The sequence below is a fragment of the Doryrhamphus excisus genome, unplaced genomic scaffold (genome assembly GCF_030265055.1).
Source record: "Doryrhamphus excisus isolate RoL2022-K1 unplaced genomic scaffold, RoL_Dexc_1.0 HiC_scaffold_26, whole genome shotgun sequence".
In the NCBI taxonomy this organism is placed as follows: domain Eukaryota; kingdom Metazoa; phylum Chordata; class Actinopteri; order Syngnathiformes; family Syngnathidae; genus Doryrhamphus; species Doryrhamphus excisus.
In genome coordinates, this window is record NW_026652244.1 from 647,134 (window position 1) to 719,222 (window position 72,089).

Here is a 72,089-nt window from a genome sequence, read left to right on the forward strand (position 1 = left end):
CCAAGGAGTCATTGACCATGCGGAGGCATTGATCACGGCCAGAGCGCAGGAGAGCAGGGATGCACAGAGACCTCAGGAACTAACAGATATACAGGAGGAACAAACAATACAAACACGGGTCCCACGAGGAATGGAACGGGAAACTCAAACAAGCCCAAGAGAACAGACAGTATCCAGAGACAGGCCTCTGGAACCACCAGATAGCCCACAAGAAAGGCCCACAACCCCCTCTGTGACTACAATGGCGGTCCAGACAGACCACATTGCAGAATCTACTCCGCAAACCCCACAACAACGCAGGCAGCAGAGACAAAGAGCAGAAACACACGGGGGCTGCGTGATTGCAGAAGACAGCCTTCTGCTGGATCTGGAGGACCCGAATGACAGCTTACAAGCCCAGAGAACTATCAGCAGGGAAATAGACGGGAGCATAGGGAATTTCATCCTGGAAATGGAGACGGATGAAGAATCGGAGGGACCACCTCCCTTGGTACCCACTCCGATCACAGCAACCCCGTACCAGGAGACCAGGCGTGACCAACACATTGTCCAAGTCCATCAGGTGGCCAGTCCCAGTGATGAATCCCAAGAGGACATACCGGAGAAGAGGACTGCCACTCCACAACCACAGCGTTGCAGGGTGACAAGACACGCCAACACAGATCGCAAAAACGTCGACTGGACCTTGACGGTGACCAAAAAGTGGCTCATCATCGGCGACTCTAACCTATCCAGGATTCCAGCATATTCTATTCCCGATCTGCAGATAGAGAGTTACCCTGGGGCCACTTTCCGCAATGCAGAAGCACTGATGGAGAAGGCGTTGAGTTATGTGGATCTGGAGAAGCTGATTTTGTCTTTTGGCATCAACTGCAGGGCTCAGAAGGCCAAAGAAACCGCCATCAAACAGCTATTGGGAGCAGTTAGGGCCGCAAGGAGGAGGTTTCCACAGACGGAGATTTGGATTCCGGTACTGAACTTCTCACCCTCATTGCCCCAGGAGGAACAGGAAATGCTACAGACGCTTAACAACTATCTCGAGAGGAACAGGTCCACTCTCCTCGAGAGGAACAGGTCCACTCTCCCGGCTCTTAGGAGCACCGATTTCCAGACGGAGGGAGACCACGTCCATTGGACCAGGAGAACGGCAGAAGCAATGCTTGCCCACTGGGTCTCTCATTTAAACTTGGACCCCCAGTAAGCCTGATACAGGAGGGGGACAAGATAACACGATCTTTTGTGGCACAAAATGTCATAGTCTTAGCCAAGAATTTTCGTCTCACACAACCACAACACAATCTGTTAAACAGGGGACTAACATTCATTCCAACAGTAGATATAGCAAAAGACCAAAAAAGACAACTGCAATTGGATATCCAAAATTACCATAGGAAGATTAAATTGGCCGCATATTTCAAGGACTCCGAGGACACGGGCCCACGTCCTTTCATCGGGACCTCAACATGGTCCCCACCAATGGGGGAACTGCCAAAGGAAATAATAACTCTGATTGAGAAGGATTGGGAACTTTTCCAAAGAGGTTACAGACCTCGGAAAGAGAAACCCAATCTGTCGCAGAATGAGGTCAAAGCACTTAGGGAACTCAAACAGAACAAACATATAATAATCAAACCCGCGGACAAGGGCAGTGCGGTGGTTATCTTAAGCAGAAATCAATACATGTTCGAAGTGGAACGACAATTGAGTGACACAACGTATTACAAAAAACTAGAGGAACCAATCTATACTAGAACCGTCCCAATAGTGAGAAGCATTCTCGACAGATTACAAAACCAAAAATTCATTAATGCAAAACAAAAACGATACCTGAGGGGGAACCTGGAACCAAGGGAACGGCGGTTCTACATTTTAGCCAAAGTTCACAAAGACCCAGAGAAATGGACAGTGCCTTTCGAAATACCACCCGGAAGGCCAATTGTTTCAGACTGTCAGAGTGAAACCTACTGTACGGCAGAATACATAGACGTGTACCTGAATCCATTGTCCGCTAGACACCCGGCCTACGTTAGGGACACCTACCATTTTATAGAGATTGTCAAGGGCTTGCAAATTCCGGCGAACTCGTACTTCTTTTCCATGGACGTTGATAGTCTGTACACGAATATTGATATTCCAGCAGGCCTTAGATCGGTGCAGAAAATTTTCCAGAAATATCCGGATCCAAAGAGACCAGACGAGGAACTATTACAGCTATTGGAGATCAATCTGACCAAAAACCATTTTGTGTTCAATGGGCAATTTTACCTCCAAATTAAAGGGACAGCCATGGGCAAAAAATTCGCCCCAGCGTACGCCAATATCTTTATGGCCAATTGGGAGGAGGAAGTGCTGGCAAAATGTCAGAAAAAACCCATGCATTATTGGAGATATCTTGATGACATCTGGGGAATTTGGACCGGATCAAGAGAGGAATTTGAAGAATTTGTGGATATTTTGAACTCTCACGATCCTTCGATCAAACTTAAATACGAATTGGACCAAAACTCAATTGATTTCCTGGACACAACCGTCTATAAAGGACCTACATTCGAAAGGAACCAGAGCCTAGACATTAAAGTACATTTCAAAATTACAGACACACATGCCCTATTGTTCAAATCAAGTCTGCACCCCAAACATACATTCAGGGGAATCGTGAAGTCACAGCTCATCCGGTTCAAACGGATTTGTACCCAACAAACTGATTTTAAGGAAGCCGTGAAGACCCTCTTTGGGGCGCTACGAAAAAGGGGATATACGAGATCTTTTCTGAGACAGATTTTCAAAACATTCCAAATACAAAAGGAAAGGGACCAAAAGAAAATAATTCCCCTAATAACTTCATTTTCAACAACTAGCCAAATCATTAATAGAAAATTAAAAAACAACTTTGCAGAATTGATAGGAAATCAGGACATAATCCCAAATTCTAAAATAATTTCATCGTACAGGAGGAATAAAAATCTAAAAGACATTTTGGTCAGGGCAAAAATCCAATCATTAACAAGGGAGAAACCCCACAGCCTAGGAGACAAATTTTGTAGATTAAAATATGTCCGAAATAGGACGGATAAAACTGTAATTCATATCCCACAAAAATTTAGTCCACGGTCTTCCAATTGTGTCTACCTGATATTCTGTACGAGATGCGGAAAACAATATGTGGGTGAGACCAGAAACTCTATCAGTACCCGCATGACACAACATAAATATAACATTAGGAACAAGAAAGATGTCCATAAACCGGTTACGGAACATTTCCAGTCTCATGGTTGGGACTCCGTGAGGGTTGCAGGACTTGAGAGGAACTTGATCTGGACCGAGGGGGAGAGGAAGAAAGCTGAAAGAAGATGGATTTACCTGCTACGGACAAGGAGCCCACTAGGATTGAATCGAACGTATATGGAATAAAAACAACTGAATTCTTGAATGCAAAAATAATTTAATTCATAAACAATTAGGAGAGCAAAAACAACAATTACTTCAGATAAGATACAATTAGATTGAGCAAAACCAACTAAATTCATATACAATTAGAAGGATTTATGATACCTCTCAAATCAGAGGAGCCTTGATCCTAACCCTAACCCTAACCCTAACCCTAGCCCTAACCCTAACCCTAACCCTAACCCTAACCCTAACCCTAACCCTAGCCCTAACCCTAACCCTAACCCTTACCCTAACCCTAACCCTAACCCTAACCCTAGCCCTAACCCTAACCCCAGGCCCTAACCCTAACCCGACTAACATTAACTAACCCTAGCCCCGCCCCTATCCAAAACACAAAACAATAAAAGCTTTCTATAAAAACTTAAAAGTCCTTAAAAGACAATAAATAGTTAAAACGTCCTAAGATAATAAATAGTTATTTTGTATACATATTAAGGGTAGGAAAAGGTTTGGAGCCATATATTACATAAACAGATATACTCTATATATAAATATGCACAGATTAACATCATATCAATTACAACAATATTAAAAAGATTTATAAACCATATATCATATATTATATACCCTATGGGTTAAAATACATTGATTACATCTAAATATGCATAGATTAAAATCATATCAATTAAAGCAATATTAAAAAGATTTATAAACCATATATCATATAGTATATATATCATATGGGTTAAAATACATTGGTTACATTTAAATATTGATTTTACTAATAAGAAATAGGGTTAAAAACATTCATTTCATTCATTGAGCAAAAGACATAGTCACCAAGTTAAAACAACACTCAACAAATTGGATCACAAACCACACACTATAAAAAGGGAGACACAGAAGATCAAACACACTCTTGCTCTGACCATCAAAGAGGCAACATCAAGCGGTTAGTGGAGAGTTGGTTTGTGTGTTGTTTCCTTGTGCCCAAGCCTGAGGAAGACCCGTAAGGGTCGAAACGTTGCAACGGGCACAAAACTACACAGTTAATAAAATAATTGGATCATTAAATAATTAAAAAAATACATTAATCAGATAAGTTAATTAAAATTTTTTTTCTTTTTTCTCAAAAAAAACACACTCATTTCAATTCATTTCAGTTTATTTCATCTTTTTTAATTAAAAACACACAACTCATTATTTGAATACCATAAAAACAAACCTAAAATTCATTTATTACAATAGAATAACAAAGGCGACATTAAAAACACACCAAAAAATTACAAGTCCAGATGAGGGATTTTGAGGGGGGTTGGACGGAGGTCCGCTATGGGAGGAGGCGCCAACGCCTCCGTCAACCACAGGGGGACCGGGGTGGCAGGAACGACTGGGGGATGGAGCGTGCTCCTCCTGCCCCATTCAGGGGACGGGCTCAGACCCTCCCGCCTAATCGGCCAGTGCCTCCCCCGGGTTTGGACCGTGACCGTGGTCCCCAAGCCCCTTCCTACGCATCAGTGGTAAGAAGGAACAATCCGAGAAGGAACAATCCGAGAGCCACTTCAAGGGTGGCGTTTCAGAGAGCACCGAGATATGAACAGGCCAGACAACAACCAACGGACCCCGCATTTAGTCAGCTGGTGCGGAAGCTGCACTCTGTAATCAAAATAGTCCACCATTTGCAGAACGTGGCCCCTAGGCCTGACAAACCGGAACCAAGGATGATCTCCCAGATGGTGGAGGTTTTGTCTTCAATGATCAAACCGGCATTCCCAACATCAAAAACAGTGGATCTCATAGAAGGGAATGCCAAAAGCTGGGGATACAACACCCTGCTCATTCTGGAAGACCACTACGAGGAGGGCCTGGAGATCGCTCTGGAAGAGCTCTCCCAGGCAATGGTTCCGGACTGGAAGCCAGCCTTCCAGGTTGCCATAAAATGGGCCCGTAGAAACCTGCCTCGCATCACCCAAGGAGTCATTGACCATGCGGAGGCATTGATCACGGCCAGAGCGCAGGAGAGCAGGGATGCACAGAGACCTCAGGAACTAACAGATATACAGGAGGAACAAACAATACAAACACGGGTCCCACGAGGAATGGAACGGGAAACTCAAACAAGCCCAAGAGAACAGACAGTATCCAGAGACAGGCCTCTGGAACCACCAGATAGCCCACAAGAAAGGCCCACAACCCCCTCTGTGACTACAATGGCGGTCCAGACAGACCACATTGCAGAATCTACTCCGCAAACCCCACAACAACGCAGGCAGCAGAGACAAAGAGCAGAAACACACGGGGGCTGCGTGATTGCAGAAGACAGCCTTCTGCTGGATCTGGAGGACCCGAATGACAGCTTACAAGCCCAGAGAACTATCAGCAGGGAAATAGACGGGAGCATAGGGAATTTCATCCTGGAAATGGAGACGGATGAAGAATCGGAGGGACCACCTCCCTTGGTACCCACTCCGATCACAGCAACCCCGTACCAGGAGACCAGGCGTGACCAACACATTGTCCAAGTCCATCAGGTGGCCAGTCCCAGTGATGAATCCCAAGAGGACATACCGGAGAAGAGGACTGCCACTCCACAACCACAGCGTTGCAGGGTGACAAGACACGCCAACACAGATCGCAAAAACGTCGACTGGACCTTGACGGTGACCAAAAAGTGGCTCATCATCGGCGACTCTAACCTATCCAGGATTCCAGCATATTCTATTCCCGATCTGCAGATAGAGAGTTACCCTGGGGCCACTTTCCGCAATGCAGAAGCACTGATGGAGAAGGCGTTGAGTTATGTGGATCTGGAGAAGCTGATTTTGTCTTTTGGCATCAACTGCAGGGCTCAGAAGGCCAAAGAAACCGCCATCAAACAGCTATTGGGAGCAGTTAGGGCCGCAAGGAGGAGGTTTCCACAGACGGAGATTTGGATTCCGGTACTGAACTTCTCACCCTCATTGCCCCAGGAGGAACAGGAAATGCTACAGACGCTTAACAACTATCTCGAGAGGAACAGGTCCACTCTCCCGGCTCTTAGGAGCACCGATTTCCAGACGGAGGGAGACCACGTCCATTGGACCAGGAGAACGGCAGAAGCAATGCTTGCCCACTGGGTCTCTCATTTAAACTTGGACCCCCAGTAAGCCTGATACAGGAGGGGGACAAGATAACACGATCTTTTGTGGCACAAAATGTCATAGTCTTAGCCAAGAATTTTCGTCTCACACAACCACAACACAATCTGTTAAACAGGGGACTAACATTCATTCCAACAGTAGATATAGCAAAAGACCAAAAAAGACAACTGCAATTGGATATCCAAAATTACCATAGGAAGATTAAATTGGCCGCATATTTCAAGGACTCCGAGGACACGGGCCCACGTCCTTTCATCGGGACCTCAACATGGTCCCCACCAATGGGGGAACTGCCAAAGGAAATAATAACTCTGATTGAGAAGGATTGGGAACTTTTCCAAAGAGGTTACAGACCTCGGAAAGAGAAACCCAATCTGTCGCAGAATGAGGTCAAAGCACTTAGGGAACTCAAACAGAACAAACATATAATAATCAAACCCGCGGACAAGGGCAGTGCGGTGGTTATCTTAAGCAGAAATCAATACATGTTCGAAGTGGAACGACAATTGAGTGACACAACGTATTACAAAAAACTAGAGGAACCAATCTATACTAGAACCGTCCCAATAGTGAGAAGCATTCTCGACAGATTACAAAACCAAAAATTCATTAATGCAAAACAAAAACGATACCTGAGGGGGAACCTGGAACCAAGGGAACGGCGGTTCTACATTTTAGCCAAAGTTCACAAAGACCCAGAGAAATGGACAGTGCCTTTCGAAATACCACCCGGAAGGCCAATTGTTTCAGACTGTCAGAGTGAAACCTACTGTACGGCAGAATACATAGACGTGTACCTGAATCCATTGTCCGCTAGACACCCGGCCTACGTTAGGGACACCTACCATTTTATAGAGATTGTCAAGGGCTTGCAAATTCCGGCGAACTCGTACTTCTTTTCCATGGACGTTGATAGTCTGTACACGAATATTGATATTCCAGCAGGCCTTAGATCGGTGCAGAAAATTTTCCAGAAATATCCGGATCCAAAGAGACCAGACGAGGAACTATTACAGCTATTGGAGATCAATCTGACCAAAAACCATTTTGTGTTCAATGGGCAATTTTACCTCCAAATTAAAGGGACAGCCATGGGCAAAAAATTCGCCCCAGCGTACGCCAATATCTTTATGGCCAATTGGGAGGAGGAAGTGCTGGCAAAATGTCAGAAAAAACCCATGCATTATTGGAGATATCTTGATGACATCTGGGGAATTTGGACCGGATCAAGAGAGGAATTTGAAGAATTTGTGGATATTTTGAACTCTCACGATCCTTCGATCAAACTTAAATACGAATTGGACCAAAACTCAATTGATTTCCTGGACACAACCGTCTATAAAGGACCTACATTCGAAAGGAACCAGAGCCTAGACATTAAAGTACATTTCAAAATTACAGACACACATGCCCTATTGTTCAAATCAAGTCTGCACCCCAAACATACATTCAGGGGAATCGTGAAGTCACAGCTCATCCGGTTCAAACGGATTTGTACCCAACAAACTGATTTTAAGGAAGCCGTGAAGACCCTCTTTGGGGCGCTACGAAAAAGGGGATATACGAGATCTTTTCTGAGACAGATTTTCAAAACATTCCAAATACAAAAGGAAAGGGACCAAAAGAAAATAATTCCCCTAATAACTTCATTTTCAACAACTAGCCAAATCATTAATAGAAAATTAAAAAACAACTTTGCAGAATTGATAGGAAATCAGGACATAATCCCAAATTCTAAAATAATTTCATCGTACAGGAGGAATAAAAATCTAAAAGACATTTTGGTCAGGGCAAAAATCCAATCATTAACAAGGGAGAAACCCCACAGCCTAGGAGACAAATTTTGTAGATTAAAATATGTCCGAAATAGGACGGATAAAACTGTAATTCATATCCCACAAAAATTTAGTCCACGGTCTTCCAATTGTGTCTACCTGATATTCTGTACGAGATGCGGAAAACAATATGTGGGTGAGACCAGAAACTCTATCAGTACCCGCATGACACAACATAAATATAACATTAGGAACAAGAAAGATGTCCATAAACCGGTTACGGAACATTTCCAGTCTCATGGTTGGGACTCCGTGAGGGTTGCAGGACTTGAGAGGAACTTGATCTGGACCGAGGGGGAGAGGAAGAAAGCTGAAAGAAGATGGATTTACCTGCTACGGACAAGGAGCCCACTAGGATTGAATCGAACGTATATGGAATAAAAACAACTGAATTCTTGAATGCAAAAATAATTTAATTCATAAACAATTAGGAGAGCAAAAACAACAATTACTTCAGATAAGATACAATTAGATTGAGCAAAACCAACTAAATTCATATACAATTAGAAGGATTTATGATACCTCTCAAATCAGAGGAGCCTTGATCCTAACCCTAACCCTAACCCTAACCCTAACCCTAACCCTAGCCCTAGCCCTAACCCTAACCCTAACCCTAACCCTAACCCTAACCCTAACCCTAACCCTAGCCCTAACCCTAACCCTAACCCTTACCCTAACCCTAACCCTAACCCTAACCCTAGCCCTAACCCTAACCCTAACCCTAACCCCAGGCCCTAACCCTAACCCGACTAACATTAACTAACCCTAGCCCCGCCCCTATCCAAAACACAAAACAATAAAAGCTTTCTATAAAAACTTAAAAGTCCTTAAAAGACAATAAATAGTTAAAACGTCCTAAGATAATAAATAGTTATTTTGTATACATATTAAGGGTAGGAAAAGGTTTGGAGCCATATATTACATAAACAGATATACTCTATATATAAATATGCACAGATTAACATCATATCAATTACAACAATATTAAAAAGATTTATAAACCATATATCATATATTATATACCCTATGGGTTAAAATACATTGATTACATCTAAATATGCATAGATTAAAATCATATCAATTAAAGCAATATTAAAAAGATTTATAAACCATATATCATATAGTATATATATCATATGGGTTAAAATACATTGGTTACATTTAAATATTGATTTTACTAATAAGAAATAGGGTTAAAAACATTCATTTCATTCATTGAGCAAAAGACATAGTCACCAAGTTAAAACAACACTCAACAAATTGGATCACAAACCACACACTATAAAAAGGGAGACACAGAAGATCAAACACACTCTTGCTCTGACCATCAAAGAGGCAACATCAAGCGGTTAGTGGAGAGTTGGTTTGTGTGTTGTTTCCTTGTGCCCAAGCCTGAGGAAGACCCGTAAGGGTCGAAACGTTGCAACGGGCACAAAACTACACAGTTAATAAAATAATTGGATCATTAAATAATTAAAAAAATACATTAATCAGATAAGTTAATTAAAATTTTTTTTCTTTTTTCTCAAAAAAAACACACTCATTTCAATTCATTTCAGTTTATTTCATCTTTTTTAATTAAAAACACACAACTCATTATTTGAATACCATAAAAACAAACCTAAAATTCATTTATTACAATAGAATAACAAAGGCGACATTAAAAACACACCAAAAAATTACAAGTCCAGATGAGGGATTTTGAGGGGGGTTGGACGGAGGTCCGCTATGGGAGGAGGCGCCAACGCCTCCGTCAACCACAGGGGGACCGGGGTGGCAGGAACGACTGGGGGATGGAGCGTGCTCCTCCTGCCCCATTCAGGGGACGGGCTCAGACCCTCCCGCCTAATCGGCCAGTGCCTCCCCCGGGTTTGGACCGTGACCGTGGTCCCCAAGCCCCTTCCTACGCATCAGTGGTAAGAAGGAACAATCCGAGAAGGAACAATCCGAGAGCCACTTCAAGGGTGGCGTTTCAGAGAGCACCGAGATATGAACAGGCCAGACAACAACCAACGGACCCCGCATTTAGTCAGCTGGTGCGGAAGCTGCACTCTGTAATCAAAATAGTCCACCATTTGCAGAACGTGGCCCCTAGGCCTGACAAACCGGAACCAAGGATGATCTCCCAGATGGTGGAGGTTTTGTCTTCAATGATCAAACCGGCATTCCCAACATCAAAAACAGTGGATCTCATAGAAGGGAATGCCAAAAGCTGGGGATACAACACCCTGCTCATTCTGGAAGACCAGTACGAGGAGGGCCTGGAGATCGCTCTGGAAGAGCTCTCCCAGGCAATGGTTCCGGACTGGAAGCCAGCCTTCCAGGTTGCCATAAAATGGGCCCGTAGAAACCTGCCTCGCATCACCCAAGGAGTCATTGACCATGCGGAGGCATTGATCACGGCCAGAGCGCAGGAGAGCAGGGATGCACAGAGACCTCAGGAACTAACAGATATACAGGAGGAACAAACAATACAAACACGGGTCCCACGAGGAATGGAACGGGAAACTCAAACAAGCCCAAGAGAACAGACAGTATCCAGAGACAGGCCTCTGGAACCACCAGATAGCCCACAAGAAAGGCCCACAACCCCCTCTGTGACTACAATGGCGGTCCAGACAGACCACATTGCAGAATCTACTCCGCAAACCCCACAACAACGCAGGCAGCAGAGACAAAGAGCAGAAACACACGGGGGCTGCGTGATTGCAGAAGACAGCCTTCTGCTGGATCTGGAGGACCCGAATGACAGCTTACAAGCCCAGAGAACTATCAGCAGGGAAATAGACGGGAGCATAGGGAATTTCATCCTGGAAATGGAGACGGATGAAGAATCGGAGGGACCACCTCCCTTGGTACCCACTCCGATCACAGCAACCCCGTACCAGGAGACCAGGCGTGACCAACACATTGTCCAAGTCCATCAGGTGGCCAGTCCCAGTGATGAATCCCAAGAGGACATACCGGAGAAGAGGACTGCCACTCCACAACCACAGCGTTGCAGGGTGACAAGACACGCCAACACAGATCGCAAAAACGTCGACTGGACCTTGACGGTGACCAAAAAGTGGCTCATCATCGGCGACTCTAACCTATCCAGGATTCCAGCATATTCTATTCCCGATCTGCAGATAGAGAGTTACCCTGGGGCCACTTTCCGCAATGCAGAAGCACTGATGGAGAAGGCGTTGAGTTATGTGGATCTGGAGAAGCTGATTTTGTCTTTTGGCATCAACTGCAGGGCTCAGAAGGCCAAAGAAACCGCCATCAAACAGCTATTGGGAGCAGTTAGGGCCGCAAGGAGGAGGTTTCCACAGACGGAGATTTGGATTCCGGTACTGAACTTCTCACCCTCATTGCCCCAGGAGGAACAGGAAATGCTACAGACGCTTAACAACTATCTCGAGAGGAACAGGTCCACTCTCCCGGCTCTTAGGAGCACCGATTTCCAGACGGAGGGAGACCACGTCCATTGGACCAGGAGAACGGCAGAAGCAATGCTTGCCCACTGGGTCTCTCATTTAAACTTGGACCCCCAGTAAGCCTGATACAGGAGGGGGACAAGATAACACGATCTTTTGTGGCACAAAATGTCATAGTCTTAGCCAAGAATTTTCGTCTCACACAACCACAACACAATCTGTTAAACAGGGGACTAACATTCATTCCAACAGTAGATATAGCAAAAGACCAAAAAAGACAACTGCAATTGGATATCCAAAATTACCATAGGAAGATTAAATTGGCCGCATATTTCAAGGACTCCGAGGACACGGGCCCACGTCCTTTCATCGGGACCTCAACATGGTCCCCACCAATGGGGGAACTGCCAAAGGAAATAATAACTCTGATTGAGAAGGATTGGGAACTTTTCCAAAGAGGTTACAGACCTCGGAAAGAGAAACCCAATCTGTCGCAGAATGAGGTCAAAGCACTTAGGGAACTCAAACAGAACAAACATATAATAATCAAACCCGCGGACAAGGGCAGTGCGGTGGTTATCTTAAGCAGAAATCAATACATGTTCGAAGTGGAACGACAATTGAGTGACACAACGTATTACAAAAAACTAGAGGAACCAATCTATACTAGAACCGTCCCAATAGTGAGAAGCATTCTCGACAGATTACAAAACCAAAAATTCATTAATGCAAAACAAAAACGATACCTGAGGGGGAACCTGGAACCAAGGGAACGGCGGTTCTACATTTTAGCCAAAGTTCACAAAGACCCAGAGAAATGGACAGTGCCTTTCGAAATACCACCCGGAAGGCCAATTGTTTCAGACTGTCAGAGTGAAACCTACTGTACGGCAGAATACATAGACGTGTACCTGAATCCATTGTCCGCTAGACACCCGGCCTACGTTAGGGACACCTACCATTTTATAGAGATTGTCAAGGGCTTGCAAATTCCGGCGAACTCGTACTTCTTTTCCATGGACGTTGATAGTCTGTACACGAATATTGATATTCCAGCAGGCCTTAGATCGGTGCAGAAAATTTTCCAGAAATATCCGGATCCAAAGAGACCAGACGAGGAACTATTACAGCTATTGGAGATCAATCTGACCAAAAACCATTTTGTGTTCAATGGGCAATTTTACCTCCAAATTAAAGGGACAGCCATGGGCAAAAAATTCGCCCCAGCGTACGCCAATATCTTTATGGCCAATTGGGAGGAGGAAGTGCTGGCAAAATGTCAGAAAAAACCCATGCATTATTGGAGATATCTTGATGACATCTGGGGAATTTGGACCGGATCAAGAGAGGAATTTGAAGAATTTGTGGATATTTTGAACTCTCACGATCCTTCGATCAAACTTAAATACGAATTGGACCAAAACTCAATTGATTTCCTGGACACAACCGTCTATAAAGGACCTACATTCGAAAGGAACCAGAGCCTAGACATTAAAGTACATTTCAAAATTACAGACACACATGCCCTATTGTTCAAATCAAGTCTGCACCCCAAACATACATTCAGGGGAATCGTGAAGTCACAGCTCATCCGGTTCAAACGGATTTGTACCCAACAAACTGATTTTAAGGAAGCCGTGAAGACCCTCTTTGGGGCGCTACGAAAAAGGGGATATACGAGATCTTTTCTGAGACAGATTTTCAAAACATTCCAAATACAAAAGGAAAGGGACCAAAAGAAAATAATTCCCCTAATAACTTCATTTTCAACAACTAGCCAAATCATTAATAGAAAATTAAAAAACAACTTTGCAGAATTGATAGGAAATCAGGACATAATCCCAAATTCTAAAATAATTTCATCGTACAGGAGGAATAAAAATCTAAAAGACATTTTGGTCAGGGCAAAAATCCAATCATTAACAAGGGAGAAACCCCACAGCCTAGGAGACAAATTTTGTAGATTAAAATATGTCCGAAATAGGACGGATAAAACTGTAATTCATATCCCACAAAAATTTAGTCCACGGTCTTCCAATTGTGTCTACCTGATATTCTGTACGAGATGCGGAAAACAATATGTGGGTGAGACCAGAAACTCTATCAGTACCCGCATGACACAACATAAATATAACATTAGGAACAAGAAAGATGTCCATAAACCGGTTACGGAACATTTCCAGTCTCATGGTTGGGACTCCGTGAGGGTTGCAGGACTTGAGAGGAACTTGATCTGGACCGAGGGGGAGAGGAAGAAAGCTGAAAGAAGATGGATTTACCTGCTACGGACAAGGAGCCCACTAGGATTGAATCGAACGTATATGGAATAAAAACAACTGAATTCTTGAATGCAAAAATAATTTAATTCATAAACAATTAGGAGAGCAAAAACAACAATTACTTCAGATAAGATACAATTAGATTGAGCAAAACCAACTAAATTCATATACAATTAGAAGGATTTATGATACCTCTCAAATCAGAGGAGCCTTGATCCTAACCCTAACCCTAACCCTAACCCTAGCCCTAACCCTAACCCTAACCCTAACCCTAACCCTAACCCTAACCCTAGCCCTAACCCTAACCCTAACCCTTACCCTAACCCTAACCCTAACCCTAACCCTAGCCCTAACCCTAACCCCAGGCCCTAACCCTAACCCGACTAACATTAACTAACCCTAGCCCCGCCCCTATCCAAAACACAAAACAATAAAAGCTTTCTATAAAAACTTAAAAGTCCTTAAAAGACAATAAATAGTTAAAACGTCCTAAGATAATAAATAGTTATTTTGTATACATATTAAGGGTAGGAAAAGGTTTGGAGCCATATATTACATAAACAGATATACTCTATATATAAATATGCACAGATTAACATCATATCAATTACAACAATATTAAAAAGATTTATAAACCATATATCATATATTATATACCCTATGGGTTAAAATACATTGATTACATCTAAATATGCATAGATTAAAATCATATCAATTAAAGCAATATTAAAAAGATTTATAAACCATATATCATATAGTATATATATCATATGGGTTAAAATACATTGGTTACATTTAAATATTGATTTTACTAATAAGAAATAGGGTTAAAAACATTCATTTCATTCATTGAGCAAAAGACATAGTCACCAAGTTAAAACAACACTCAACAAATTGGATCACAAACCACACACTATAAAAAGGGAGACACAGAAGATCAAACACACTCTTGCTCTGACCATCAAAGAGGCAACATCAAGCGGTTAGTGGAGAGTTGGTTTGTGTGTTGTTTCCTTGTGCCCAAGCCTGAGGAAGACCCGTAAGGGTCGAAACGTTGCAACGGGCACAAAACTACACAGTTAATAAAATAATTGGATCATTAAATAATTAAAAAAATACATTAATCAGATAAGTTAATTAAAATTTTTTTTCTTTTTTCTCAAAAAAAACACACTCATTTCAATTCATTTCAGTTTATTTCATCTTTTTTAATTAAAAACACACAACTCATTATTTGAATACCATAAAAACAAACCTAAAATTCATTTATTACAATAGAATAACAAAGGCGACATTAAAAACACACCAAAAAATTACAAGTCCAGATGAGGGATTTTGAGGGGGGTTGGACGGAGGTCCGCTATGGGAGGAGGCGCCAACGCCTCCGTCAACCACAGGGGGACCGGGGTGGCAGGAACGACTGGGGGATGGAGCGTGCTCCTCCTGCCCCATTCAGGGGACGGGCTCAGACCCTCCCGCCTAATCGGCCAGTGCCTCCCCCGGGTTTGGACCGTGACCGTGGTCCCCAAGCCCCTTCCTACGCATCAGTGGTAAGAAGGAACAATCCGAGAAGGAACAATCCGAGAGCCACTTCAAGGGTGGCGTTTCAGAGAGCACCGAGATATGAACAGGCCAGACAACAACCAACGGACCCCGCATTTAGTCAGCTGGTGCGGAAGCTGCACTCTGTAATCAAAATAGTCCACCATTTGCAGAACGTGGCCCCTAGGCCTGACAAACCGGAACCAAGGATGATCTCCCAGATGGTGGAGGTTTTGTCTTCAATGATCAAACCGGCATTCCCAACATCAAAAACAGTGGATCTCATAGAAGGGAATGCCAAAAGCTGGGGATACAACACCCTGCTCATTCTGGAAGACCACTACGAGGAGGGCCTGGAGATCGCTCTGGAAGAGCTCTCCCAGGCAATGGTTCCGGACTGGAAGCCAGCCTTCCAGGTTGCCATAAAATGGGCCCGTAGAAACCTGCCTCGCATCACCCAAGGAGTCATTGACCATGCGGAGGCATTGATCACGGCCAGAGCGCAGGAGAGCAGGGATGCACAGAGACCTCAGGAACTAACAGATATACAGGAGGAACAAACAATACAAACACGGGTCCCACGAGGAATGGAACGGGAAACTCAAACAAGCCCAAGAGAACAGACAGTATCCAGAGACAGGCCTCTGGAACCACCAGATAGCCCACAAGAAAGGCCCACAACCCCCTCTGTGACTACAATGGCGGTCCAGACAGACCACATTGCAGAATCTACTCCGCAAACCCCACAACAACGCAGGCAGCAGAGACAAAGAGCAGAAACACACGGGGGCTGCGTGATTGCAGAAGACAGCCTTCTGCTGGATCTGGAGGACCCGAATGACAGCTTACAAGCCCAGAGAACTATCAGCAGGGAAATAGACGGGAGCATAGGGAATTTCATCCTGGAAATGGAGACGGATGAAGAATCGGAGGGACCACCTCCCTTGGTACCCACTCCGATCACAGCAACCCCGTACCAGGAGACCAGGCGTGACCAACACATTGTCCAAGTCCATCAGGTGGCCAGTCCCAGTGATGAATCCCAAGAGGACATACCGGAGAAGAGGACTGCCACTCCACAACCACAGCGTTGCAGGGTGACAAGACACGCCAACACAGATCGCAAAAACGTCGACTGGACCTTGACGGTGACCAAAAAGTGGCTCATCATCGGCGACTCTAACCTATCCAGGATTCCAGCATATTCTATTCCCGATCTGCAGATAGAGAGTTACCCTGGGGCCACTTTCCGCAATGCAGAAGCACTGATGGAGAAGGCGTTGAGTTATGTGGATCTGGAGAAGCTGATTTTGTCTTTTGGCATCAACTGCAGGGCTCAGAAGGCCAAAGAAACCGCCATCAAACAGCTATTGGGAGCAGTTAGGGCCGCAAGGAGGAGGTTTCCACAGACGGAGATTTGGATTCCGGTACTGAACTTCTCACCCTCATTGCCCCAGGAGGAACAGGAAATGCTACAGACGCTTAACAACTATCTCGAGAGGAACAGGTCCACTCTCCCGGCTCTTAGGAGCACCGATTTCCAGACGGAGGGAGACCACGTCCATTGGACCAGGAGAACGGCAGAAGCAATGCTTGCCCACTGGGTCTCTCATTTAAACTTGGACCCCCAGTAAGCCTGATACAGGAGGGGGACAAGATAACACGATCTTTTGTGGCACAAAATGTCATAGTCTTAGCCAAGAATTTTCGTCTCACACAACCACAACACAATCTGTTAAACAGGGGACTAACATTCATTCCAACAGTAGATATAGCAAAAGACCAAAAAAGACAACTGCAATTGGATATCCAAAATTACCATAGGAAGATTAAATTGGCCGCATATTTCAAGGACTCCGAGGACACGGGCCCACGTCCTTTCATCGGGACCTCAACATGGTCCCCACCAATGGGGGAACTGCCAAAGGAAATAATAACTCTGATTGAGAAGGATTGGGAACTTTTCCAAAGAGGTTACAGACCTCGGAAAGAGAAACCCAATCTGTCGCAGAATGAGGTCAAAGCACTTAGGGAACTCAAACAGAACAAACATATAATAATCAAACCCGCGGACAAGGGCAGTGCGGTGGTTATCTTAAGCAGAAATCAATACATGTTCGAAGTGGAACGACAATTGAGTGACACAACGTATTACAAAAAACTAGAGGAACCAATCTATACTAGAACCGTCCCAATAGTGAGAAGCATTCTCGACAGATTACAAAACCAAAAATTCATTAATGCAAAACAAAAACGATACCTGAGGGGGAACCTGGAACCAAGGGAACGGCGGTTCTACATTTTAGCCAAAGTTCACAAAGACCCAGAGAAATGGACAGTGCCTTTCGAAATACCACCCGGAAGGCCAATTGTTTCAGACTGTCAGAGTGAAACCTACTGTACGGCAGAATACATAGACGTGTACCTGAATCCATTGTCCGCTAGACACCCGGCCTACGTTAGGGACACCTACCATTTTATAGAGATTGTCAAGGGCTTGCAAATTCCGGCGAACTCGTACTTCTTTTCCATGGACGTTGATAGTCTGTACACGAATATTGATATTCCAGCAGGCCTTAGATCGGTGCAGAAAATTTTCCAGAAATATCCGGATCCAAAGAGACCAGACGAGGAACTATTACAGCTATTGGAGATCAATCTGACCAAAAACCATTTTGTGTTCAATGGGCAATTTTACCTCCAAATTAAAGGGACAGCCATGGGCAAAAAATTCGCCCCAGCGTACGCCAATATCTTTATGGCCAATTGGGAGGAGGAAGTGCTGGCAAAATGTCAGAAAAAACCCATGCATTATTGGAGATATCTTGATGACATCTGGGGAATTTGGACCGGATCAAGAGAGGAATTTGAAGAATTTGTGGATATTTTGAACTCTCACGATCCTTCGATCAAACTTAAATACGAATTGGACCAAAACTCAATTGATTTCCTGGACACAACCGTCTATAAAGGACCTACATTCGAAAGGAACCAGAGCCTAGACATTAAAGTACATTTCAAAATTACAGACACACATGCCCTATTGTTCAAATCAAGTCTGCACCCCAAACATACATTCAGGGGAATCGTGAAGTCACAGCTCATCCGGTTCAAACGGATTTGTACCCAACAAACTGATTTTAAGGAAGCCGTGAAGACCCTCTTTGGGGCGCTACGAAAAAGGGGATATACGAGATCTTTTCTGAGACAGATTTTCAAAACATTCCAAATACAAAAGGAAAGGGACCAAAAGAAAATAATTCCCCTAATAACTTCATTTTCAACAACTAGCCAAATCATTAATAGAAAATTAAAAAACAACTTTGCAGAATTGATAGGAAATCAGGACATAATCCCAAATTCTAAAATAATTTCATCGTACAGGAGGAATAAAAATCTAAAAGACATTTTGGTCAGGGCAAAAATCCAATCATTAACAAGGGAGAAACCCCACAGCCTAGGAGACAAATTTTGTAGATTAAAATATGTCCGAAATAGGACGGATAAAACTGTAATTCATATCCCACAAAAATTTAGTCCACGGTCTTCCAATTGTGTCTACCTGATATTCTGTACGAGATGCGGAAAACAATATGTGGGTGAGACCAGAAACTCTATCAGTACCCGCATGACACAACATAAATATAACATTAGGAACAAGAAAGATGTCCATAAACCGGTTACGGAACATTTCCAGTCTCATGGTTGGGACTCCGTGAGGGTTGCAGGACTTGAGAGGAACTTGATCTGGACCGAGGGGGAGAGGAAGAAAGCTGAAAGAAGATGGATTTACCTGCTACGGACAAGGAGCCCACTAGGATTGAATCGAACGTATATGGAATAAAAACAACTGAATTCTTGAATGCAAAAATAATTTAATTCATAAACAATTAGGAGAGCAAAAACAACAATTACTTCAGATAAGATACAATTAGATTGAGCAAAACCAACTAAATTCATATACAATTAGAAGGATTTATGATACCTCTCAAATCAGAGGAGCCTTGATCCTAACCCTAACCCTAACCCTAACCCTAACCCTAGCCCTAGCCCTAACCCTAACCCTAACCCTAACCCTAACCCTAACCCTAACCCGAGCCCTAACCCTAACCCTAACCCTTACCCTAACCCTAACCCTAACCCTAGCCCTAACCCTAACCCTAACCCTAACCCCAGGCCCTAACCCTAACCCGACTAACATTAACTAACCCTAGCCCCGCCCCTATCCAAAACACAAAACAATAAAAGCTTTCTATAAAAACTTAAAAGTCCTTAAAAGACAATAAATAGTTAAAACGTCCTAAGATAATAAATAGTTATTTTGTATACATATTAAGGGTAGGAAAAGGTTTGGAGCCATATATTACATAAACAGATATACTCTATATATAAATATGCACAGATTAACATCATATCAATTACAACAATATTAAAAAGATTTATAAACCATATATCATATATTATATACCCTATGGGTTAAAATACATTGATTACATCTAAATATGCATAGATTAAAATCATATCAATTAAAGCAATATTAAAAAGATTTATAAACCATATATCATATAGTATATATATCATATGGGTTAAAATACATTGGTTACATTTAAATATTGATTTTACTAATAAGAAATAGGGTTAAAAACATTCATTTCATTCATTGAGCAAAAGACATAGTCACCAAGTTAAAACAACACTCAACAAATTGGATCACAAACCACACACTATAAAAAGGGAGACACAGAAGATCAAACACACTCTTGCTCTGACCATCAAAGAGGCAACATCAAGCGGTTAGTGGAGAGTTGGTTTGTGTGTTGTTTCCTTGTGCCCAAGCCTGAGGAAGACCCGTAAGGGTCGAAACGTTGCAACGGGCACAAAACTACACAGTTAATTAAATAATTGGATCATTAAATAATTAAAAAAATACATTAATCAGATAAGTTAATTAAAATTTTTTTTCTTTTTTCTCAAAAAAAACACACTCATTTCAATTCATTTCAGTTTATTTCATCTTTTTTAATTAAAAACACACAACTCATTATTTGAATACCATAAAAACAAACCTAAAATTCATTTATTACAATAGAATAACAAAGGCGACATTAAAAACACACCAAAAAATTACAAGTCCAGATGAGGGATTTTGAGGGGGGTTGGACGGAGGTCCGCTATGGGAGGAGGCGCCAACGCCTCCGTCAACCACAGGGGGACCGGGGTGGCAGGAACGACTGGGGGATGGAGCGTGCTCCTCCTGCCCCATTCAGGGGACGGGCTCAGACCCTCCCGCCTAATCGGCCAGTGCCTCCCCCGGGTTTGGACCGTGACCGTGGTCCCCAAGCCCCTTCCTACGCATCAGTGGTAAGAAGGAACAATCTGAGAAGGAACAATCCGAGAGCCACTTCAAGGGTGGCGTTTCAGAGAGCACCGAGATATGAACAGGCCAGACAACAACCAACGGACCCCGCATTTAGTCAGCTGGTGCGGAAGCTGCACTCTGTAATCAAAATAGTCCACCATTTGCAGAACGTGGCCCCTAGGCCTGACAAACCGGAACCAAGGATGATCTCCCAGATGGTGGAGGTTTTGTCTTCAATGATCAAACCGGCATTCCCAACATCAAAAACAGTGGATCTCATAGAAGGGAATGCCAAAAGCTGGGGATACAACACCCTGCTCATTCTGGAAGACCACTACGAGGAGGGCCTGGAGATCGCTCTGGAAGAGCTCTCCCAGGCAATGGTTCCGAACTGGAAGCCAGCCTTCCAGGTTGCCATAAAATGGGCCCGTAGAAACCTGCCTCGCATCACCCAAGGAGTCATTGACCATGCGGAGGCATTGATCACGGCCAGAGCGCAGGAGAGCAGGGATGCACAGAGACCTCAGGAACTAACAGATATACAGGAGGAACAAACAATACAAACACGGGTCCCACGAGGAATGGAACGGGAAACTCAAACAAGCCCAAGAGAACAGACAGTATCCAGAGACAGGCCTCTGGAACCACCAGATAGCCCACAAGAAAGGCCCACAACCCCCTCTGTGACTACAATGGCGGTCCAGACAGACCACATTGCAGAATCTACTCCGCAAACCCCACAACAACGCAGGCAGCAGAGACAAAGAGCAGAAACACACGGGGGCTGCGTGATTGCAGAAGACAGCCTTCTGCTGGATCTGGAGGACCCGAATGACAGCTTACAAGCCCAGAGAACTATCAGCAGGGAAATAGACGGGAGCATAGGGAATTTCATCCTGGAAATGGAGACGGATGAAGAATCGGAGGGACCACCTCCCTTGGTACCCACTCCGATCACAGCAACCCCGTACCAGGAGACCAGGCGTGACCAACACATTGTCCAAGTCCATCAGGTGGCCAGTCCCAGTGATGAATCCCAAGAGGACATACCGGAGAAGAGGACTGCCACTCCACAACCACAGCGTTGCAGGGTGACAAGACACGCCAACACAGATCGCAAAAACGTCGACTGGACCTTGACGGTGACCAAAAAGTGGCTCATCATCGGCGACTCTAACCTATCCAGGATTCCAGCATATTCTATTCCCGATCTGCAGATAGAGAGTTACCCTGGGGCCACTTTCCGCAATGCAGAAGCACTGATGGAGAAGGCGTTGAGTTATGTGGATCTGGAGAAGCTGATTTTGTCTTTTGGCATCAACTGCAGGGCTCAGAAGGCCAAAGAAACCGCCATCAAACAGCTATTGGGAGCAGTTAGGGCCGCAAGGAGGAGGTTTCCACAGACGGAGATTTGGATTCCGGTACTGAACTTCTCACCCTCATTGCCCCAGGAGGAACAGGAAATGCTACAGACGCTTAACAACTATCTCGAGAGGAACAGGTCCACTCTCCCGGCTCTTAGGAGCACCGATTTCCAGACGGAGGGAGACCACGTCCATTGGACCAGGAGAACGGCAGAAGCAATGCTTGCCCACTGGGTCTCTCATTTAAACTTGGACCCCCAGTAAGCCTGATACAGGAGGGGGACAAGATAACACGATCTTTTGTGGCACAAAATGTCATAGTCTTAGCCAAGAATTTTCGTCTCACACAACCACAACACAATCTGTTAAACAGGGGACTAACATTCATTCCAACAGTAGATATAGCAAAAGACCAAAAAAGACAACTGCAATTGGATATCCAAAATTACCATAGGAAGATTAAATTGGCCGCATATTTCAAGGACTCCGAGGACACGGGCCCACGTCCTTTCATCGGGACCTCAACATGGTCCCCACCAATGGGGGAACTGCCAAAGGAAATAATAACTCTGATTGAGAAGGATTGGGAACTTTTCCAAAGAGGTTACAGACCTCGGAAAGAGAAACCCAATCTGTCGCAGAATGAGGTCAAAGCACTTAGGGAACTCAAACAGAACAAACATATAATAATCAAACCCGCGGACAAGGGCAGTGCGGTGGTTATCTTAAGCAGAAATCAATACATGTTCGAAGTGGAACGACAATTGAGTGACACAACAGGAGGAATAAAAATCTAAAAGACATTTTGGTCAGGGCAAAAATCCAATCATTAACAAGGGAGAAACCCCACAGCCTAGGAGACAAATTTTGTAGATTAAAATATGTCCGAAATAGGACGGATAAAACTGTAATTCATATCCCACAAAAATTTAGTCCACGGTCTTCCAATTGTGTCTACCTGATATTCTGTACGAGATGCGGAAAACAATATGTGGGTGAGACCAGAAACTCTATCAGTACCCGCATGACACAACATAAATATAACATTAGGAACAAGAAAGATGTCCATAAACCGGTTACGGAACATTTCCAGTCTCATGGTTGGGACTCCGTGAGGGTTGCAGGACTTGAGAGGAACTTGATCTGGACCGAGGGGGAGAGGAAGAAAGCTGAAAGAAGATGGATTTACCTGCTACGGACAAGGAGCCCACTAGGATTGAATCGAACGTATATGGAATAAAAACAACTGAATTCTTGAATGCAAAAATAATTTAATTCATAAACAATTAGGAGAGCAAAAACAACAATTACTTCAGATAAGATACAATTAGATTGAGCAAAAACAACTAAATTCATATACAATTAGAAGGATTTATGATACCTCTCAAATCAGAGGAGCCTTGATCCTAACCCTAACCCTAACCCTAACCCTAACCCTAACCCTAGCCCTAGCCCTAACCCTAACCCTAACCCTAACCCTAACCCTAGCCCTAACCCTAACCCTAACCCTTACCCTAACCCTAACCCTAACCCTAACCCTAACCCTAACCCTAACCCCAGGCCCTAACCCTAACCCGACTAACATTAACTAACCCTAGCCCCGCCCCTATCCAAAACACAAAACAATAAAAGCTTTCTATAAAAACTTAAAAGTCCTTAAAAGACAATAAATAGTTAAAACGTCCTAAGATAATAAATAGTTATTTTGTATACATATTAAGGGTAGGAAAAGGTTTGGAGCCATATATTACATAAACAGATATACTCTATATATAAATATGCACAGATTAACATCATATCAATTACAACAATATTAAAAAGATTTATAAACCATATATCATATATTATATACCCTATGGGTTAAAATACATTGATTACATCTAAATATGCATAGATTAAAATCATATCAATTAAAGCAATATTAAAAAGATTTATAAACCATATATCATATAGTATATATCATATGGGTTAAAATACATTGGTTACATTTAAATATTGATTTTACTAATAAGAAATAGGGTTAAAAACATTCATTTCATTCATTGAGCAAAAGACATAGTCACCAAGTTAAAACAACACTCAACAAATTGGATCACAAACCACACACTATAAAAAGGGAGACACAGAAGATCAAACACACTCTTGCTCTGACCATCAAAGAGGCAACATCAAGCGGTTAGTGGAGAGTTGGTTTGTGTGTTGTTTCCTTGTGCCCAAGCCTGAGGAAGACCCGTAAGGGTCGAAACGTTGCAACGGGCACAAAACTACACAGTTAATTAAATAATTGGATCATTAAATAATTAAAAAAATACATTAATCAGATAAGTTAATTAAAAAAAAATTTTTTCTTTTTTCTCAAAAAAAACACACTCATTTCAATTCATTTCAGTTTATTTCATCTTTTTTAATTAAAAACACACAACTCATTATTTGAATACCATAAAAACAAACCTAAAATTCATTTATTACAATAGAATAACAAAGGCGACATTAAAAACACACCAAAAAATTACAAGTCCAGATGAGGGATTTTGAGGGGGGTTGGACGGAGGTCCACTATGGGAGGAGGCGCCAACGCCTCCGTCAACCACAGGGGGACCGGGGTGGCAGGAACGACTGGGGGATGGAGCGTGCTCCTCCTGCCCCATTCAGGGGACGGGCTCAGACCCTCCCGCCTAACCCTAACCCTAACCCTAACCCTAACCTAACCCTAACCCTAACCCTAACCCTAGCCCTAGCCCTAGCCCTAGCCCTAGCCCTAACCCTAACCCTAACCCTAACCCTAGCCCTAGCCCTAGCCCTAACCCTAACCCTAACCCTAACCCCAGCCCCAACCCTAGCCCTAACTAACCCTAACCCTAACCCTAACCCTAGCCCTAGCCCTAGCCCTAACCCTAACCCTAACCCTAACCCTAGCCCTAGCCCTAGCCCTAGCCCTAGCCCTAACCCTAACCCTAACCCTAACCCTAACCCTAGCCCTAGCCCTAGCCCTAACCCTAACCCTAACCCTAACCCTAGCCCTAGCCCTAACCCTAACCCTAACCCTAGCCCTAGCCCTAGCCCTAACCCTAACCCTAACCCTAACCCTAACCCTAACCCTAGCCCTCTTCCTCCTCAGCCAGAGGGGGAGGAGCTTACTCAAAGCCTAACCCTAGCCCTAAACCTAACCCTAGCCCTAACCCTAACCCTAACCCTAACCCTAGCCCTAGCCCTAGCCCTAACCCTAACCCTAACCCTAACCCTAACCCTAACCCTAGCCCTAACCCTAACCCTAACCCTAACCCTAACCCTGGCCCCAACCCTAACCCTAGCCCTAACCCTAACCCTAAACCTAACCCTAACCCTAGCCCTAACCCTAACCCTAACCCTAACCCTAACCCTAACCCTAACCCTAACCCTAACCCTGGCCCCAACCCTAACCCTAACCCTAACCCTAACCCTAACCCTAACCCTAACCCTAGCCCTAACCCTAACCCTAGCCCTAACCCTAACTCATTAATAAATAAATAAATATATAAATAAATAAATAATTTAATAAATAAATATATAAATAAATAAATCAGCATACAGATTTAAAATGATGTGTATATAGGTGTTTGTGTGTATGGGAGGAGTGTGGGGCAGTAAAACAACAGGGAGAGAGATTGGGAAGTTTCTATGCTGTTAGTTTCTTTTTACTTTCTCTTTAGTTTGGGTTGACAGCAGAAGCCTATATAAGGGAGAAGCAGAGGAAGAGTTGGTCACTCTTGAGTTGAGTGTGGAAGGAGAAGGACCTTTTGTTGTACTGGTGTGCTACGCCTGAGGAAGATCCTAGTCGATCGAAACGTTGCGACATAGCACACCAAATTTCAAAGTCTAATTTAGACATTTTATTTTGTTAAAACCTGTTGTTTGTTGTTTATTGTTTGTTGTTTGTTGTTTTTTTTCTCTTTTCAAAAAACAAAAAAACCCATAAAAAATTACAAAATAAAAAAGAAAAAAACATACATTTGATAATTATGTACCCCACGGATGGGGAATGGACTGTGGTGCGCTACGGTAGGGGGCTCTCTCGTGGTGACCAAAGTTCGAGGGAACGTCCCCAAATGAGGAACAGGGCGGGGGCTCGTTGGGTCCTTGCTTCCAGGGACCGGGAAGGAGGTCTGGCCCGGGGGAAGGACCGTGCGTTTCCCTCTTCCTCCTCAGCCAGAGGGGGAGGAGCTTACTCAAAGCCTAACCCTAGCCCTAACCCTAGCCCTAACCCTAACCCTAACCCTAACCCTAGCCCTAGCCCTAGCCCTAACCCTAACCCTAACCCTAAACCCTAACCCTAGCCCTAGCCCTAGCCCTAGCCCTAGCCCTAGCCCTAACCCTAACCCTAACCCTAACCCTAACCCTAACCCATTAATAAATAAATAAATATATAAATAAATAAATAATTTAATAAATAAATATATAAATAAATAAAGCAGCATACAGATTTAAAATGATGTGTATATAGGTGTTTGTGTGTATGGGAGGAGTGTGGGGCAGTAAAACAACAGGGAGAGAGATTGGGAAGTTACTATGCTGTTAGTTTCTTTTTACTTTCTCTTTAGTTTGGGTTGACAGCAGAAGCCTATATAAGGGAGAAGCAGAGGAAGAGTTGGTCACTCTTGAGTTGAGTGTGGAAGGAGAAGGACCTTTTTGTTGTACTGGTGTGCTATGCCTGAGGAAGATCCTAGTCGATCGAAACGTTGCGACATAGCACACCAAATTTCAAAGTCTAATTTAGACATTTTATTTTGTTAAAACCTGTTGTTTGTTGTTTATTGTTTGTTGTTTGTTGTTTTTTTTCTCTTTTCAAAAAACAAAAAACCCCATAAAAAATTACAAAATAAAAAATAAAAAAACATACATTTGATAATTATGTACCCCACGGATGGGGAATGGACTGTGGTGCGCTACGGTAGGGGGCGCTCTCGTGGCGACCAAAGTTCAAGGGAACGTCCCCAAATGAGGAACAGGGCGGGGGCTCGTTGGGTCCCTGCTTCCAGGGACCGGGAAGGAGGTCTGGCCCGGGGGAAGGACCGTGCGTTTCCCTCTTCCTCCTCAGCCAGAGGGGGAGGAGCTTACTAACCCTAACCCTAACCCTAACCCTAACCCTAAACCCTAACCCTAACCCTAACCCTAACCCTAACCCTAAGCCTAACCCTAACCCTAACCCTAACCCTAACCCTAACCCTAAACCCTAACCCTAACCCTAACCCTAACCCTAAACCCTAAACCCTAACCCTAACCCTAACCCTAGCCCTAACCCTAACCCTAACCCTAACCCTAACCCTAACCCTATCCCTATCCCTAACCCTAACCCTAACCCTAACCCTAACCCTAACCCTAACCCTAGCCCTAACCCTAGCCCTAACCCTAACCCTAGCAGGTGGTGGTGGTGAAATAACCATCGCTGCAGGCAGTGTCACTACAGGCACAAGATGCAACTATTCCAACAAAGGGACAAATGATTACGTGTTTTTACCTGGCTTTGCTTTGGCTGAGCGAGAAGTCCTTTCAGGCAAGAAAACAACAAAAAGAAACACACACCAGCCGTGACTCAGACAAAACACAGAATACAAACAACAACACGATTACGGCTACAAGCTATCGTTTTTTAGGTGAGAACCATGAACTCCTACTCAGAGGTGCGGATTGCTCATTCTCGCTGCTTCAAATTTGCCTGCGAGCAAACCTTGAACTTTAGACTCAGATCAATCGAAATGGTTGCCGATGCCCCTTTCTCTGTCTTGTTGCCGTTTCTCATTGAGGTTTCCTGACTGAGAGCAGATCGGCCTCACGGCTGGTTGGTTGTCTCCCGTGGACGGGCAGACCTTTCCAGCAAGCATTGGTAGTGCTGGGCTGGTCGTTTCTTGCTCGGTCTGGCTGCACTCGCAAGCCAAGGAGCTCGGCGCGGTGCTTCTTGTTTTAAACACGGGATAAGGGGAGAGCGCGAACGCAGTCCCCCACTACCACAAAGATTCGAGTCGAGATTCCCGCATTTGGGGAATTCGCAGAGGTCAGCTCAACCCATGTGCAATGGCTGAGCCTCGCCCTGGGTGAACCACCTTCTTGATCATGCTATCTCCCCTGGCAGGTAGTAAGTATGAGTTGCACCGGTCCCGCCCGGACTAGTCTCTCGCACATGCCACATGCTGAGTGGTGGTCTCATCAGGTCGCCCACAACAAGCCCAGCCACTTGACCTGTGTCCAAATTCAGAGACAGGACTCTGGTTATCTCAAGGAGTCAGTCTATGTGGCACTCTTGTGACATCATTCTGAGCAAAGGCAGCGGCAGCAAGTGGCTTAGGGCAGTTGCTGCAGACGTTCAATGCGGAGACTGAAGTACTGACTCCACGTCCCTAGTCACACCATGTAACATGAGAGGCCAATATGTTTAACCCTGACACGTGTAGATGTGCAAGGTCATTGTGAGTCAGTGGGTTGTCAGGGTCAAACTCCTGTGACACTTGTAAAAACACTTAAATGCAGAAATACAGAAGAGACAGACAACAATATTCAAAGTTACTCGCAGCGAGGAGAGTGAAACCACATACCCAGTTACATGCCGCTCCACTGAGTATGCAGTTCAAACTCCTCTTTATTTATTCTCTTTCGGGGGTCCCTACTACATGGTCATGCAACTCTAGGGGTCTAGGGGTGGCAGTTGCACGAGCTGTATTTGTTTCTCTATGTGTATGTGTGTGTATATGAGAGGAATTATTTTTATTGTTTTATGAGTTCTTATCTTGACACGTTCTTGCAGGATTTACGTGAACATCTGCAGGGTTGCGGTTGGCGCATCCAGGCACCTCCAGGACCTGGGGGTTGCTGGGGGTCTCTGATCAGGGTCACAGGAACATTTCTTCTTCAGCACATTCAAACACTCTTTCTATTGTCTAAGCAAATGGATATAAGGGTGATAACTGGTGCTATGTTCATTCTATCTACATTTTATTCTAACAAGGGTCTATCCCTGAGCATCCGACAAATGCTCTGTCTCACCCTAAACCCAGTCCTGACAGCATTCTCAGTCCAGGACCTTGTCTTATTGTGTTGTCCATTGTGTGTCCATGTTTTGTTTATATTTCTGTTGTCAGTCGCTTCAGGATGACAACGGTTTGTGCTTCAAGATGACCCCAACCATTCGACCGAGGCCGAAGACAAATCCTAGCTCCAGTCAAAACCTACCCAAATGTCAATTCCCTGACCGGGAATCGAAACCGGGCCGCGGCGGTGAGCGCGCCGAATCCTAGCCACTAGACCACCAGGAACTGCCTTATGTCTGCACTCAGCAAGGCAGAGACAGTGTCACTTTGACGTACTCCAGCAAAGGAACCAAAATAGTTCTGTGACTGGACCTTCCCTGCCAACATTGCAGCAGCAGGGGAATTACCGCAGATAGTAGAGCGCTTCCCTTAAATGTTAGACCCGAACCTCTTTTGTTTTGCTAATGTGGTCTGTTTTCTTAGCCCCGCAAATGTCCAAATGCACAATGTTTTTGCCTTTGTCGAGAGCATTGTAGTACATATGACATTCATGCTACATATGACATCAAAAATGATGGATATTTCTTCAACAGAACATGACGTCTGATCCAAAACATTTACTTGAAATGTTGGAGAGAAAAAAATGGAGTCGCTGAAACACATATGCAAGGCACTGCTGGGATTTGAACCCAGGACCTCCTGTCTACGAGACAGGAACTTTGACCAACTAAGCCACAGCGCCGGCGAAGGAGTGTCTTCAGTGTTAGGCGAACCACTGCATGACGGAAACCATACCAGTGGCCAGGCTTTCAACAGGACTGGTGAAATCCTGCCAGTGTAAGCGGACCGAATCCACGATTATTCTCCTCCTTGGTCTTCGCTGTGTCAAGGATGAGGATGTTGTTTGCATGCAACGACACCACAGCGGCCACCTCCTTCCTACAAGAAGGACTGCGTCTAAAAGATGGCGCCGCGGACGGCTGCCTCGGTGTGTTGGTGCGCATTGTTTTGCTTTGTTTTATGTTACAAAACTGTTTTTTGCGCCGGTACCGGGAGCTCTTTCACCAGGGAAGAGCTCATGAACATCAGGGGAGCAACACCAGAGGATTTATTTCCTAAATTTCTGCTTCCAACAGCGGAAATTTTGGATACGCACGTCGCTACCCGGGATATTTCTCTCTAACGTGCGTTCACTTCCCAACAAACTAGATGAACTACAACTGCTGTTGGGAAAAAACAGGGACTTCTCTTCATCTGCGGTTTTGTGCTTTATTGAGACGTGGCTCTGTGGATTAATACCGGACTCTGCGCTGCAGCTGGCTGGCTTCCAACTCCATCGCGCAGACAGAGACACGGAACTTTCCGGCAAAACCAAAGGTGGAGGAATCTGTTTCTATATCAACAGTGGTTGGTGCAACGATGTGACAGTGATCCAGCAGCACTTTTCTCCTGACCTGGAATCTTTCACCATTAACTGCAAGCCTTTTTATTCACCCCGTGAGTTCGCTTCATTCATTCTGGTTGGCGTCTACATCCCGCTGCAGGCCAACGTGCAGGACGCACAGCGCATGCTCGCCGACCAGATACTGTGTGTGGAGCGGACCTACCCGGACTCCTTAGTTATTGTCCTTGGTGACTTTAACAAAGGCAACCTCACCCACGAACTCCCTAAATACAAACAGTTTATCAAATGCCCGACCAGAGAGGAGAATATTCTGGATCATTGTTACACTACAGTCAGGGATGCTTATCACGCCGTCCCCCGTGCTGCTCTGGGACTCTCTGACCACATCATGGTCCACTTGATTCCTGCGTACAGGCAGAAACTAAAGCTCTGCAAACCTGTAGTGAGGACATCAAGGAAGTGGACCAGTGAGGCTGTGGAGGATCTCCAGGCGTGTTTGGACTCCACTGACTGGGATGTGTTCAGGACTGCTACCAACAGTCTGGATGAGTACACAGAGGCTGTGACGTCCTACATCAGCTTCTGTGAGGACTGCTGCGTTCCATCACGCAACAGGGTGAGTTACAACAACGACAAACCCTGGTTCACAGCCAAACTCAGACATTTAAGGTTGGCGAAGGAGGAGGCCTTCAGGAGTGGGGACATAAACAAATACAAAGAGTCGAAGTACAAGTTTAGCAAGGCGGTGAAAGAGGCTAAACGACTGTACTCTGAGAAGCTCCAACACCAATTCTCAGCTAACGACTCTGCGTCTGTCTGGAAAGGGCTCAGGCAGATCACCAACTACAAGCCTAAAGCCCCCCACTCCATCAACGACCGACGCCTAGCCAACGACCTGAACGAGTTCTACTGCCGCTTTGAAAGACAAAAGGACAGTCCAGCAACCATCCCCCTCGACACCTTCCAACAGCTCCAGCTCCAGCCATCTCCACCAAGACCTGCCTTAATGGCCCTCCCTTCCCCCTCCTCACCCACCTCAGTGACGACTCTTTCCATCCACGAGAGAGACGTAAACAAACTCTTCAGGAGACAGAACCCCCGGAAAGCAGCTGGACCGGACTCTGTGTCTCCGTCCGCCTTGAAGCACTGCGCTGACCAGCTGTATCCAGTGTTCACAGAGATTTTCAACACCTCACTGGAGACATGCCACGTTCCTGCCTGCTTCAAGACCGCAAGCATCATCCCTGTTCCCAAAAAGCCAAGGACCACAGGACTTAATGACTTCAGACCCGTCGCCCTGACCTCCGTGGTCATGAAGTCCTTTGAGCGCCTTGTGCTCTCTCACCTCAAAGTCATCACCGACCCTCTCCTAGACCCCCTGCAGTTTGCCTACAGAGCCAACAGGTCTGTAGACGATGCAGTCAACTTGGCCCTCCACTACATGCTCCAGCACCTGGACTCCGCAGGAACCTACGCTAGGATCATGTTCGTGGACTTCAGCTCTGCATTCAACACCATCCTCCCATCTCTGCTCCAGGAGAAGCTCTCCCAGCTGAGCGTGCCTGACTCCACCTGCAGGTGGATTACAGACTTCCTGTCTGACAGGAAACAGTGTGTGAAGCTGGGGAAACACTTCTCCGATACAAGAACCATCAGCACCGGATCCCCCCAGGGCTGCGTTCTTTCTCCTCTGCTCTTCTCCCTGTACACGAACAGTTGTACCTCCAGTCACCAGTCTGTCAAGCTCCTGAAGTTTGCGGACGACACCACCCTCATCGGACTCATCTCTGACGGTGACGAGTCCGCCTACAGGTGGGAGGTTGACCATCTGGCGACTTGGTGCAACCTGAACAACCTGGAGCTCAACGCCCTAAAAACAGTGGAGATGGTTGTGGACAACAGGAAGAAATCAGCCTCTCCTGTCCCCATCACCCTCTGTGACTCTACAATTGACATTGTGGAGTCCTCCCGCTTCCTGGGTACCATCATCTCCCAGGACCTCAAGTGGGAGCCGAACATCAGCTCCCTCATCAAGAAGGCTCAGCAGAGGATGTACTTCCTACGGCAGCTGAAGAAATTCAGCCTGCCAAAGACAATGATGGTGCACTTCTACACCTCCATCATTGAGTCCATCCTCACCTCCTCCATCACCATCTGGTACGCTGCTGCCACTGCTAAGGACAAAGGCAGGCTGCGGCGTGTCATTCGGTCAGCAGAGAAGGTGATTGGCTGCAATCTCCCATCCCTCCAGGATCTGTACGCCTCCAGGACCCTGAGGCGTGCAGAAAGGATTGTGGCCGATCCCTCTCACCCCGGACATAGACTCTTCGAGACGCTCCCCTCTGGCAGGAGGCTGCGGTCCATCAGGACCAAAACCTCACGCCACAAGAACAGTTTCTTCCCGTCTGCTGTCAGCCTCATCAACAAGGCCCGGAACCCCACATGACACTCTTCACACCCCACCTCTGCCTCATCCTGCCACTTTGACACTTTCATTGTATACGTTACATTAACGCTCAGTTTGGACTCTTAGGAAAAACAATCAGACTGCACTTCCGGAATAACAAACAAAAACAGACTGTGTACATATATTTATACTGTTATTCTGTATATTTTGTATCTTCATATTTTGTATTTCATATTTTGTATTCTCATTCTTTTTTAATAGATGTGTGTGCACCTACTACACCAAAACAAATTCCTAGTATGTGTTTGATCATACATGGCAATAAACCTTTTCTGATTCTGATTCTGATAAGCCCCTTCGTGCAGCCCAGTGACGCACCCGATCAGTCATCCGGGAAATATGGATTATGTGTCCAAACTGGGGACAGATGCCCGTGTACACACCTTCAGGGATCAAGCACATATCCTTGTTCCCATGTGTCACCTTGATTTTTTTGTGAAAGAAGGAATTGAACGGCCTTGCTTCCACCCAGTTTCCAACTAGGGACCTTTTGCATGTAAGGCAAACGTGCTAACCACTACACTATGAAGGGTGAGCCCTTTAAGGGGACTGGTGAAGCAGTTGCCAAACAATGACACAAGACGATGCGTCCAAAGTGGGGGCATATTGACAATTGTCCAAATCGACAAATGTTTCTCCCTTGTAGGGAAAATTGTTCCACAAATTATGGGCCTTTCTTCAACAAAACATGAAATCACAATCACGGCTTGACAGGTTTGGCTTGTAACCTCCTCTAACGTTGTCTGGAGGGGTGGCCCTTTGATGAATGAAGTTAAGGTCCTTTCAGCCTGCCAATAAGCATTTTCAAACTATTGGCAAAGTCGCAACGTAAACAGGGATTGTGCTCAAACCCAGGCTTGAACCACGGACCTTTAAATCTTAATTCTCGCACTCACCCAACTGAGCGATTTCAGCTGCAAAGGTGGTGTTCCGCTTTTTCAGTAGAGGCTAAAAGAGGGGCCAGGGTGAAGCTGTGTTTCTGCCACATATGTTGCTGTGTACCTGGCCCAGTGTGTTCTCATCTTGGGTTGGTATGTCCCCATGCTGGTAATGTGGGGTCTACTCTTCTCCCCCTGAACAGGGACTTGAACCCTGGACAATCAGATTAAAAGTCTGATGCTCTACCAACTGACTATCCAGGCGCTTGATGAATGAGGACAACTCACAAGGCAAAATCTTCTGGCATACTGTACTTGACCTTGCAGAGATGAAGAAGCCCCTGTCCCGAAATTGCCACCTCCAAGATCGACGGAGGTCTTAAACTGCCCACATGGACAAGCCTAATATCATTCATTCATTCATTTTCTACCGCTTTTTCCTCACGAGGGTCGCGGGGGTGCTGGAGCCTATCCCAGCTGTCGTCGGGCGAGAGGCGGGGTACACCCTGGACTGGTCGCCAGCCAATCACAGGGCACATATAGACAAACAACCATTCACACTCACATTCATACCTATGGACTACCTATTAACCTAGCATGTTTTTGGAATGTGGGAGGAAACCGGAGTACCCGGAGAAAACCCACACATGCACAGGGAGAACATGCAAACTCCACACAGAGATGGCCGAGAGTGGGAATTGAACCCTGGTCTACTAGCTGTGAGGTCTGCGCACTAACCACCAGACCGCCGTGCCGCCCAAGCCTAATATCTTCTGGACAAAAAGAGTTAATGGTCAGACAAGACAAAGGTTGAGCCAATTACCTGAACAATAAACTTTTGATCTGAGTGTCCGGGATTCAAGTCCCTGTTCAGGTGACCAGGTGGCCACGAGCCCTCCAACTAATGCACCTGCAGTTTAAGGCTATGTTCTGGATTATCAGTGTTTCGCCAAGAGTAAAATTGGGTCGAGCGAGAAGTCCTTTCAGGCAAGAAAACAACAAAAAGCAACACACACCAGCCGTGACTCAGACAAAACACGGAGCGCCGTCTGATGACGTTGGGAGTGTCGTCCCCATGCAACTGGGAGCCAGTCGCCTTTCGTCAGCGGAGAGGAGTCACCGTCCACGCCTGTGGCTGTGCCTGTACTGTGGGAGTCCTACACACAATTTCCCGCTGTCCAGTTCGCCCAGCACGCCAACGCTCTTCCTCCACCAGGGATATTCCCCAGCTGCTGGCACTGCCCGCTCCAACCACACCGGCTGCGTCATCCGCTTTGGTGGGCCGACTTCAGGTGGAAGGTACGATATCCTGGGCGGGGGAAGCTTCTCCTACCACAGCATTAATTGACTCTGGGGCGGACGAGAACTTCATTGATAGCGGACTGGTCAGTTCTCTCAACATTCCTACTGTTGAGCTTGTCCCCCACAAGAATGTCCGCTCGCTAGATGAACATCACCTGGCATGCATTACGCATCAGACGTGCACCATATCCTTGGTGCTGCCGGGTAACCACCACAAGGTCACAAATTTTTTTCTTATGCCCTCTCGCTCAGCTCTGTTAGTACTCGGCCTCCCCTGGCATCCCGTGCGTGTGTTGTGATGTTTTGTCATTCAGCGCCACTTTGCAGGGGCACATCCACTCAACAATTTAATTTGTTCTCCGACAGTGTTTCCCAACGTGGCATTGGTGGTTCAGGGGTAGAATTCTCACTTGTCAAGCGGGAGGCCCGGGTCCGGTTCCCGGCCAATGCAGTATATCTCAGCTTATACCTTTCTTTAGAGCTCATGTTGAAAAAGTACAAAGGCTCTTTTCCTGCAAAAGGGCAGTATTCCGAATGACACCTGAAACGTAACAGACCGGACCACCCGAGAGTTAAGGTGGACAGCACTTAGTGAAACCTTACTGCAGTCATGCTGTTGTACTCCCTGTCGCGCAATTGGTCAGCACGTTTGGCTGTTAACTGAGAGGTTGGTGGTTCGAGCCCACCCAGGGACTCTCAATTCACACATGTGTTGGACTTTGGACTCCCTCCCTTGTATGAACATTTTTCCCCATTGGCGAACTGTTTTTGTGTTGGTACCAGATGAACTGCTGGCACTGTGGCTAAGCTGGTCAAAGTGCCTGTCTAGTAAACAGGAGATCGTGGGTTCAAATTCCAGCAGTGCCTGGGTGCTTGGTCAGTGAAACTTTGGCAGCTGATTTGTGAACCATGTACTTCTTTTTGTCACTTGCCCTTCAAGAACGAATTGACGTTGCATCCACAGCTGACGTGATTGTTGTGGATCCCATTACGCCAGAAGGTGCTTGAATCCAAAGAGTATGACATTGTGATGTTTTGTCATTCAGCGCCACTTTGCAGAGGCTCATCCACTTGACAGTTGAATTTTGTTCTCTTACAGTGTGTCCCCACGTGACATTGGTGGTTCAGTGGTAGAATTCTCACTTGCCAAGCGCGGGCCGCGCTTGTGTTGTTGACATTTGCTGCCAGCCAATCAGGATGCGAGACAGATGTCAGACAAGCAGAGAGACTTTGGAGAAATGAAGTCAGGTGTCCGAATCCCGTCTAAGCATCAGTCAAGTCACCATTTTCTTCTCCACAATATATATTTTTTCCAATTAATCCCTATATGATTACAAACTATTCCTATCAGGCTTATATTGATACCAGTGCTTGAAATAAAACACAAAATCAATGCAATGTAACAAAGAATATTTATTTATCAGGTTGCCATGCCACACTCAAAAACACTCTCAGAAATAAAAAATGAATACTAATCACAAGCTATGAATAATAAAAAAAAATGTTCATTTATTTTGCTGCCGTTGTTTCTCCTTTTCATAAAAAGGAGAGGCCTGGAACTCCCTCCAGCTCATCTCTCTTTCCATCCCGCGCTCTCTATAGATAGAGAAGACTTTGGCAGGGCAGTAGATGTACTTCCCTGCTTGCCCTGGAAAGCCAGTGTGGATGTGGGGGCTGTTCGGACCCTGCTTTAGCTGCATCCTGCAGAACCGGCACTTTCGGACAGGGGGTGGAGGAGATTCCTCCCCCTTCCTCTTCTTCTGCTGTTTTTCCCTCCACCCTCTTTCTTGTATCATCGAGCTCTCGCTGGAAGAAGTCTGTTTGACTGAACTCTTGAAATGGCATCTTGGGGTTTGTCAGACCTTCTGCACCATATTTTTGGAAAACTTTTGTGGGGCAATAAAAGTATCTGACAGGGCCCCGCTGATAAAAGTCATGTATTGATGTCCCATCCCCTTGATATTTTGATTTTGGTTGACAACAGCACAGACATGTTTTTGTTTGAGTTTTTTTGACACGGGAGGTGGTTGCTCCTGCTCCAATGGGGTATGAGCAGGTGGTGGTGGTGGTGATGGTGATGGTGGAATGACCATAGGCAGTGTCACGACAGGCACAGCAGAGGTAGTGCTTAGCAACTGCCAAAGCTGCTGTGTATGTTGCAGCTTCTCTGGGCTGGTATTTAGTGAAGATGATGTATTGAGAAATTTACTGTTGTGTATTATGTATTTGGGAATATGCAATTTTGATGTTGGATGCAGCATGCTGTTGGGGTCTTTGCTGGACTTGTGGACAAGAGTGCCATACTCCCGAACCACAAGCTTGATCATGTCCTCGTGCCCGCGGTGTTTATTAAGGAGCTCGTCAATTGCCGACTTCTTTGGAGACGGCCAGCGCTTGTGGTCCAACACAAATACTCTCCCTCCAGTCTTCACTGGTCCAGTGCGGGCAGCAGTCGGAGAACATTGGATGGGTAATCTTCTTGTGGGCTCTAGGCAAAGAAAACCAAGAGATACACATTTGGTAGATACACATATTCATTTGGTTCAAACAAGATGCAACACTATTAGAACAAGGGGACACATGATTAGGTTTTTACCTGGCTGTGGCTGAAGCTCAGTAACAGAAGCTTTATTGTCCAAGTCAGATGCTGGGATAGGGGCCACACGACTAGACGTAGTCACAGTAGCAGTTTGAAGAGGGTGAACAAAGCTGAAAAGCCTGGTGGGAGGTGTGGAGGAAGGCTGCACTGGGTCTGCTCCCTGATCAGGCAGGATGCCTGGAGAAGGAGCACTTGTGGCGTGGCCGGGGTCCTTCTTGGTTTTATGTTTGTCCCAGTCTAAAGGGACCGGACAACATTCTGGCTCCCTGTACTCCAGGCCAAACCTCTCCCCGGTGTCTTCAGCTGCCAGACGAAGAGCAGGGTACTTTTCTTCGCCAAAGACCCGTCTGGAAACAGCATTCAGGGAGCATATCAGTGCAGGGTTGAAAACAGGCGGGAGAGAAACGCCTGGCAGTTTCAGGTCCAGCAGACGCTGATAGTTCCAGCGACACACTCCTGTCATGGCCTGGGCCTGGAACAGCTCTGGGGAGACCTGCGTGCCGGTCACCCATTTGGCCTGGTGAAAGTGGTAGCCCTCCTGCTGCGACGTGCCTCTGATGGGGATCCAGACTGGGGACTGCTGCACGCTCACCTGGCACGTGGTTTAACTGTATCGTTCCTCCACGGCGGTACAGTATGCCCCCTTCCACCTCAGGATCACTGAGGCAACCGCGCAGAATGTGGACTCGTTGGATCCTCCATCTCTTTAGCATGGAGGGCTTATAAAGAGGGATGCCATTCGGATCTGTGGTCAGGTGAAAGTGCTTCAACACCCCTTCCACTCTCTGAATAAGCGTCCCGGGCGGAGGAATCTTTATCCTGCAGTGCTCACGAATATGCTGCTTGGTGGGATTTGCAGGCTGGATGCCACAGAAGACGTATGCATCCTGGAGCCTCTGCAGGTCTTCCTGGTCCACCAGGTGCCGTATAACGGGTGATATTCTGAGGCACACAGATGTGGCCTCAGTAACAATTGTGTCAGTTGTTTGCCATGCATCCCAGTTGAGGTGTTTCTCCGCAGAACACTCTGCAACCCTGAACGGTGCGCAGCAATCTCTGAGAAACACAAATAACATATGAAATAATGACACTTAATAGAGTTAATTTCTACCTGAAGTTCAGGATGGATGTGGTGGGTGGGTGTAGCAGAAGCGGCCACAGCGCCACTCATGGACAAAAGTATATTACATTCATAGTGGCCTTTCTCTCTCATTGGAAATGAATGGGGAAAATTTAGCTCGTTTCAGCTGAACTATCCCCACCAGCCGCGCGGGAGACTGGGGTTCGATTCCCCGACGGGGAGTTCCTCTTTTCTATGTCACAATGTCAACAAACAAACCCTTCTCATTAGAACAAAACCTCTCTTAATCTTCTTCTCAAGGTGTTCAGGTGTCTTGTACAATCTGACAGTCTTTTGCTGCCAAATCATTCCAGTCGTGGATAATGGAGCTGACCAGGAAAATGCCAGCTGTGGGATTTCAACCAGTGCCTCCTGAGCGTAAGGAACCTTAATCTGGTCAGTTGACAGCTCAGCCCCTCTCTTCACCCATCTGTCCAGAACATGCGGACGCAGGTCTGACAACACGACTGCAAAGTCGATCATAGACCTGCAGCCAAGGGTGTCCTGGTGCCAAGTGCACTTATGGACATCCCTATGTTCGAACATGGTGTTAGTTATGGACAAACTGTGGTTCGCACAGAAGTCCAATAACATCACACTGCCCGGGTTCAGATCAGGGAGGCCGTTCCTCCCAATCACACCCCTCCAGGTCACACTGTCATTGCCCACATGGACGTTGAAGTCTCCCAGGAGAACGACGGAGTCACCAGGACTCCAAAAAGACCGGGTACTCCGCACTGCCGTTTGGCACGTACGCACAAATGACAGTTAGGACCTTTTCCCCAGGGCGGCAACTTACCGGCCCCCATAACCGACATCACACCACCCACCCTCGATGAGGCCGGGGAAAGGTAAAGAAAACAGCATGTCAAAGCAGAGCGGCAAAAAACCTCTTGGTCACCAAGACTCAAGGAGCAGATCAATGGGGGCAGTGGACCCCATTATCCTCTTCAGACCACAAGTGCAGAGAATGCGGACCGTGAAGAAACGACAAAAGCCCCCGTTGACAACAACAGTACAACACCACAAGGAAAACAGCATGGCGGCGACAAAAGCCCAAAACCCCCCAGGCCCCATAACCAACAGCGCACAACCCAGTCAACTGCGAAACACCCCCATCAAGGCTGCCAACCGACCGGGGAAAGGTAAAGAAAACAGCATGGCAAAGCAGAGCAGCGGCAAACCTCTCGCCCACCGTGACTGCATGATCAATGGGGGCAGATGACCCCGTTGTAAGAGAAGCAAAAATTCGACCACGAGCACAGAGAATGCGTTCTGTTAAGGATGAGTTAGTTGATTTGAGATGGAAACATTTGATGCAAAGGTGTCCTGTGGTTGGTTAGCTCAGTTGGTCAGAGCGTGGTGCTAATAACGCCAAGGTCACGGGTTCAACCCCCATACTGACCATCCATCTTTATGTGCTCCAGGAACAACAAAAGCCCACGGCGACAACCCGCTGGTCTCCATAACCAACATCACCCCACCCACCGGTGAAACACCCTCGACAAGACTGCCGAAAGACCGGGGAAAGGTAAAGAAAACAGCACGTCAAAGCAGAGCGGCAACAAACCTCTTGGTCACCAAGACTGCAAGGAGCAGATCAAAGGTGGCAGTGGACCCTATTATCCTCTACCCAAAATTTTACATCACGAGTGCAGAGAATGCGGACCGTGAAGGAACAAAAAAGCCCTCGTCCACAACACCCCGCCCCTCATAACCCCCCCGGTCCCCATAACCAACAGCGCACAACCCAGTCAACTGCGAAAACACCCGCATCATGGCCGCCAACTGACCGGGGAAAGGTAAGTATTTGCCCAAGCAGGGGCTTGTTGGTCTAGTGGTATGATTCTTGCTTAGGGTGCAAGAGGTCCCGAGTTCAATTCTCGGACAAGCCCTCCCTCCCCCGAACTACTTTTCAACACAATTCCCAGAACACCACCATCAGTGAAGTTATATCAACGCTAATGTAACCTGACAGGATGTACTTCAGGGCCCGGCGCTGTCTGTACCCTTGCAGGTTCCGTGGTGTAATGGTTAGCACCCCGGACTTTGAATCCAGTGGTCTAAGTTCAAGTCTTGGTGGAACCAAGGGATTGTCCTGTTGCCCTTGTATTTTGAGGGCAAAAAGGAGACGTTTGCACCGTGTGCCAGCGCACCACCACCAGAGGTCAGCCCTGAGTATCGGCCGGAAGAAGGCATCCATCTGTAAGGTAGAATTACACCAAGAGATATTAATGCCGGGTTGTACCAATCGGGAACCTGTGGAAACGGTAATGCACATAAATTTACCTTTCGCCAGTGTGCTGCTGAATATGGGCTTACCTTTGACCTCTGTAACCTCGGGGTGCGCTATGGCGAATGGCCGACAATTAGCCGAGGCTGCTTCTGGAGCAGTGGATGTATTCATCAGGGACACTCGGCGGAAATCACAGCGGGAACTATTTGCAATAAGGGGCCCACTCCCAGGCGCGCTAAACAATTTGTTTTCCTTGTTTTAGCTTGTTCCACCATCAAAAGCCAATTGTTAAACTGTCCCGAAATACCTGTCAAGAGCACAAACAAGGTGTCCACCAGGTACCCACTTATCGCCCTCAGACCCCAGCGTACCGATTGAGTCTGCTTCGGGGTACATAAAATTAAAACAAACATAAAATATTGCAATGGTGTCCAGTGGCCGGTTAGCTCAGTTGGTCAGAGCGTGGTGCTAATAACGCCAAGGTCACGGGTTCAACCCCCGTACTAGCCACTCTTCTTTATGTGCTCCAGGAACAACAAAAGCCCAGGGCGGCAACTTACCGGCCCCCATAACCGACATCACACCACCCACCCTCGACAAGGCCGGGGAAAGGTAAAGAAAACAGCATGTCAAAGCAGAGCGGCAAAAAACATCTTGGTCACCAAGACTCAAGGAGCAGATCAATGGGGGCAGTGGACCCCATTATCCTCTTCAGACCACGAATGTGGACCGTGAAGAAACGACAAAAGCCCCCGTTGACAACAACTAACAGTACACCACCACAAGGAAAACAGCATGGCGGCGACAAAAGCCCAAAACCCCCCAGGCCCCATAACCAACAGCGCACAACCCAGTCAACTGCGAAACACCCCCATCAAGGCTGCCAACCGACCGGGGAAAGGTAAAGAAAACAGCATGGCAAAGCAGAGCAGCGGCAAACCTCTCGCCCACCGTGACTGCATGATCAATGGGGGCAGATGACCCCGTTGTCCGAGAAGCAAAATTTCGACCACGAGCACAGAGAATGCGGTCTGTTAAGGATGAGTTAGTTGATTTGAGCTGGAAACATTTGATGCAAAGGTGTCCTGTGGTTGGTTAGCTCAGTTGGTCAGAGCGGGGTGCTAATAACGCCAAGGTCACGGGTTCAACCCCCATACTGACCATCCATCTTTATGTTCTCCAGGAACAACAAAAGCCCACGGCGACAACCCGCTGGTCTCCATAACCAACATCACCCCACCCACCGGTGAAACACCCTCGACAAGACTGCCGAAAGACCGGGGAAAGGTAAAGAAAACAGCACGTCAAAGCAGAGCGGCAACAAACCTCTTGGTCACCAAGACTGCAAGGAGCAGATCAAAGGTGGCAGTGGACCCTATTATCCTCTACCCAAAATTTTACATCACGAGTGCAGAGAATGCGGACCGTGAAGGAACAAAAAAGCCCTCGTCCACAACACCCCGCCCCTCATAACCCCCCCGGTCCCCATAACCAACAGCGCACAACCCAGTCAACTGCGAAAACACCCGCATCATGGCCGCCAACTGACCGGGGAAAGGTAAGTATTTGCCCAAGCAGGGGCTTGTTGGTCTAGTGGTATGATTCTTGCTTAGGGTGCAAGAGGTCCCGAGTTCAATTCTCGGACAAGCCCTCCCTCCCCCGAACTACTCTTCAACACAATTCCCAGAACACCACCATCAGTGAAGTTATATCAACGCTAATGTAACCTGACAGGATGTACTTCAGGGCCCGGCGCTGTCTGTACCCTTGCAGGTTCCGTGGTGTAATGGTTAGCACCCCGGACTTTGAATCCAGTGGTCTAAGTTCAAGTCTTGGTGGAACCAAGGGATTGTCCTGTTGCCCTTGTATTTTGAGGGCAAAAAGGAGACGTTTGCACCGTGTGCCACCGCACCACCACCAGAGGTCAGCCCTGAGTATCGGCCGGAAGAAGGCATCCATCTGTAAGGTAGAATTACACCAAGAGATATTAATGCCGGGTTGTACCAATCGGGAACCTGTGGAAACGGTAATGCACATAAATTTACCTTTCGCCAGTGTGCTGCTGAATATGGGCTTACCTTTGACCTCTGTAACCTCGGGGTGCGCTATGGCGAATGGCCGACAATTAGCCGAGGCTGCTTCTGGAGCAGTGGATGTATTCATCAGGGACACTCGGCGGAAATCACAGCGGGAACTATTTGCAATAAGGGGCCCACTCCCAGGCGCGCTAAACAATTTGTTTTCCTTGTTTTAGCTTGTTCCACCATCAAAAGCCATTTGTTAAACTGTCCCGAAATACCTGTCAAGAGCACAAACAAGGTGTCCACCAGGTACCCACTTATCGCCCTCAGACCCCAGCGTACCGATTGAGTCTGCTTCGGGGTACATAAAATTAAAAAAAACATAAAATATTGCAATGGTGTCCAGTGGCCGGTTAGCTCAGTTGGTCAGAGCGTGGTGCTAATAACGCCAAGGTCACGGGTTCAACCCCCGTACTAGCCACTCTTCTTTATGTGATCCAGGAACAACAAAAGCCCAGGGCGGCAACTTACCGGCCCCCATAACCGACATCACATCACACCACCCACCCTCGACAAGGCCGGGGAAAGGTAAAGAAAACAGCATGTCAAAGCAGAGCGGCAAAAAACCTCTTGGTCACCAAGACTCAAGGAGCAGATCAATGGGGGCAGTGGACCCCATTATCCTCTTCAGACCACGAGTGCAGAGAATGCGGACCGTGAAGAAACGACAAAAGCCCCCGTTGACAACAACTCACAGTACACCACCACAAGGAAAACAGCATGGCGGCGACAAAAGCCCAAAACCCCCCAGGCCCCATAACCAACAGCGCACAACCCAGTCAACTGCGAAACACCCCCATCAAGGCTGCCAACCGACCGGGGAAAGGTAAAGAAAACAGCATGGCAAAGCAGAGCAGCGGCAAACCTCTCGCCCAACGTGACTGCATGATCAATGGGGGCAGATGACCCCGTTGTCCGAGAAGCAAAATTTCGACCACGAGCACAGAGAATGCGGTCTGTTAAGGATGAGTTAGTTGATTTGAGCTGGAAACATTTGATGCAAAGGTGTCCTGTGGTTGGTTAGCTCAGTTGGTCAGAGCGTGGTGCTAATAACGCCAAGGTCACGGGTTCAACCCCCATACTGACCATCCATCTTTATGTGCTCCAGGAACAACAAAAGCCCACGGCGACAACCCGCTGGTCTCCATAACCAACATCACCCCACCCACCGGTGAAACACCCTCGACAAGACTGCCGAAAGACAGTTCCGTGGTGTAATGGTTAGCACCCTGGACTTTGAATCCAGTGGTCTAAGTTCAAGTCTTGGTGGAACCAAGGGATTGTCCTGTTGCCCTTGTATTTTGAGGGCAAAAAGGAGGCGTTTGCAAGTGGACCTGAGACCCTGTCACTGGTCACCTGAACAGGGACTTGAATCCGGGACACTCAGATCAAAAATCTAACCTTCAGGTGACTGGCTCAACCTTTGCTGATATTTGGCTTGTCCATGTGGGCAGTTTAAGACCTCATTCGATCTTGGAAATGTCAATCCCGGGACCTGCCTCTTTCATTCCACTTCTTCTTCCTCCTCCAGTCATCCCCACCCACCGCGGCTGAAGCAGTGGCAATACAGCCTGAACAACAGTGTCAGTGTGAGCCCATAGAGGGTTACCTGAATCCCTCTTTGACAGAGCCCCTCTTGAAATTGACTTTTTTTTTTTTGTCCCGTCCAGCCATTGGGGCAGATAGTATTGTTGATCTAAATGCCCTTACATGCTAAACAGATTTGCTCAGTGTCAGGAAAGGTGTTGGCTACAACTTTCCTGTACCATGAAATTTTTTTTGCCGTTATTTGATGTTTTTGTTATGCGCATTTGGAGCGCCCGGACCGGAGCAAGAAGAAACACAGAAAAGAAGAAGAGAAGGTGGGGTGGGGTGGGGGGGGGGGCAGTAGAGAGAGAGACAAAAACAGCAGCAACAAGAATTCCCATAACAACAACAGTGACAAACAGAACAGTTAAATGTCAATGATGGCTAAGGGTCACAATAGAGATGATATCAGTGAAGTGAAACAGACCAACTTACCAGTAGCAATAGTAACAATGAAGACATGAACCATGATAGTGAACACAATTACAGCCATACAGTTACAGTAATTAAAATCTCACTGCTTGACATCATTTTTACTGTAATAATAGCATACCAATAGCATATAGACATCAGGGATAAGATGGTAGATTGTGTAGAGAAGCACCCATGTGCTGTGAGTGTCCATATGGAGGTGTGTACTTCTGTGTATATATTCATATATGTGTGCGTAAGCGTGCTTGTGTATGTGAATGCGAGTGTGTGAATGTGTAATTGTCACTGAGAATGACAAAAGGAGAGAGACTGCCTTCTACCACCCAGCAAACCCCGCCCCGCGCAGCCAGGTCAAGCCCCCACCGCCAGAGATCCTCCGGCCCCGTGGGTGTGGGCAAAGCCAGGGCCGACTCCCCAAAACCCGCCCCCGAAGCATCTCCCTGAAGAGACCAGCAAGAGGCCATGGAGGAGCAATCCCAACCGGCAACAGGGCGCCAGCAGGCCGGAGGAGAGCCGCACCCCCGAGACCAGCGGGAGACCATACCCCACTAGGGCAGAAGGGCATCGAGGGCCACACACCTGTGGGCACAGGGGCGCCCCCGCCAACCGGGAGGGAGCCCATCCACGGCCGGAGGCGCCGCCCCCCCGCCCCCCACACACCCCCAGGAAGCAGAACCCGGCCCGCCCCAGGTAACCCCAGGCCTGACTACCAACACAGGACCGCCCCGGCCAGGACAGAAGAGGCCCGGGCACACATTACCCACAAAAAGGACGACCTGGAGTTACAACTTGAGGGAAACCGCTACATTCGTGACTGTTGTGTTCTAATCATCACAGAGACCTGGCTCAAACCGACGATCCCCGATGCTAGCGTGCAGCTAGCCGGCCGCTCTCTACACCGCTGGGATCGAACAGAGGACTCCAGTAAGAGCAGAGGTGGGGGGGTCTGTATTTACGTGCATGAGGATTGGTGCAACAACAGCAAGATCATAGAGACTCACTGCTCCCCTGACATTGAGTACATGTCCGTAAGATGCCGGCCGTATTTTCTCCCGAGGGAGCTAACTGTTGTGATCGTCACCGCTGTTTACATCCCACCGGATGCTAACGCTAGCACAGCACTCTCTCTCCTGTTGAACGTCATCAATGAACATCAGCGGGCCCACCCTGATGGTTTTTATATTATAGCCGGGGACTTTAATAAGGCCAATTTAAAGACTGTACTCCCGAAGTTTCATCAGCATGTCAAGTGTCCAACGCGAGGAGCAAACACTCTTGATCATGTTTGCTCAAACATAAAGCACGGCTACAGAGCAACACCACTCCCCCACCTCGGACAGTCAGACCATCTCTCCCTGCTGCTCACTCCTGCATACACCCCCCTCACACGCAGATCCAGACCCACCAAAAAGATCATCACCACATTGCCGGAAAATGCACTCAGTGAACTTCAGGACTGCCTCCAACACACAGACTGGGACCTATTTCAACATCAGGACCTGGAAACATACACAGTGACAGTACTAGACTATATCAAGTTTTGTATGGGAACTGTGTCTGTGGACAAAGTCATCCGGATTTTTCCAAACCAGAAACCCTGGATGACCAGCCAGGTCCGCTCCCTCCCCAAAACCCGCGACTCTGCCTTCAGGTCAGGCGACAGAGCTCTGTACAGTACGGCTCGAGCTGACCTGAGAAGAGGAATAAAAACAGCCAAAGCGGACTACAACAGGAGGATAGAGTCCCACCTCTCCAGCACGAGAGGTGTGGCAGGGACTGCAAAGCATCACTAACTTCAGAGGACGTGATGTGATGTCAGGAGACCTGAGCGTGTCTCTGGCAGAGGAACTCAACAGTTTCTTTGCCCGCTTTGAAACACCACAGCCACACTCATCTTCTCCAGCCCTGCCCCCAGCCCCTCCCGGCCCCACGATGACCCCCCCCCCCCCATTAACTGTAAGAGAGCATGACGTGAGGCGTGTGCTCCAAGCAGTGGACCCCAGGAAGGCCCCGGGCCCTGACAGCGTACCTGGAAAGGTTCTCCGAGCATGTGCACACCAGTCCGGAGTCTTCTGCAGGATTTTCAACCTCTCCCTGGCCCAAGCAGTCATCCCCACCTGCCTGAAATCCGCCACAATCATCCCCATCCCGAAAAAGTCACCCGCATCCAGCCTCAGTGACTATCGCCCTGTTGCCCTCACACCCATAATCATGAAGTGCTTTGAGAGACTGGTCCTCCAGCACATAAAAGGCTGCCCCCCCACTCGACCCCCACCAGTTTGCATACCGGGCGAACAGATCCACAGAGGACGCCATCGCCATAGCCCTGCACGCGGTGCTGAACCACCTGGAACAACAGCACAGCTATGCCAGGATGCTCTTTGTGGATTACAGCTCGGCCTTCAACACCATCATCACGGACATCCTAACTACAAAACTGGACACCCTAGGCCTCCCTCCCCTCACATGCAGATGGATCAAGGACTTCCTAACAAACAGACCCCAGACTGTGAGACTCGGCCCCCACCTTTCCTCCACCCGCAGTCTGAGCACCGGATCACCACAGGGCTGCGTGCTGAACCCCCTCCTGTACTGCCTCTACACACACGACTGCAGTCCGGCCCATGAGAGCAACATCATCGTCAAGTTTGCTGACGACACCACAGTGGTCGGACTGATCCACAGGGAGACGAGGCAGCTTACAGGGAGGAGGTCCAGAGGCTGACGACCTGGTGCTCTGACAACAACCTAGCCCTGAACACACACAAAACAAATGGAGATCATCGTGGACTTCAGAAGGAACAGAAGTGACCCGCCCCCCCCTCTACATCAATGGCGAGTGTGTGGAAAGGGTCCACACATTCAGGTTCCTAGGAGTCCAGATCTCCGGCGACCTCTCCTGGACAGACAACATCACAGCTGTCATAAAGAAGGCCCAGCAGTGTCTACACTTCCTGAGAGTCCTCAGGAGGAACAACCCGAACAGGGAGCTGCTACTGGCCTTCTACCACTCGTCCATCCAGAGCCTGCTGACCTACTGCGTTTCCACCTGGTACGGAAGCTGACTGAGTCGGACAGAGGGAGGCTTCAGAGGACAGTCGCGGCAGCGCAGCGCATCATCGGCTGCCCTCTCCCCTCCCTGACGGACATCTACTCCACCCGGTGCCTCAGCAGAGCTCGCAACATCATCAAGGACAATTTACATCCCGGTGCTCAGCTGTTTGACCTGCTGCCCTCCGGCAGACGCTACAGGTGCATCAAGGCAAAAACAAGCAGACTGAGAAACAGCTTCTTCCCAAGAGCCATCACCACCCTGAACTCAGACATACAACGTACAAATGTGCAATATTTTCCATCACTGCCTCTGTTACTATCTCAATCATATTTATTTATTTAACAACCATTACAATACACTCATATGTAACTTTACTCATCTGTATACACCAGACATTATTTGCACTATGACCCATTGATCATTGCACTAAAATTAATATATCTGCTCCTGCATATGCTCCTGTGCAATACTATGTGTATATTTTGGATATCTTGTATATATCTTGTTAAATAGTCTTTTTTTCTCTACTTTATATACTTTTTTGTTTCTTTAAACTTGACTACTTCACTGGAAGGAGAAGCTCTCCAATTTCGTTGTACATCTTGTATAATGACAATAAAGGCCATTCCATTCCTATGGAACTTTATGCTGAGCCATGCGAGGTACGCCATATGGCTGAGACGGAACCTCACAAAGTTTGAAAAAAAGAAGATACCCGTATGGACATACTTTGAGGCTAATGTAAAGAAGGCCATGTCGATATGCCGGGCCGCCGACCAAGAAAGCTTCGAGAACTCTTTTACAGAAGGGAGCAGCCTAATCTCAGTAGCAGACAATGGCAAAATAATGTTCAACTTATAGGCTAGAGAGAGGACAGGGAAAAAAACATTATAATAGTAATCGAAAATAATAGTCATAATAATAATGACAACAATTACAAATATATATATATATATATATATATATATATATATATATATATATATACGTATATATATATATATATATATATATATATATATATGTATATATATATATATATGATTTTTAAAAAATAATAATTAAAAAAAACGCAGATCTGTGATGTACTGTTGTAAGTTCTATAATAAAAAAATAAAAAAACGTCCGATCTCAGACGCTAAGAAGGGGCCGGCCTGGTTAGTACTTGGATGGGAGACCGCCTGGGAATACCAGGTGCTGTAAGCTTTTTATGGTTTCTGCTCTTGCCTGACAGCAGAGGGCGCTGTTTGACACTTTTTTTCTGGAGTCTAGCCTGCATCACCTTCAAATAGGATCTTTTCAGTTGACCTGGCACCTTACGGCCATACTACCCTGAAAAAAAACGGTGAGAGCAGTTGCAGAGTAGCTCACAGAGAGATATTTTTTGAGATATATTCAGTTTTTTCTTTTCTATTGAAAGTGTTTTTTTTTCTTAAAAATTCTCTTTTGTGAATGTTCAGGGAGTGGGTCCGCTCCCCCCTCCCTGTCCTCCCCCACCCCCCAAATTTGTGGCTGGTGGGGGGAGGGGCACTTTTTGTTTTAAACAAGGAGCACAAGTCAAGCTGGTAGCCAGGGAGCCATCAGACAAGGCTGCTGCCTATCCTAGGCAATTAGCTGTGGCAGTGGAAGTCGTGGGTGAGGGGGCCATTGCACCACTGGACAAGGGAATTGTTCTAAACTGTGGAACCATGACAGGATGCAGATTTAAAGGAATAAATAGATACGAAGTCACAATGAAGGATATGGAGGGTAAAAAGAAGCTCTTGGATGGTCTAAGAATCCAGAATTGCAGGTTAATTGCCTCTGAACCATGCAGAGATGAACTGACTGTTTCTTTTTTAAGTCACCCGGTATATACTGTTGGAATTTGACCACCTGTTATTAGGTCAGTGATTCCTGTGGGTGTCGTGTTGGAGGCGAGAGATGACAACGAACTTGTCAGTTATATGGTTTACTCCGGGCTCATAAGTATTTCCCTAACACCTGCAGAGACGTAGGCTTTACTTACAGGTCAGAACAAATGAGTACAGCTAACTGTCCCTGCCCGGCTTTTTTATGCTAAGAAATGTTGGTAGATCTCTGGCGCATCACAGGTGGCCCCCTCCTCTCCTCGGCCGACATCTTCTCACCAAAGGGAAATGTCCACCTCCAAGCAGGGTGGCAGTGGTGGAGCCAGCTGTTATCGACAGGCCGTGGCTGCCGACGTCATGCTCCCCCGTTATCTGTTGTTAGTCAAGATTGTGGATGTGTAGGAGAGCTCCAGAACTGTATGTGCCTGAAAGCAATTATGTGTCTTGTGATTTGCCCAAGGTTGCTTGGTTCTACTTGATTAAATGTAGTGCATAGTTATATGAGTGAGACACAAGAAATAGGAGACAAACATACATGAGACACAAAAAATAGGAGACAAACACATGAAATCCTTCAATACTGAAGACAGTGAAATAATTAAGAAACTGGAGGACTGGGGTGTGACAGTTGTGTCACCAATAAAGAGGAGAAAGTGGCCAGGAACGGACATTTTGGATGGCACACGCTTCTGCCGCATCAAATTCAATGAAAGGGTCCGCTCACTCCCCTTCGCAACCGAATTCTCAACACTTGAAGGGGAAGAATATTTCAAGGTGATGCACGATAGGCAGGTCAAGGTGTGCAGGCTCTGTATTCAACCTGGGCACAGCCTAAGAGAGTGCCCGGAATTCAAGTGCTTCAGCTGCGGTGCACAGGGCCACTACGCCAGGGAGTGCCGTCAATCAAGCGACCCAGCGGGAGATGAGGAGATGCCGGAAGCCAGAATCCAAGCAGAGGCGGTCAGCATGGAGGAGGAAGAGGGGCAAAGGCCTCAGAACGTCAAGATCACTGCAGCAGCAAGGATGGAAGACGAGGAACAGAGTCCGTGAGGGTTCGTGAGGACGGCGCAAATGAGACAGCAGAGCTGAAGCGCAAAAGGAGCGACGGGAATGAAGAGAGTGTGGAAGAGCTAACAGCAGGATGAGAAGACGAGACAACAGGAGAGGACACGGTCAACGAAAGTAAGAATGACATTGCTGACAAGAGGCATAATCATGGGGAGGAAAGATGGAGGAGAGTGATTGATGGGTTCAAGGTGATTGAGGGAATTTGGGGAGAGGAAAGGGAGCTGGAAGTGTGTGGGGCAACAACGAGTAAAACTAGAGAGAGTCTAAAAGATGTATCGAGTGAGGGAGAAAAGGGTAACGGGGAAGAGACGAAGGGAACATTACATCATTCCCAAGTGAGGAGTCGGATAAGGGGCAGGAGGGTTTGACAGTGCAAGAGGAGATCAAGGGGAGAACAGCTGATCGGAAGGAGACAAAGAAACTGATCAGATTAATGTAGAATTAAAAGTGGGGGGTGTCAGACTTTTCTCCTTCTCACATGAAGTCAATGCTGACGCTTTCCTCATTCAATGGGAACGGACTAAGAAATAAAGAGAGACTGCTTTATGCAATGCAAATATGTAAAGAGGACATCGTTTGTCTGCAAGAGACTAACTGGGATGAGGGGGTTATAGATTATGTAGAGAAAGAGTGGATTGGGGAAATATTTGTTAATAATGGAGAGAAGAATGTGAGGGGTGTGGCAATATTAGTTAGGAAGGGAGTGGTGGAAGATGTAAAGGAGTGTGGGAAGGATGGGAAGGGGAGGGTTTTAGGGATTGAGTTTCATTATGGTGGCAAAACATATCAGCTATGGAACATCTATGAGAGGGAAAGGAAGGTTTTTTGGGAGTTTGAAGGAGTTCATGGAAGAGAACTGTGTGATGGTCGGGGATTTCAATGTGTGGTGTGGGAGGTTGGATGTGTGCACAGGGATGAGGTTCAGGGATGACAGCTTAAGGGGGGTTCTACTGCAAAATATGAGAGCAAATGGAATGGTGGATGTATGGCGGGAACGAAACCCAGCAGGGAAGGTGTTCACAAGGAAACAAGTGGTGGGGGGGTGCTCAAACAAAGCAGAATAGATTTGGTTTGGGTAAAAGAAAACATCTTAAACAAGATAAGATCAATCAAATATAAGATGACTGCAATCAGCGATCATGCAATTGTGTGTTTGACTATATCACAAGGGAGGGAGGGGAGGGGAGGCGGGGTGTGGTGTTTGAATGGAAGCCTACTGCACAACACTAAATATAAAAATCAAGTTGTATGAGCCAGTCAATTGTAGAGTTTATTTATGCTATGATGCACAACTTAAATATTGTTTGAAATATGAAATGGGAATATTTATTTTAATCAATTGTTGTTGCTGTTTTTGTTTCAAATAATGGTGCTGCTTATTATAAAGACTCCATTCAGGTGTGCGGCCGGGCACATGTTGGGGGAGGTGCTGTGTCGCACGGTGAGGTGGAAGCTTTGGACTGCTGTGGAGGCACACGGTTTTCTTTTACCGTGTCTGATTTGAGTTATCCTTTTTTGAACAATTAACCTTTTTGTCATAGCATTCTATAAAATAACACCTTTCATTTTTGCAACTATATGGACTATGGACACGAGTAAACCAGGGCCTTACACAGAGGTGCCAATCTGCACCTACACAAGTGGAGACATGCATTGCAATATGGATGAATGATAGTATGTATGAGGATAATGTTGGGGAATGGTGGGAAAGGGTCAAAAGAGCAATTAAAATATTGAGCATAAAATATGGGAGAGATAAGAGCAGGAGAGAGAAAGAAAGAGAAAGGAGGCTGAGGGATGAGCTGGACAAGGAGAATGAAAAAATAGACAATGGGGGAAGTGATCTAACAAAATACATAGCCCTAAAATATGAATGAGAGGATATAGAGGAGAGGAAGTGTAGAGGGGCGATGGTGAGAAGTAGAGCAAGATATGTGATTGAGGGAGAAAAATGTAGTGGATATTTTCTGGGCTTGGAAAAAACAAACCAGAAAAGGAGCTTCATAGGGGAGATAGAGGATGGGGACGGGGGGATCATCACAGATGGATTTGGAATAGTGGAGAGGGTAGAGCAGTTTTATAGGGACCTATTTAAAGAGGAAAAGGTCGACAAAAGAGTCATGGAACAGCTTCTAGAAAAGGTGAGGGTCAAGGTCAGCGAGGGAGATAAATTAATAAGTGAAAAAGAAATAGATAGAAGAGAGATAGATAGAGCAATTAGCGAATTAAAAAGGAATAAAAGTCCAGGTTCGGATGGACTGATAGGAGAATTTTACATTGAGTTTAAAACCATACTAACTCCAGTACTATATAGATTATTTAAGTGGATGGAGGAGACAGGGGAGATGCCAAATAGTATAAGAATGGGGGTTATAATTTAGTATATAAAAAGGGTGGGAGGGAAAAATTAGAAAACTATAGACCAATTAGTATGTTGAATAATGATTATAAAATATTGGCAAAAGTAATCACAAACAGGTTAAAGAGATTCATAGGGAAAATTATAGGAAAAACACAATCTTACGGCATACCTGGGAGGGACATCACAGACACAATATGTTGTATTAAGGATGTAATTGATTATATGAAAAAGGCGGTGGAGGGGTTATCATGAGCATAGATTTAAATAAGGCTTTTGACAGGGTGAATCACGAATATTTATTTACATTACTTAAAAGAATAGGGTTTGGAGATAGGCTGGTAGGCTGGATTAAAAGAATGTATAAAAATGTCGTAAGCGTTATAAAAGTTAACGGCGTTCTAACAGGGTCAATAAGATTAGAAAGGTCTGTCAGACATGGCTGCCCGATGTCGGCCTTATTATACTCTCTATCAGCCGAACCGCTGGCATGGCTATTGCAAGGGAACAATAATATTAGAGGGATAAATATACCAGGAGGACAGAGGAGCTTAGTATACCAATATGCAGATGACACAACTATCACAGTAAAAGATGAGGAGAATGTAGGAGAAGTACTGGAAAGTATGAAAGCCTATGGTAGGGCATCGGGGGCAAAGGTCAACATTGGGAAGTTGGAGATGATGTATATAGGAGTAAGTGAATCAGGGAAGAATTAGATGGGGTTAAAGGTGAAGAAGGACTATATGAAGATCTTAGGGATAAATGTGGGGATAGAGGGAGTAGAAGGAAGGGATAGACAGTACGAAGGAATAATAAACAGTATGAAGAATACATTGAAATTTTGGAAAAAGAGAGGACTAAAATTAAAAGGGAAAGTGGTGGTGGTGAATGCACTGCTAATGAGTAAAATGATCTACGCAATGAGAGTGTTGGATGTGCCTGACAGAGTGGTGAAAGAAGTGGAGGGGTTGGTGAATGACTTTTTGTGGGACGGGAAAGGGGCCAGAATAGCACGGGAGGTTTTAGAGAACGAATACAAGGATGGTGGATTAAAACTAGTAAGTCTAGAATGCAAAAAGAAGGCAATGAGGGTGAAGACAATGGTGAACTATTTAGCTGCTAAGAATGATCACATGTGGAAGGCTTTTCTGAAGGAAGCAATCAGTCAATGGTCAATGTGGGGGGTGCAGAGAGAGTGGTGTATACATGGAAATGAAAAAAGGAATGTTGAATGGAGTGAGTGAGTTTTACAAAGAGGTGTTGAGTGCATGGGGGGAGTTTGTAAAGAACATAAGCTATGAATGTCAAAATCTAAAACAAATATGGGAACAACCTCTCTTCTTAAATCCAAAAATCACAAGCGACGGAAGAATGATGGACAATATGCTGATCAGGAGGGCAGGTATAAGGAAAGTTAGAGATATAGTGTATGAATATGTACCTGGTTTCATGTCAGCACAAGTGAAATTGAGGGGGGATGACATTGGGGTGGGAGAGGTGGAAAAAGTGATTATAAAATCAAAGATGGGATGCCGAGGGAGTGGAGAATGATGATTGAAAGAGGGCATAAGGTGGGGGATGACTGTGAGCTGGAACTCTATGTGGGAGAAGGGAAAAGTAAGAAAAGACTGGAGAATGTAAAAACTAAGATATTGTATGCATATTTTAAAGGAGAGAATGTTAGAAGGCCGGCATCGGAAAGAGTGTGGGAAAAAGCAATAGAAGGAATGGATGTAAAGAAAATATGGGCAAATATGAGAGTGAAATGGAACACCAGTGAATGTGAGCACATGGACTTCATGCTAAGACACAATAGAATATTCAATAATCTAATTATAAGCAAATTTGATGAGAATGTAAGCAAAGAATGTGAAGTATGTGAAAAGAAGGTAGAAACATTTATGCATGAGTTCATAGAATGTGAAGGGTTAATAACATATTTTGACAAAATGAGAAAGCTCATAACGAGTTGTTGGGGGGGGGGTAGATTTGTAAGGGACATGGACTGGAAAGAACTGTGGTTATTTGGTGTAAATAAAAGGGTGGGAGAATGCAAATCTGTTAAAATATACATTGAGCCATGCAAGATATGCTGTTAAAGTACGAAGAAATATGATTCACTATGACAAGAGAAATGTGGATGTATGGCAAATTTTTAAAAGTATAATGAAAAAAGACATTTCCATTTTGTATTATTACTTGGAGGAGGGGGAATTCTATCATGCTTTTGTGAAAGGGAATACAATGGTGTATATAAATGAAGAATTGGGACTGAAATTCAGAATTGATGTGTAAAGTATGTTGAATGTATGAAAATAATAATAATAATAATAAAAAAAGCATTCAGTGCTCTCACCGCCGCAGCCCGGTTTTGATTCCCGGTCAGGGAATTGACATTTGGATAGGTTTTTACTGGACATAGGATTTGTCTTGAGCCTCGGTGGAATGGTTGGGGTCACCTTGAAGCGCTACTTGGGAACAATAAATCACGAACTGGGTTTCTTCACTATTACATGACAAGATACTGGATTAGGTTTGGGGGATTTGTCTGACACTGATGGATAGATCCTGGACTCATTTCCGATACCACATCTCTTTTACAAAATACAAAGGATTCCTTGGAGAATGTGGGTATCGATTCGGTGAGAGCACCAAGTCCTAGCCACTAGACCACCAGGGACTGCATCATGGCTGCACTCTGAAAGGCAGAGACTGTGTCGCTTTGACGTACTCCAGCAAAGGAACCAAAATAGTTCTGAGACTGGACCTTCTCTGCCAACAATGCATCAGCAGGGGAATTAGCTCAAATGGTAGAGCGCTTGCTTAGCATGTGAGAGGTAGCAGGATCAATACCCACATTCTCCAAGGAATCCATTGTATTTTGTAAAAGAGGTGTGGGATCGGAAATGAGTCCAAGATCTTTCCCTTTGGCGTCAGACAAATACCCCAAACCTCTTCCTGGTTGCGTTCTCTAGACCAGTCTCTTGTCATGTAGTGAAGAAAACCAGTCTGTGATTTATTGTTCCCAAGTATCTCTTCATGGTGACCCCAACCATTCCACCGAGGCCGAAGACAAATCCTATCTCCAGTCAAAACCTATCCAAATGTCAATTTCCTGACCGGGAATCGAACCCGGGCCGCGGCGGTGAGAGCACCGAATCCACGCCACCAGACCACCAGGCACTGCTTTAGGTCTGCACTCAGAAAGGCAGAGACTGTGTCGCTTCTCTTTGTGTTGAGGATGAGGGAGGATGAATCTTCTGGCATTCTGGACTTGACCACAGTAGGAGGATAAAAGAGGTTGGTTTCCTCCTTGATAGATGAGGACAACTCAATGAAGACAAAATGAAAACAAAATCTTCTGGCCTACTGTATTTCTCCTTGCAGAGATGAAGAAGCCCCGGTCCCGAAATGTCCACCTCCAAGATGGACTGAGGTCTTAAACTACCCACATGGACAAGCCAAATATCTTCCGGAAAAAAAAGAGTTCATGGTCAGACAAGACAAAGGTTGAGCCGGTCACCCGAAATGGAAACTTTTGATCTGAGTGTCCACGATTCAAGTCCCTGTTCAGGTGACCAGGTCTGAGGTCCACTTGCAAACGCAAACTTTTTGCCCTCAAAATACAAGGGCAAAAGGCCTTGGTACTTTATGGAAACTACATTTGGAGCCTGGCTTTTAACTGGAACTGGAAAGACTTGTGGCCTTCGAACCCACGCCTCATTAGAGACTGCAACCTGAATGCAGCGCCTTCGACTGCTCGGCCATCCTGACCGTGCAGGTCTCGCTCCTTCTGTTCCCTTAGAAACAAGGTCAACTGTGGAATTGATCAAACATCAGGATGGCCACATCAATTAAAACAGAAAAAGGTCCGATTAGCTCAGTCGGTAGAGCATGAGACGCTTAAGCTCATATTGGGCGAGTCAGCAGTTTTATTGATACATCTGAAAGATATCTTTCCTGTTGAAAATTGTTCAACATGCTGAAAACATTTCATTCCAAATACACAAAAACAAATCTTCTGACCAAAGGCCTGGGGGCTCACTTCGTAGGGCATCAGACTCTGAGTATCAAGAGTTCAAGTCCCTTCAGAGATCAAGCACATGTCCTTGTTCCTATTTGTCACCTTGACTTTTTTTTGTAAAAGAAGGACTTGAAAGGCCATCTTTCCACCGAGTTTCGAACTGGGGACCTTTTGCGCGTTAGGCAAATGTGATAACCATTACACTATCGAAAACTGAAGGAAGGGGCTTTTAAGGGGGCTGGTGAAGTCACAAAGCAGTTGCCAAACAATGAAACGCGACGATGTGTCCAAAGTGGGGGCAGATTGACAATTGTCCAATTGGACAAAGATGTCTCCTTTGTAGGGAAAATTGTTCCAGAAATAATGGGCTTTTCTTCAACAAAACAAGACATCACAATCGCGGCTTGAAAGAAACACCTTAGCCACCCTCGGGGTCACTTTGATATCTCGATGGACTCAACTTGTGCCCTTGGAGTCAATGGTTTGTAAATAGGCTTGTAACCTCCTTTAACCTTGTCTGGATGGCTGGACGTCTGGCCTTTTGAAGAATGAAGTTAAGGTCCTTTCAGCCAGCCAATAAGCATTTTCAAACTATTTGCCAAGTCACAAAATAAACAGGGATTGTTCTGAAAACCGGGCTTGAACCAGGGACCTTTAGAACTTCAGTCTAACGTTCTCCTAAGTGAGTATTTCAGCTTCTGAGGTGGTGTTCTGCTTTTTCAGTCGTGGGTAAATGTGGGGGCAGGGTGAAGCTGTGTCTGTGCCACGTGTGTTGCTGTGTACCTGGTCCAGTGTGTTCTCATCTTGGGTTGGAATGTCCCCATGCTGGTAACGGGTGGGGAATACAGTCCGTTGATGAGGATAAGAGCTACAGAAAATGGGAAGGATTTCACTGGTTGAAGTCTCCAGCTACCATAAAAACGATCATGGGCCACAAGCCTGTTCTGAATCCCGCTTTGGCCAATCGACACTACATCGACTCAGCAGCATTCCTTGTTAGTATAGTGGCCAGTATCTCCGCCTGTCACATGGAAGATTGCGCGGTTCGATTCCCAAACGGGGAGTTCCTATTTTGTATGTCACTTTGAACCTTGAGCAGGGTTGCGGTTGCAACAACCAGTCCGGGAGAACAAGACCTCTATTCATCTTCTTCTCCAAGTGCTCAGCTGTGTTGTACAATCTGACAGTCCTTTGCTACCAAATCATTCCAGTCGTGGATAATGGACCTGACCAGAGCGAAAGAAGCCTTAATGTGGTGCTTTAGACCACTCATCCACACAACCCAAAACGGTGCCCTGATCAGGAAAAAACTGTGACCTTGTGAGGTTCGCTGACAACGGAGGACACTGAAACGGAGCCACACAAAGGAGGGTACCTGCACTGTTTACGTGTCCGTTGACCAGGTTGCAGATGGATTGCCTTTGTTCCTTTTGAAAATCCACATTTTAACACCCCATTTATGAAAGACGTAAAGACCATCAGGAGGTAGACTGGGATTCGATTGGCAGACTTGGAATTGCTTGTCCATGAGGACCAAGACAAATCCTATCTCCACTCAAAACCTAACCAAATGTCAGTTCCCTGACCGGGAATCGAACACCAGCCGCGGTGGTGAGAGCACCAAGTCCCAGCCACTAGACAACCAGGGACTGCATCATGGCTGCACTCTGAAAGGCAGAGACTGTGTCGCTTTGACGTACTCCAGCAAAGGAACCAAAATAGTTCTGAGACTGGACCTTCTCTGCCAACACTGCATCAGCAGGGGAATTAGCTGAAATGGTAGAGCGCTCGCTTAGCATGTGAGAGGTAGCGGGATCAATGCCCGCATTCTCCATAAACTCCTTTGTTTTTTGGATGAAATGTTCCCAAGTAGCGAATACTAATCCGGGCCCCAATCCCGATATCTAGGCCAAACACAGCCATCGGTATCACCCTAAACCCAGTCCTAACCTAAACCCAGTCCCAACTGCATTCTCCCCTCTAGCACCTTGTCTTGTTGTGGGATCAATGCCCGCAGTCTCCAAGGAGTTCTTTGCCCTCTTTAAAAGAGATGTTGGGATTGGATCTACCTCTTAGCATCCGAACAATACCCCAAACCAGGGGAATTACCTCAAATAATAAAGTGCTTGCTGAGCATGCGAGAAGTAGCAGAGTCGATACCCGCATTCTCCAAGGACTCCTTTGTATTTTATAAATGAGATGTGGGATCGGAAATGAGTCCAGGATCTATTCCTCAGCGTCCGACAAATACCCCAAACCTAATCTTGGCCGCGTTCTCTAGATTGGTCTCTTATCAAGGAATAGTGAAGAAACCCAGTAAGTGATTTATTGTTCTCAAGTAGCGCATCAAGGTGACCCCAACCATTCCACCGAGGCCTTGCAGAGATGAAGAGGCCCCGGTCCCGAAATGTCCACCTCCAAGATGGACTGAGGTCTTAAACTACCCACATGGACAAGCCAAATATCTTCTGGACAAAAAGAGTTCATGGTCAGACACGACAAAGGTTGAGCCGGTCACCCGAACATGAAACTTTTGATCTGAGTGTCCGGGATTCAAGTCCCTGTTCAGGTGACCAGGTCTGAGGTCCACTTGCAAACGCCTCCTTTTGCCCTCAATATACGAGGGCAACAGGACAATCCCTTGGTACTCTATGGAAACTACATGAGGAGCCTGGCTTTTAACTGGAACTGGAAAGACTTGAGGCCCCGCACACAAACCAAGTATCTTCTGATCAGCTGATCCTTGACATCAGCTGTCACAGACATTGGCGTCGTTTGGGGACCTCATCCTGATCCACGGTTACCACTGATTTGTAGAGTAAGTCAATAAGTCATCATACTCTTACTGGTAAAGGAAGACACAGTCCAAACACTTGATTGCTGCAGGGCAAGTAGGTTCCATCAAGACTTGAACTTGGATCACTGGATTCAGAGTCCAGAGTGCTAACCATTACACCATGGAACCCTTTTTTTGGATATGACTGGCACCTTCTGGCGTAACAATGGAGGCTTTGCAAACCAGGACACCAACTTTACTCTTTGATGAGCACAAAGTATTTTTGGGTACAATGCAGGGGTCTTGTGCTCTCACGGAAATGGCTGTCCTTTTCCAACAGGAGTTGAGATGAAATGTATTAAAATAGACAAACTGCATTGATCACTCAGAATCAGAATTTCTCAGTTTGCCAATTTCAGACTGCGTGACAAAGACTCAAGTCCAACTCCATCGACAGGGAAGCGGAGGTCCTTCAGACAAGACGGTATTGCCATTCTTTCCTGGCAGACATAACATGAGCAAAGGGCTTGTCCTTCGAGCCGGACTTGAACCAGCTACCTAAAGATGCCAGCTTGAACCACTTCAGTACTCCGCTCTTCCAACTGAGCTATCGAAGGTCTTGCTCTTTTGAGGCTAGTGAGTACGGCCGAGCGTTCGATGGCGTCTCATTGAGGTTGTGGCTGAGAATGCCACGATTGACAGAATTTGGATTAGATAATCAAGTCTTGTGGTGGAGAGTCTCAGGTGGAGAGTCTCAGGTCGAGAGGTGTGACGTTTCTGATCGAATTCAGAGATCATCAGTTGGTCCTGAAAACGGTCTTGGCACTTTTTTTCACGATGAAAGGTATGAAAACAGCCCTGTTGCATTGGCCGGGAATCGGACACGGGTCTACCATGTGGATCGATCCTGGACTCATTTCCGATCGTAACATCGCTTTTACAAAAGGCAAAGAACTCCTAGAAGACTGCGGGCATTGATCCCACAGCAAGACAAGACAAGGTGATACCTATGGCTGTATTTGGCCTAGATATCGGGATTGGGGCCCGGATTAGTGTTTGGTACTTGGGAACATTTAATCACAAAAAACAAAAGAGATTTTGGAGAATGCGGGCATTGATCCCGCTCCCTCTCACATGCGAAGCGAGCGCTCTACCATTTGAGCTAATTCCCCTGCTGTTGCAGCATTGGCAGAGAAGGTCCAGTCTTAGAACTATTTTGGTTCCTTTGCTGGACTACGTCAAAGCGACACAGACTCTGCCTTTCTGAGTGCAGACCTAAAGCAGTCCCTGGTGGTCTAGTGGCTAGGATTCAGCGCTTTCACCGCTGCGGCCCGGGTTCGATTCCCGGTCAGGGAATTGACATTTGGCTAGGTTTTGACTGGAGATAGAGTCGCCAGATCTTCAACCTCCCACCTGGAGGCGAACTCGTCGCCCACAGTACCGAGGCCATGTCGGCGAAGACGGCAGTACATGGCACAGACACAGCTTCACTCTTCCCCCACTTTAGGCCCCGACTGAAAAAGCAGAACCCCCCATCGCAGCTGAAATAGCCCACTTGGGAGAGCGTTGGACTGGAGTTCTAAAGGTCCTCACAATAAACCTCACTCCTCCTGATGGTCGTTACGTCTTTCAATAATGGGGTGTTAAAATGTGGATTGTCAAAAGGAACAAAGACAATCCATCTGCAACCTGGTCAACGGACACGTAAACAGTGCAGGTACCCTGCTTTGTGCGGCTCCTTTTCAGTGTCCTCCATTGTCAGCGAACCTCACAAGGTCACAGTTTTTTCCTGATCAGGGCACCGTTTTAGGTTGTGTGGATGAGTGGTCTAAAGCACCAGATGAAGGCTCCTTTTGCTTAGCGGGCACTGGTTGAAATCCCACAGCTGGCATTTTCCTGGTCAGGTCCATTATCCACGACTGGAATGATTTGGCAGCAAAGGACTGTCAGATTGTACAACACACCCGAGCACCTCATGAGCAGAGTTATCCTTTTCCGGGAAAGAACCAAAAACTCTGACTCGAAGGTGCTGATTGCTGCTCCCAGTTGCTTCTAATTCGTCTGCGAGCAAAATTTGAATTTTAGAGTCTGGTTAATTGAAAAGATTTGCTAGCTAGCCAGGAGTTGAAACTTGAATCTTCTGAGATGAGTTATCCTTTGCCCCACCATTCGTACAACAAAAGGACCTGTCATTTAAGGTTAGCTTCTGGATTGTCACTGTTTCTCCAAGACTACAATTGGGTTGAGAGAAAAGTACTTTTTAGACAAGACAATAACAAAAGCAACACACACCTGCCATGACCCAGGGTTGGTGCGGACACAACAATGAGTACGAACCACGATATGATTACAGCTGTCTAACCCGTAGACAACACGTCATCCACTGCGCCACTAGCCATTCAACAAAATAACCTGGAGTTTAAGGTTGGGTTCTAACTAGGCTACCACAGTTTCTGCATTACCAAACACTAATTCAGATGTTGGGACTCATTTTCAGTCAACAAGACCATGTCAACAAAGGTCCTGCAGGAGATGAGGTGACCGAGAGGTTAAGGTGCTGGACTGCTAATCCATTGTGTTCTGCGTGCATGGGTTTGAATCCCATCCTCATGGGACTATACCAATGCAGTAGTTTTGACACCACCTGTGTTTTTCGGAAACATCATTAGAATGCAATTAATCAAAGTATCAGGTACGATGTTGGAGATGGAGAATGCTTTTTTAGCAGGAAAAAGACACAATATACCATTTGGAGAATGCAGGCATCGATTCCACTTCATCAATGAAATGTTTTCCGCATGTTGCACAATTTTCCACAGGAAAGAAATCTTGACGATGTATCACCAAAAGTGCTGAACCGCCCAATGTGTGGCTGAAACTAGTGCACAAGGAATAACTTGTTTAAGTAAACCTTTTAAACCTCAATGACCCATCAAGAAGTCAACCTTTGTTGGTTCAATTCTCCCAGTCACCATGAGGATGTGTGCTGGTTTAGTGCATATGCAGAACTTAGTTCCCATCGTGTAACCATGTTTGGTGTGTTTGAGGGGGTATAGCTCAGTGGTAGAGCATTTGACTGCAGATCAAGAGGTCTCCGGTTCAAATCCGGATGCCCCCTGATGCACTTCTTCGGTTTAAGAATAGTCTAAGAGTACATGAATGCATGGCTCATAATAGCAACAACTTCGGTGTAATGTAACTCGAGATTGTTTCCCTTTTTGCATGGCTCCTTTCTACATTCTTCACACTGACATGAAATTTCTGCAGTGGCTTTTGTCCAATTTCCTCGCGGATGACACAGCCCCCCCCCCCCCCCCCCACGTCTAAGAGAAAGTCCAGCCGCACCACAAAACAAAGTCATTTCAGCTGCTTTTACCCACGATCTTATCTTTTCCGTGCTGACTCAAAGCTTAGGACCATCGGACCAGAGCTCTGCCTTTGGGTTCAGCTCCCACATCACTGTGGCGGACCAGTGGAGCATCCAACGTAGATCAACTGGTAAACTGTCATGTTAGATGCCAAGAACAAGACGCCAAGGTACCTTGAACTCCTCCAGTGGGGGTCAGATCTCTTCCCCAACACATAGACAATTTCATTGAAATGTCAAGACAACCTCTTTTGTCCTGCTAATGTGGTCTGTTTTGTTAGCCCAAATGTCCAAAATCACAAGGGTTTTGCCTTTGTAGGGAGCATTGTAGTACATGTCACATGTGTACTACACATGACATTAGAAAGGATGGGAATTTCTTCAACACAACAAGATTTCTGATTCAAAAACATTTTGTTGAAGAAAAGCCCATTATTTCTGGAACATCTTATGTGAACTACAATTCTCCCTACAAAGGAGAGATCTTGGTCCATTTGGACAATTGTCAATCTGCCCCCACTTTGGACACATCATCATGTTTCATTGTTTGGCCACTGCTTTCTGAGTTTCGCCAGTACTCTTATAACCCCCCCCCCCACCCTCCTCCACTCCGGGTTTCCATAAATTAGTGGTTATCCCGTTTGCCTCACACGCATAAGGCCCCCTGTTTAAAACTGGGTGGAAACATGGGCTTTCTATTCCACAGGAAAGAAATCTTGACGATGTATCACCAAAAGTGCTGCACCGCCCAATGTGGGGCTGAAACTAGTTAAGTAAACCTTTTGGACCTCGATGACCCATCAAGAAGTCAACCTTTGTTGGTTCAGAACAGGCACAGAACATCCCTGCCTCCCTCTGAATCTTGCAGGTCACTGGGAAGATATTCGGCTCGAAGGACCATTTGGTCCCGAACATGAAACTTTTGATCTGAGTGTCCGGGATTCAAGTCCCTGTTAAGGTGACCAGGTCTGAGGTCCACTTGCAAACGCCTCCTTTTGCCCTCAAAATACAAGGACAACAGGACAACACCTTGGTACTTTATGGAAAATTCATGAGGAGCCGGGCTTTTAACTGGAACTGAAAAGACTTGCAGCCCCGCACTGTCTGAAGTGGGATTTGAAACCACGCCAACAAACCAATGGTTTGTAAATCAAATCAAATCAAATCAACTTTATTTGTAGAGCACTTTTCCTGCAAGGAGATGCGACACAAAGTGCATGTAAATAGGCTTGTAACCTCTTCTAACCTTGTCTGGATGTCTGGATGTCTGGCCTTTTGAAGAATGAAGTTAAGGTCCTTTCAGCCAGCCAATAAGCATTTTCAAACTATTTGCCAAGTCACAAAATAAATAGGGATTGTTCTGAAAACCGGGCTTGAACCAGGGACCTTTAGAACTTCAGTCTAACGTTCTCCAAAGTGAGTATTTCAGCTTCTTAGGTGGTGTTCTGCTTTTTCAGTCGTGGGTAAAAGTGGGGGCAGGGTGAAGCTGTGTCTGTGCCACGTGTGTTGCTGTGTACCTGGTCCAGTGTGTTCTCAACTTGGGTTGGAATGTCCCCATGCCGGTAACGGGTGGGGAATACAGTCCGTTGATGAGGATAAGAGCTACAGAAAATTGGAAGGATTTCACTGGTTGAAGTCTCCAGCTACCATAAAAACGGTCACGGGCCACAAGCCTGTTCTGAATCCCGCTTTGGCCAATCGACACTACATCGACTCAGCAGCAGTCCTTGTTAGTATAGTGGCCAGTATCTCCGCCTGTCACATGGAAGATTGCGCGGTTTGATTCCCAGACGGGGAGTTCCTGTTTTGTATGTCACGTTGAACCTTGAGCAGGGTTGCGGTTGCAACAACCAGTGCGGGAGAACAAGACCTCTATTCATCTTCTTCTCCAAGTGCTCAGCTGTGTTGTACAATCTGACAGTCCTTTGCTACCAAATCATTCCAGTCGTGGATAATGGACCTGACCAGGAAAATGACAGCTGTGGGATTTCAACCAGTGGCTCCTGAGCGAAAGGAGCCTTAATCTGGTTCTTTAGACCACTCATCCACACAACCCAAAACGGTGCCCTGATCAGGAAAAAACTGTGACCTTGTGAGGTTCGCTGACAACGGAGGACACTTAATGGAGCCACACAAAGGAGGGTACCTGCACTGTATACGTGTCCGTTGACCAGGTTGCAGATGGATTGTCTTTGTTCCTTTTGAAAATTCACATTTTAACACCCCATTTATGAAAGACGTAAAGACCATCAGGAGGTACACCGGGATTCGATTGGCGGACTTGTAATTGTTTTTATGTGCAGTGACAGCAGTTCACAGATAGCGCTGAAAGATGACCCGAACCGTTCGACCGAGGACTAAGACAAATCCTATCTCCACTCAAAACCTAACCAAATGTCACTTCCCTGACCGGGAATCGAACAACGGCTGCGGCGGTGAGAGCACCAAGTCCCAGCCACTAGACCACCAGGGACTGCATTATGGCTGCACTCTGATAGGTAGAGACTGTGTCGCGTTGACGTACTCCAGCAAAGAAACCAAAACAGTTCTGAGACTGGACCGTCTCTGCCAACGCTGCATCAGCAGGGGAAATAGCTCAAATGGTAGAGCGCTCGCTTAGCATGTGAGAGGTAGCGGGATCAATGGCCGCATTCTCCATAAACTCCTTTGTTTTTTTGATGAAATGTTCCCAAGTAGCGAATCCCGATATCTAGGCCAAACACAGCCATCGGTATCACCCTAAACCCAGTCCTAACCTAAACCCAGTCCTAACTGCATTCTCCTCTCTAGCACCTTGTCTTGTCTTGTTGTGGGATCAATGCTCGCAGTCTCCAAGGAGCTCTTTGCCTTTTGTAGAAGAGATGTTGGGATTGGATCTACCCCTTAGCATCCGACAAATACCCCAAACCAGGGGAATTACCTCAAATGGTAAAGTGCTTCCTTACATGCGAGAAGTAGCAGAGTCGATACCTGCATTCTCCAAGGAATCCTTTGTATTTTTTAAAAGAGATGTGGGATCGGAAATGAGTCCAGGATCTATCCCTCAGCGTCAGACAAATACACCAAACCTAATCCTGGCCGCGTTCTCTAGATTGGTCTCTTATCATGGAATAGTGAAGAAACCCAGTACGTGATTTATTGTTCTCAAGTAGCGCATCAAGGTGACCCCAACAATTCCACCGAGGGCTTGCAGAGATGAAGAGGCCCCAGTCCCGAAATGTCCACCCCCAAGATGGACTGAGGTCTTAAACTACCCGCATGGACAATCCAAATATCTTCTGGACAAAAAAAGTTTGTGGTCAGACAAGACAAAGGTTGAGCCGGTCACCTGAACATGAAACGTTTGATCTGAGTGTCCGGGATTCAAGTCCCTGTTCAGGTGACCAGGTCTGAGGTCCACTTGCAAACGCCTCCTTTTTGCCCTCAAAATACGAGGGCAACAGGACAATCCCTTGGTACTTTATGGAAACTACATGAGGAGCCTGGCTTTTAACTGGAACTGGAAAGACTTGTGGCCCCGCACACAAACCAAGTATCTTCTGATCAGCTGATCCTTAACATCAGCTGTCACAGACATTGGCGTCATTTGGGGACCTCATCCTGATCCACGGTTACCACTGATTTGTAGAGTAAGTGTCAGGTTCAAACTCCTGTGACACTTGTAAAAACACTGAAATACAGAAATACAGAAGAGACAGACAACAATATTCAAAGTTGCTCGCAGCGAGGAGAGTGAAACCACATACCCAGTGACATGCCGCTCCACTCTGAATATGCAGTTCACACTCCTCTTCTTTTATTCTCTTTCGGGGGTCCCTACTACATGGTCGTGCAACTCTAAGGGGGGGGGGGGGGGGTGGAGGGTGGAGAAGGCAGTTGCACGAGTTGTATTTGTTTGTCTATGTGTGTGTGTGTGAGAGCAATTACTTTTAATGTTTTATGAGTTCTTATCTTAACACATTCTTGCAGGATTAACATGAGCATCTGCAGAGTCGCTGTTGGTGCATCCAAGCACCTCCAGGACCTGGGGCTCGCTGAGGGTCTCTGATTAGGGTCACAGGAACATTCCTTCTTCACAGCACATTCAAACACTTTCTATTGTCTAAGCAAATGGATATAAGGGTGATAACTAACAAAATAATACCTGTATCTACATTTTATTCTAACACTCGCCCGATATGCACTCCGCAGCGCCTTGTCATTCCAGCCGCTCTCTGTCGCTATCCAATCGACTCGACAACCGGCTGCGGGAGCGCAGCACACAGCAGAGGGCGGAGCCTCTCCGACCCACACGTCGGCTCCAAATCCCTCCTCCTGGGGCTCTTCCGGCACCACTCCTCCCTCCCTGCTCCAGCAGTGGAGCGCCGTCTGATGACGTCGGGAGTGTTGTCCCCATGCAACTGGGAGCCAGTCGCCTTTCATCAGCGGAGAGGAGTCACCGTCCACGCCTGTGGCTGTGCCTGTACTGTGGGAGTCCTACACACAATTTCCCGCTCTCCAGTTCACCCAGCACGCCAACGCTCTTCCTCCACCAGGGATATTCCCCAGCTGCTGGCACTGCCCGCTCCAACGACACCGGCTGCGTCATCCGCTTTGGTGGGCCGACTTCAGGTGGAAGGTACGATATCCTGGGCGGGGGAAGCTTCTCCTACCACAGAATTAATTGACTCTGGGGCGGACGAGAACTTCATTGATAGCGGACTCGTCAGTTCTCTCAACATTCCTACTGTTGAGCTTGTCCCCCACAAGAATGTCCGCTCGCTAGATGAACATCACCTGGCATGCATTACGCATCAGACGCGCAACATATCCTTGGTGCTGTCGGGTAACCACCACAAGGTCACAAATTTTTTTCTTATGCCCTCTCGCTCAGCTCTGTTAGTACTCGGCCTCCCCTGGCATCCCGTGTGTGTGTTGTGATTGTGATGTTTTGTCATTTAGCGCCACTTTGCAGTTTGTTGACATTTGCTGCCAGCCAATCAGGATGCGACACAGACGTCAGACAAGTAAAGAGACTCGCCTGCCATGCGGGCATGATTACCATTACCATTACCATCTATCAGGGATGGCAACTGAATTAAGAATCAATGCCAGAAACCTGCAACAGGATTTCAGATAATGTTTTGATGCAGACTGGTCATGATGCCTCTGAAGTTCACCAAAGCAGACCTTACTTAAGGTGACTACACTTCCAAAGTTCCCAGTTGTAACGATCGCGCCCTCCTATAGAGGTACGAGGCTACAACGCAAAAAAGGAAGGTCACGGGGGGAGCGGATATCAGCTGTAAGGAAAAGGAAGGACTGTCGAAAATGTTGGGTAGCCACACCACGGCAGTTTATTTACACAAAAACAACCCCGCATGTCATCCCCTCCCAACCAACCTAACTAACTAACTAACTAACCAACTACCTAACTAAACATCCCACCCGCCAACAAAGACAATCATGAAACACCCAAATTAATCCCGAAAGCTTACCCCCCCCCCACCCCGCAAGTGTCCAAAAGTTCCCCGGAGAGTCAGTGCTTATTCACAAAACAGTGGCGAAAGCCGCGGTTCCACTCACGACCACGCATCCGCTTGTCTGTCCGATCCCTGGGTCCGGAACCTCGCCCACGGTCCAATCGCTCAAGCCAGGAGGGAAAAGGAAATCCCGTCAGGTGTCGCTTGACAAAGTTGGTCCTCGTGGGTAAAACGCCGGCTCTCAGCATCCCCTTGCGTGTGTGACGTCACAATTTTTTCTCTTCCTCCAACCCCCTTGGCGCGCTGGAAGAGAAAAAATTGTGACGTCACACACGCAAGGTTCGACAGTCCTTCCTTTTCCTTACAGCTGATATCCGCTCCCCCCGTGACCTTCCTTTTTTGCGTTGTAGCCTCGTACCTCTATAGGAGGGCGCGATCGTTACAGAGTGGTGGCTAGTACGGGGGGCCGGGGTTGTTGTATTGATATCAGCGTTTCATAAGTTTTCCAGTGCTTCTTGTATATACATTTGGGGAGGGTAAACTTTACGCGCGCGCTGCGTTCCGACTAGTTGTGGGCTGGAACAAGATCCGCTCGCGCACATTTACGCACGCACGCAACGCACACACACGGGCATTAGCGCCCTCATTCACTGGAACGCGCATTTTGTGCAAGAGTAATTTATACAGTAAATAATTTTGGCCTAGGTATTTCCAGTTTTTTCCATCCAAGCATATTGTCACTCAACTACTTTTACATACAGCCTAACATACAGCACAACACATTTGCGTACATAAACCGGAGTTATGTCAGCTTCCAGCCAGCAGGGGTCAGACGAGGACGACAGAGTGGACGGGGCTGAAGCAGCCCAGGACCTGGCACCGCTCCTTGAGCCCTGCCGACATGTCACCTACAGGCATAGCCACATAGCGGTCACCGAACTATCCAGCCTGTTAGGGTCCATGTATTTGGACCAGCCAGATCGGGACGCTGCACAGGCTGATGATGGCGATGACGAAACAGGGCTGTACATGGAACACTTTCAAGCCCTCCAACAAAAGGTGGACGTGTTGGAGAATAGGCTCAAGGAGGCCGTGGACAGCACACTCAGTCGAGAGGAGGGGCTTAGAGCGGCAATGGAGACGATGACGGCAGAATTAAAGGCATATGTGGACACCAAACTACAACATTTTGATCAAGTTGTCGTAGCCTGCTTGAAACGCCGAGATGCAAGGTGGGACGAAACACTTAAGAAGACCCTGACCAAGAGTCGCCTGCCCTGGAGACCTGCTAGCTTCTCCACCCCTGCACCTCCAGCGTCAGGCAGCAACCTGCCACCCGCCATCGATGCCACCTTTCCCATTCCGCCGGCGGTCACAGCGCGACCCCCTATAAGGATGGAGTTTCCCCAGTTTGGAGAGTCCAGGAGTTCTGCTGATGTAACCGAATTCATTGAGCAATGTGAGAACTTCCTGGCTCTCAGGCCTCTGAGTGATGCCGAACTGGTGGGAACCCTCAATGCAGTCCTAAAAGGACCTGCACGGAGCTGGTGGTTGGCTGCCCGCAGCAAAATAACATGCTGGGCTACCTTCAAGCAGTCCTTTCTTGAGGCTTTTTTACCCACCGACTCCCAATCTGAGATCGAAGAGCAGCTCCGTTCCAACGTGCAAACCCCCAATCAGTGTTTGCGTGACTTTGCATACGATTACCGCGCCCTGTGCCTGAAATGGAGACCCGACATGGAGGAAGAGGAAATCGTGCGGCGCATACTCGGTGCCTGTAACCCGAGGCTGGCCAGCGGATTGCGGGGTATCGTATCCACAGTGGACCAGATGGTTAAGGTTGGCTCCCTAATTGAGAGGGACTGGAGCAACACCAAAGAATATTGGAGCCGTGTACAACAAGCCAACCCAGTGAGAAGACCGAGCAAGAAGGCGGAGCCGGGGTCAAGCCGAGGCACAGCAGCTGACCTCGCCTTTGCAGTTGGCGAACAAGCACTTTTGGTCGTGCCTGTAAGCCTGCGAGGTTCGCATGGGGATGCAGTCCTTGACTCGGGGTGCTCCTACTCCCTGATGAGTCACTCCTTGTGGAAGGCGATAAGGAAGGAGGGGGAAATCCTAGAGCCAAGCGGAATTCCAAGGTTCATCATGGCCAATGGGCAAGAGAACAGGGCCCTTGGGAAAGCCACCCTGCTCCTCACCCTGCAGGACTTCCACGGCACCCTGATAGTACATGTGATGCCTGACGATCAGTTGTGTATGCCGCTGCTCCTAGGTCTTGACTTCATGGCCCTGACTGAGATAATATTGAAACCGCATCTCCGCAAATATGCTATGTCAAGCGGGAAGGAGTTCAGATTTCTCAACAAGACCCGAGATAAACTACACTGGAGTCATACGCAGTCGTCTGTGAATTTTTACATGGCTGTTGTCGAGGAGCCCAAAGGCCACCCGTCCAACATTCCGTTCCTTGAGGCTCAGCCCGAAGTTGTGAGGCCGCTGCTGCAGAAGTGGCCAAACGTGTGGACTGAGACCACTGGTGCCACCCGGACCATTACCCACAAAATCAGGACGACCGATGAGGTGCCGGTGAGGCGGAGGGCTTACAGGGTGTCCTGCCAAAAACAGCAAATAATTGAAGAGCAAATCAAGAAAATGTTGGCCGATGGAGTAATTGAGCCGTCAACATCAC

General features: G+C 46.6%; 14 non-coding genes across 14 annotated transcripts; 11 read left to right on the forward strand and 3 right to left on the reverse strand.

Moving 5' to 3' along the window:
• Nucleotides 1-28,281: 28,281 nt before the first annotated feature.
• On the reverse strand, nucleotides 28,282-28,448 carry LOC131119401 (U1 spliceosomal RNA). Its single transcript, XR_009126350.1, has one exon. It is a non-coding gene; the product is annotated as a U1 spliceosomal RNA (small nuclear RNA).
• Nucleotides 28,449-29,997: 1,549 nt separating this feature from the next.
• On the reverse strand, nucleotides 29,998-30,071 carry trnat-cgu (transfer RNA threonine (anticodon CGU)). Its single transcript has one exon. It is a non-coding gene; the product is annotated as a tRNA-Thr (tRNA).
• Nucleotides 30,072-40,433: 10,362 nt separating this feature from the next.
• trnai-aau (transfer RNA isoleucine (anticodon AAU)) lies at nucleotides 40,434-40,507 on the forward strand. The gene has a single exon. It is a non-coding gene; the product is annotated as a tRNA-Ile (tRNA).
• A 416-nt stretch (nucleotides 40,508-40,923) lies between these two features.
• Nucleotides 40,924-40,995, forward strand: trnap-agg (transfer RNA proline (anticodon AGG)). The gene has a single exon. It is a non-coding gene; the product is annotated as a tRNA-Pro (tRNA).
• A 121-nt stretch (nucleotides 40,996-41,116) lies between these two features.
• Nucleotides 41,117-41,188, forward strand: trnaq-uug (transfer RNA glutamine (anticodon UUG)). The gene has a single exon. It is a non-coding gene; the product is annotated as a tRNA-Gln (tRNA).
• Nucleotides 41,189-41,772: 584 nt separating this feature from the next.
• Nucleotides 41,773-41,846, forward strand: trnai-aau (transfer RNA isoleucine (anticodon AAU)). The gene has a single exon. It is a non-coding gene; the product is annotated as a tRNA-Ile (tRNA).
• A 1,069-nt stretch (nucleotides 41,847-42,915) lies between these two features.
• On the forward strand, nucleotides 42,916-42,987 carry trnap-agg (transfer RNA proline (anticodon AGG)). Its single transcript has one exon. It is a non-coding gene; the product is annotated as a tRNA-Pro (tRNA).
• Nucleotides 42,988-43,108: 121 nt separating this feature from the next.
• Nucleotides 43,109-43,180, forward strand: trnaq-uug (transfer RNA glutamine (anticodon UUG)). Its single transcript has one exon. It is a non-coding gene; the product is annotated as a tRNA-Gln (tRNA).
• Nucleotides 43,181-43,764: 584 nt separating this feature from the next.
• On the forward strand, nucleotides 43,765-43,838 carry trnai-aau (transfer RNA isoleucine (anticodon AAU)). The gene has a single exon. It is a non-coding gene; the product is annotated as a tRNA-Ile (tRNA).
• Nucleotides 43,839-44,431: 593 nt separating this feature from the next.
• Nucleotides 44,432-44,505, forward strand: trnai-aau (transfer RNA isoleucine (anticodon AAU)). The gene has a single exon. It is a non-coding gene; the product is annotated as a tRNA-Ile (tRNA).
• A 115-nt stretch (nucleotides 44,506-44,620) lies between these two features.
• trnaq-uug (transfer RNA glutamine (anticodon UUG)) lies at nucleotides 44,621-44,692 on the forward strand. Its single transcript has one exon. It is a non-coding gene; the product is annotated as a tRNA-Gln (tRNA).
• A 15,996-nt stretch (nucleotides 44,693-60,688) lies between these two features.
• Nucleotides 60,689-60,760, reverse strand: trnaq-cug (transfer RNA glutamine (anticodon CUG)). Its single transcript has one exon. It is a non-coding gene; the product is annotated as a tRNA-Gln (tRNA).
• Nucleotides 60,761-61,855: 1,095 nt separating this feature from the next.
• trnae-uuc (transfer RNA glutamic acid (anticodon UUC)) lies at nucleotides 61,856-61,927 on the forward strand. Its single transcript has one exon. It is a non-coding gene; the product is annotated as a tRNA-Glu (tRNA).
• Nucleotides 61,928-63,617: 1,690 nt separating this feature from the next.
• Nucleotides 63,618-63,689, forward strand: trnac-gca (transfer RNA cysteine (anticodon GCA)). Its single transcript has one exon. It is a non-coding gene; the product is annotated as a tRNA-Cys (tRNA).
• Nucleotides 63,690-72,089: the final 8,400 nt, after the last annotated feature.